The following is a 72,089-nucleotide window of genomic DNA, read 5'->3' on the forward strand; positions in this document are numbered from 1 at the left end:
CAAACTCAGTTGTATGTGGCAGTCCTACAGATGTTATCAAGTTCTTAATGTCGACTACGCCACCCGTTGTGTTGCGGTCACTGTGGCCGCCGCTGCAGCAGGGTCCGCTGAGGCTGGTGGTGTTGGTGCAGCTTGATAGGATAACCCCCAACGGGAGGGGTATAGCCTCAGGGGGATCAGGTGCAGAGGATGGGAGTTGTGGTGATGCAGTGTAGACGGCAATCAGAGACAGAGTCGGGTTATGCAGTTTAGGATGTTTACTCACTGCTGATGTTCTGGTCACTCCAGCTTCGAGTGACCTCCCGAGCCGTGCTGCGTCCACCAGGTTCTGGATCCAGCCAACCCCCAAATAAGTCCGGAGCGTGACCCTGAGCTCTCCTTCTGTCCGTTCTCTGGCCGTCCCCACTATTGATCCACCCAGGTCCAGCTCCCTCGGGCCTTCTGTTGGGAGACCCTTGGCCTCGGGTTCCCTGACCCTCCACGTGGTATGCCTTCGTGGTGGATGTGGTGGGTGACCGTGGCAAACGCTGCCCACGGTCTCCGGTCTCTGGCTGGGGTGTGTTTTTGCCCCCACCAGCTTGGGTTCCGGTACCCTGTGCCGACTCTTCACCCGGGGATTTAATTTGGGTTCTTGGAGTCCTTTTCTTCTGTTTCCCCCTCTGGGTCTCTCTTTCTCCTCTCTCACTCTGGGTCTCTCTTCTCCTCTGCTCGCTGACTTTCTCTCTGCAACTGACCCTGTTCTTAGTTGGTGCCCACCTTATATACACCCTCTATGTGTGAGCTCAGGTGACCAGCACCCAATGAGCTCCTATCTTTACCCAGGCTGCTCCCCCTATCTGCCCCTACACTACTTGGGATGTACCACCCCCCTCCCACTCCAGCCAGGAACAGACTCGGTCGTACCTGCACATTTCTAAGTGGGAGTACCGTCGGTCTGCTCCTCGGAAATGGGATGTGTGTAGTGCATGCAGCCTACCGAGCTCAGTTTCACACTCCTTCCTTACCCGGGAGTGGAATATCACACCTCTGGGTTGAGGTGCAATACCCCTGTAGCAGCCGAATCCTCAGGGTGCTACAGATACACATTCACTTGTCTCAGAGGCCTTCTCCGCAGACTTCTGTGCATGAAGAAGATACGGTGGTAGGACTCACTGCTTGATCTGCATCCTCCCCGCCATTGCTTGTTGTGGGAGAATGCATAAGCGGTGCAGAGTTAGGTTGGCATGGAGCGCTTGTACGTGGTCCTCACCATCACACTCCAAACACTTAATAATGATTTTACAGTCTTTAGCAAAGTGTTCAGTGGATGCACATCTGTAACATACCCCAAGTGTCTTTCGAAGTTCCTTGCGTTCCTGGAGTGGTTTCTTTCTGAAGCCGATGCACTTCTTTAGGGGATGTGGCTTCTTATGAATGGGACATAAATGGTTAGTTTTCAACCTTTTAACCTATGTTGCTTTTGTTTGGAGCTGATGAAGATGTGGTAAGAATATCAGTCTTTTTCACTGACACTGGATTGCTGTGGTTTTGGTTGCTCGAACGTGGACTCTCATACTTAGAAGATAAACCAGGGCCGCTGGGTTCCCCGTAGTAAAAGTTTGGGACAGTCTTATGCTCTGCAATATCCTTGATAAGCTCACAGAAGTAGGAAAATGGAGGAAAAGAGACTTGATTTTCTTTTTTATATCTTGACCCAATTCAGTCCTACCTTTCTTGTATATTGTAGGGTAGCTTAGATATTTTTAGAAAATTTTATAGTCGCTTCCAAGTACCAAACATTTGTTCTAGTCTCTCTGAAGCAGCCATTAGACAAGCTGCTAGATTACTGATGTGGACAGATCAGAGTCTCTAGAGTCTCTGTGGATTGTGATCAGAGCCATTTAGCTCCTCAGCAGCAGTGATGCCGAGGTCACTAATTACGGTTTCCAAACTCTATATTTCTCAGGTTGATCATTAAACCATGTGAGACCAGTCCTAGTAAGTTTACGGTGAACCATGTACCTTGCAAAGTCAGACATGTCAATTTTCTTTGATCTTGGAAAGACAATTGCTGGCTGAGTAGTGCTAGTCATATGATTGGTAGCGTCCTGACATAGAGATGCAGAAAAGTATGGTGCAGTATAGGCATTTAGCCCAGTAACTGGTTTTATGTGCATAGTTTCTGCAACATGTGGAACTGGAACTTTGTGATTGTCTGGAGTATGGTGACTTGCCAGCATATTGATTAACATTTCGGCATTTTTGTATAGGGTTTGCTGAGGTGCAGTGTCCTGATACATTTTGGTGCATGAAGATGGTTCAATACAATGAGTTGCCAGTGCATTGTACTGTCCTTGAATGCAGGATGTTGGAGAAGGATCTGAGTCTTGTTGTTTTGGAAGAATGTAGCTATCAGAGGTTCGCTATTTTGGCTTAGCATGTAATATCTTGTGCACTTAAGAGGGTATTCGGCATCCATTTTGCTTAAACTGATGCTGTCTCTTAGGCCACAGCCCCACTATCAGCATTTGGTCAATATTCGGTCAGTATTTTTTCTCAGGAGTGGGAGACAAAACCAGGAGAGGAACAACCAGAGAAAAGGTATAATAGAAACAAGTCACCAATTCTGCATTTATCACCCACTCCTGATTTTGGCTCCCACTCCTGAGAAAAAATACTGACCAAATACTGAGAGTGGGGCCGTGGCCTTAGATATATCATTAGATAGCTTGAACTCGATTGCAGGAAGCACGTATGAAGATTCTAGAAGAAAGCTTATTTTCAAGCTGAATTCTTTTAGTATGCACAAAGACTATTCTGCACCAGAGCTGCTAGACATTTGGCTCCCTAAGATGGCTGTCAAGCTTACAATGAGGAAGAAGAAGAAAGGGGGCTGCCAATATTAGAGGTGGGGAGGCAGACAGGGAGAGAAAGAGAGGACAAACTTCTAAAAGGCAAACCTTACTGCATAGCAACAATACAATACAATACTGTAAGATTCCCAAGTAGTGGGACATGACACAGAGCTTTTGCTGGTAGTGTAAAAATCAGCTTTTAATTTGCATTGAAAAACAACTGTGCAAAAACTCAACATATGAACAAAGCCTCAGGGCTCATTCACAAGTTGTTTCTTTCCCATATGAGTGCCATCCTTGTTTTTTACACATTGCACTCGTACCTGTGAAAGTCTACGGGGCTGTTCACATGTCAATGATTTTTTGCGGGCCAAGTGGTTCATGCAAAATCATGGAGACATGTCCGATATTGATCCGAGAGTCGGATCAATCTCAGGAAAGAGAGTCTATGGGTGCATTTTTCACTGACTGATTGATAGGAGGAGGTGGAGAAACTTTTTTTTTTTCTCATTAGTGAAAAAAACTGACCAAACTCCAATGAAACTCTGATTAAATTCACTGGTGAAATTTGATCAATTTTTCTTGTACGTAAAAAAAAAAACGACATTTTAACGACATCATAACCCAGGACTCATAGAAGGGAGTAAATGAAATAACTTCCAAGCTCTCTGTCAAGATGGCGCCACTAGTCTGGAATATCAACCCAAAACTGCTGCACTGTTGCCTAGCAACATCTGGAAAGAAGCCACTGCTGCCCAGCGGTAGAAGCAGAAACAGAGGGAATCAACATAGAAGTGGATGCACCACCAATGACTGCTTAATGTTTATTTGTTTAACGTATGTAATACATCCCATGTTTGTTTGCATATATATATATTTCTAATTTTGGTTCTAGACATTACCACAATGAATTTTAAACAAAACAATTCAGATGCAGTTGAAGTTCAGTCTTTCAGCTTTCATTTGAGGGTATCCACATTAAAATTGGATGAAGGGTTTAGGAGTTTCAGCTCCTTAACATGTGCCACCCTGTTTTTAAAGGGACCAAAAGTGATTGGACAGATTAATTAATTGTAAATAAAATGTTCATTTCTAGTCCTTGGTTGAAAACCCTTTGTTGGCAATGACTGTCTGAAGTCTTGAACTCATGGAAATCACCAGACGCTGTTTTTCCTCCTTTTTGATGCTCTGCCAGGCCTTCACTGCGGTGGTTTTCAGTTGCTGTTTGTTTGTGGGCCTTTCTGTCTGAATTTTAGTCTTTAACAAGTGAAATGCATGCTCAATTGGGTTGAGATCAGGTGACTGACTTGGCCATTCAAGAATATTCCACTTCTTTGCTTTGATAAACTCCTTTGTTGCTTTGGCTTTATGTTTTGGGTCATTGTCCATCTGTAGTATGAAACGACGACCAATCAGTTTGGCTGCATTTGGCTGGATCTGAGCACACAGTATGGCTCTGAATACATCAGAATTCATTTGGCTGCTTCTGTCCTGTGTCACATCATCAATAAACACTAGTGACCCAGTGCCACTGGCAGCCATGCATGCCCAAGCCATCACACTGCCTCCGCCGTGTTTTACAGATGATGTGGTATGCTTTGGATCATGAGCTGTACCACGCCTTCGCCATTCTGTACTTATCTCTTTCCATCATTCTGGTAGAGGTTGATCTTGTTTTCATCAGTCCAAAGAATGTTCTTCCAGAACTGTGCTGGCTTTTTTAGATGTTTTTTAGCAAAGTCCAGTCTAGCCTTTTTCTTCTTGATGCTTATGAGTGGCTTGCACCGTGCAGTGAACCCTCTGTATTTACTTTCATGCAGTCTTCTCTTTATGGTAGATTTGGATATTGATACGCCTACCTTCTGGAGAGTGTTGTTCACTTGGTTGGCTGTTGTGAAGGGGTTTCTCTTCACCATGGAGATTATTCTGCGATCATCCACCACTGTTGTCTTCCGTGGGCGCCCAGGTCTTTTGCATTGATGAGTTCACCAGTGCTTTCTTTCTTTCTCAGGATGTACCAAACTGTAGATTTTGCCACTCCTAATATTGTAGCAATTTCTCGGATGGGCTTTTTCTATTTTTGCAGCTTAAGGATGGCTTGTTTCACCTGCATGGAGAGCTCCTTTGACCGCATGTTTACTTCACAGCAAAACCTTCCAAATGCAAGCACCACACCTCAAATCAATTCCAGGCCTTTTATCTGCTTAATTGAGAATGACATAACGAAGGCATTGCCCACACCTGTCCATGAAATAGCCTTGGAGTCAATTCTCCAATTACTTTTGGTCCCTTTAAAAACAGGGTGGCACATGTTAAGGAGCTGAAACTCCTAAACCCTTCATCCAATTTTAATGTGGATACCCTCAAATGAAAGCTGAAAGTCTGAACTTCAACTGCATCTGAATTGTTTTGTTTAAAATTCATTGTGGTAATGTCTAGAACCAAAATTAGAAAAATGTTGTCTCTGTCCAAATATATATGGACCTAACTGTATAATAGAAACACGTCACCACTTCTGTATTTATCACCCACTCCTGGTTCTGGCTTAGAAATACTGAGGTCAAATACTGACTAAATACTCTACGTGTGCACGTGGCCTAATAAACAGCAGAGAACGCAATTTTTTTTAACAGATTTTGGAAACTTTAATTAAGTAATTAAAAATCGAGTTGTTCTACTGGGTAGGCGACATCTAAACCCTTTGCATGTGCATGGTCCACCAGAGACAAGCCATAGCTAGAAGAAGCCTCTTGTAAACAAAGTAACAAAAACGTAAAACACATGATTTTCACTTAGTTATTTAATTAAGAAACTCCAACCAAACTTAAAAATGAAATGTCATGTCTTGCATACAAGTATTCACTGGGGATTTCCCTATGAGAAAATTGTTAGTTCACAGTGATCTCAGTTTTTTCAGGCTGCCATGTTAGATGCCCACCCATAACAGCCAGCATGCTCGGCATGCCTGGTGCTAGTGTGAATCTGCCCGTTATTATGTTAACTGATAGCTGATGCAACTTCAGACTTCTAGATTCTCTCCACTGTACAAAAATAGAAGTGGTGGTCTGAAATGTTCCCCATAGTCTCTAATGGCACCTAATAATAGACGCTACAGTAGTGAAGAGGAGTGAATAAAAAGGCCATCAGACCAATGTCATGTCAATTACCCCTAATATGCAGCTAGATGCTAGATTACAGTGTATCCTGAACAATGCAGGACACAGCTATCATTTTCTCTCTTTTTTCGTGTTTGTTTCTTACAAAAGTGTCACAGTACTGAGATGCTGTAATAAGAAAAACGCTGCTTTTGGCATTTTAAAGAAGAAAGGTAATGTCTTGGATTTTAACTTTTTTTTTTCCTAATTTAAACTGGTTCAGCCCTGACACTTCAAAAACCTTGGGAACGAGGCCTGCAAATAGCGTGAAATTCCTGGCATTATGTACAGTAAAAAATATACTGTAAATTGCATGCTTGTGCTATTCATTTCTTACTGACTGGTTGCTAGAATTAGCTTAGGAAAACTCAATCAAATTTTTTTTTCAAATGAGAAAAAACGATTGATCAGAGATGGTAAAAATTGTAAAAATGGCGCACAAGTCAAAAAAGGATGAAAATAATATCCAGAAAACTGATTAAAACTGGTGCATTTTTTTTCATGTACAAGGACAAAATAAATTTTTGTTTATGACCTTCAACTCTCTAAAATGGTAGCCATTCGCTTCTCCTACTTTACCTTTATGTATAGCTAAGAGTATAATTTAAAGGGACTGTCTGCACAGAATGACTGTTAAAACTAAGCACAGGCGCTCCATGCATTATGCCGGGGCCAATCATTTATATATACCTTCCACCAGCTTTTTTTTTTGCTCTATCTCCGCACCCATTTTTTTGATTGACATCTCTTGCTTTATAGAACCAGTGAAGGGTGGAGATAGAGGGAAAACAAGCAGGTGGGAAGGTGTATTGTAATATTTGGCCCTGCCATGATGTACAAAGCGCTTGTACTTGGTTTGAACAATCATTCGGTGCTGACAGGCAAGGTTTAAAAGGATTGATCACTCCAAAATGAATAAACTCTGATCAGAGTCTGATCAGAATAACCTGACCTTTTTTCTCAGATGGAGAGAAAGCGGTTGTGTGCAACTACACTGTCTATTGCTGGCTGTAGAAGGAGTTACCGGTTACCGGGGCTGGCCACATTTTTTATCAGATGTGCTGGGCACATGATTTGTGGCACTAATATACAACCTGTAGCATCGGCGTCTCTGCGCCGTACTAGGCAGAGACGCCGTCCCTCTCACCTCCCCGCTCCTGGCGCGGCGTCCTCCAGCGCTTCTCTCCCCGCTGCTTCCGGCACGCGCTCCTTCCCCGGCAGAGTGCTTAGGGCGCGCGTGCGCTCCCCCTCTCTTAAAGGGACCGCGTGCGCCGTCCTAAGGAGTCCCCGGCCAATTGCCGGAGGACCTCCCAGATATAAGGCACCTCCTCCAAAATGGAGGTGCCCGAGCAATGTTGTTGCAAAGCCTTCACTCTGCTTCAGCCCTCAGGTCCCGTTACCAGTTACCTGCCAGTCACCTGCCAGATTCCTGCTTGTTACCTGCCAGTCACCTGCCAGATTCCTGCCTGTTACCTGCCAGTCACCTGCCAGATTCCTGCTTGATACCTGCCTGATATCCGCTTACCTGCTTGCAAGCCTGCGGTCCGACGGTCTGCCTTCCGACACCTGTCAGTCTGTCTATGGACCAGCCTGCCCGCTCACCTGGGAGCGCTCACCTACTACCTGTCTGCTAGCCTACCTGGAAGCTCCGCCGTCACGTGCTGTGACCACCTGCCTGTCCAGAGACTCTTGCCCGCTCACCTGGGAGCGTCCACCTGCTACCTGCCTGCTAGCCTACCTGGAGGCTCCGCCGTCACGTGCTGTGACCACCTGCCTGTCCAGATATTCTTGCCCGCTCACTTGGGAGCGTCCACTTGCTACCTGCCTGCTAGCCTACCTGGAGGCTCTGCCGTCACTTGCCGTGACCACCCGTCTGTCAAGAGACTGTCCCCGTCACTTGCCGTGACCTCCTGCCCTTCTACCCAGAGACTGTCCCCGTCACTAGCCGTGACTACCTGCCCGCCTTCCCTGGGAGCCACCCGCTTCCTTACAAGGACTGCCCCCTTGTATAGTTGCTCAGAGGTTCCACCTCCCAGACCCAGACTGACTGGGTGGATCAGGAAAATGCTGTAGATATAGTATATCATGACTTCAGCAAAGCATTTGACAAAGTATCTCACACCATCCTTATTGAAAAAATGACCAAGTATGCAATGGACCAGGCAACTGTTAGGTGGATTCATAACTGGCTTAGTGATCGGACTCAAAGGGTGGTTGTAAATGGCTTCACATCCAGCTGGATGAATGTCTCAAGTGGGGTACCACAGGGCTCCGTCCTGGGACCTGTATTGTTCAACATCTTTATCAATGATTTAGATGAAGGAATTGAGGGTAAACTGATTAAATTTGCTGATGACACAAAGCTAGGAGGGATAGCTAATACTAGAGAAGAGAGAGAGAGGATTCAAAAAGACCTAAATAAACTGGAGCAGTGGGCAGCAACCAACAGAATGGTTTTTAACAGGGAAAAATGCAAAGTACTACATCTGGGCAATAAAAATGAAAAAAGCATATACAGAATGGGAGGAATAGAGCTAAGCAACAGTACATGTGAAAAAGACTTAGGTATACTAATAGATCATAGACTGAACATGAGTCAACAGTGTGATGCAGCAGCAAAAAAGGCAAATACAATTCTGGGATGTATTAACAGAAGCATACAGTCTAGATCACGTGAAGTCATTATCGGTCTTTACTCCTCTTTGGTCAGACCTCATCTGGAATACTGTGTACAGTTTTGGGCACCACATTTTAAAAAAGACATAGACAAACTGGAGCAAGTTCAGAGAAGAGCGACCAGAATGGTGACTGGTCTGCAAACCATGTCCTATGAGGAACGGTTGCAGGATTTGGGAATGTTTACCTTGCAAAAAAGAAGACTGAGAGGAGACTTAATAGCTGTCTACAAATATGTCAAGGGCTGTCACATTGTAGAAGGATCATCTTTATTCTCATTTGCACAAGGAAAGACTAGAAGCAATGGGATTAAACTAAATGGGAGGAGACACAGATTAGATATTAGAAAAAACTTTTTGACAGTTAGGGTGATTAATGAGTGGAACAGGCTGCCACGAGAGGTGGTGAGTTCCCCTTCAATGGACGTCTTCAAACAGAGGCTGGACAGACATCTGTCTGAGATGATCTAGTGAATCCTGCTTTGAGCAGGGGGTTGGACCAGATGACCCAGGAGGTCCCTTCCAACTCTACCATTCTATGATTCTATGATTCTATGATTCTATGATTCTATGACCCGTTACAGTTTGCTCGGGCCCTGGAACCCGGTGGTCCCCAGATCTCCGATCTGCACCAGGAAGTCTTACGTCAGAAAACTCAGCAGGAGGTGGTACTGTCCTATCTACGGTCCATTAACTCTCGTCTAGGCGCATTGTGTGACTCGTCTTTGTCTACCTCTGGTCCAGCCGTGCCCATTCCTGCGATACCGCAATCCAGTCCCTTCATGGTACCCGACTATGGACCTCGGCTTCTGGCACCTCCACGCTTTGCCGGCGAACCTACTTTAGCTCGGGGTTTCATAAACCAGTGCACCCTGCACTTTGAGCTATTGGCATACCAGTTCATCTCCGACCGGGCCAAGGTGGCCTTCATCATGTCCCATCTCACTGGGGAGGCACTGGCATGGCTAAATCCCCTGTGGGAGAGAGGGGATCCCCTGGTGTCCGACCTGCCGTCTTTCCTCGCTGCTTTCCGGAAAGTCTTTGATGAACCTGGACGGAAAACCTCTTCTGCCTCCTCTCTGCTACGTCTCCGCCAAGGGAGTCTCATCGTGGGCCAATATGCCATGCGGTTCCGCACCCTCGCTTCTGAGCTTGCCTGGGAAAATGAGGCTCTGGTGTCCGTCTTCTGGGAGGGTCTTTCCGGTCGGATTAAGGACGAGTTAGCTGGTCGGGACATTCCTACCACTCTGGATGACCTGGTGTCACTAGCTACCCGGATTGGCATCCGGTTCCAAGAACGTGCCAAAGAGACTGCCTGGGAGAAAGACTTTTCTTGCTCTGCTCCTACTTCCCTGAGACCTGCCTCTCTACCAGTCACTCCGCGGGCGCTCTCGCCTGAACCTATGCAGATCGACCAGACCAAGATGGTCAGATCTCGCCAAGAATCTCGCCGAGCCGAGGGAAGCTGTTTCTATTGTGGCAGTATGGAGCACTTCATCCGTTCCTGCCCGGAAAAGCCGGGAAACGCCAGTGTCTAGGACCGCTCGGAGAGGTCGTCCTAGACAAAAGTAAGCCCTCTCCGTCTCTGACTTTACCGGTCTCTATTGCTTGGGGAGAAAACTGTCACTTTGAACTCGCCCACCTGGATTCTGGAGCTGCTGGAAACCTCATCTCCCAGTCTCTGGTAGAGAGATACCGTATTCCCACCAAGTCCCTGGCTGAACCATTGTCAGTCGCCTCCGTGGGTGGAAGACTTCTCTCGGAGACCATCCTGCTCGTCACTGAACCCATAACCCTGCAGGTGGGAATGCTGCACTCTGAGGAAATCTCATTCCATGTGCTGTCCGGACTTTCTCACTCCCTGTTGCTAGGTCTACCTTAGCTCCAGACACACGAACCCGTATTGAACTGGCGATCCGGTGAAGTACTCCGATGGGGTCCAGACTGCCATAGGACCTGCCTGGTTCCGGTCCGCCCAGCTCACCCTTCGCCTACTCCAGCTAATTTACCAGGTCTCCCGGCTCCTTACTGGCCCTATGCGGACGTCTTCGGTAAGAAGGAAGCAGAGACGTTGCCACCCCATATGCCATATGACTGCCCGATCGACCTGGTACCTGGCACCACTCCTCCCTGTGGGCGTATCTACTCGTTGTCTGCAGCCGAGACCCGGGCCATGTCTGAGTACATTGAAGAGAATCTGGCTAGGGGATTTATCCGAAAATCTACCTCGCCAGCTGGAGCCGGATTCTTCTTTGTCAAAAAGAAAGACGGCTCGCTACGTCCCTGTATTGACTACAGAGGACTCAATCTCATCACAGTAAAAAACAAATACCCCCTGCCGCTCATCTCCGAATTGTTTGACCGTCTCAAGGGCGCCAGGATCTTCTCCAAGCTGGATCTACGAGGAGCATATAACCTGGTCCGTATCCGTCAAGGAGACGAGTGGAAGACGGCATTCAATACCCGGGACGGTCACTATGAGTACCTTGTGATGCCCTTCGGTCTCTGTAATGCTCCCGCTGTCTTTCAAGAACTAGTCAATGACAACTTCCGTGACCTCCTGTACTCCTGCGTAGTGGTATACCTGGACGATATCTTGGTCTTCTCTCCGGATCTCCCCACACAACGAAGGGATGTTCGTCAGGTCCTGCTTAGGCTTCGGCAGAACCATCTCTATGCCAAATACGAGAAGTGCCTCTTCGACCAGACCTCCCTACCGTTCTTGGGCTATGTCATCTCCCAGACAGGTCTGCAAATGGATCCCGAGAAGCTCTCTTCCGTTCTAAAATGGCCTCGTCCTGAAGGTTTGAAGGCGATACAGCGATTCCTGGGCTTCGCTAATTACTATCGTCTTTTCATCCCACACTTCTCGTCTCGGACTGCTCCCATATCTGCACTTACCCGTAAGGGGGCTAATCCCAGGACATGGTTGCCTGAAGCCGAGGAGGCCTTCCTTTCCTTAAAGAAAGCCTTCGCCTCTGCTCCCGTCCTGCACCGTCCGGACTGTAATAAACAATTCTACCTGGAGGTTGATGCCTCCTCCTCCGGAGCCGGAGCGGTACTCACCCAAAAATCTTCTACCGGGAGAATGGCAACCTGCGGCTTCTTCTCCAAAATCTTCTCCTCGTCTGAGCGCAACTACTCCATAGGAGACCGTGAATTGCTAGCCATCAAATTGGCACTGGGGGAGTGGCGCTATCTGCTTGAAGGGGTTCTCTACCCGGTAATTATCTACACGGATCACAAAAACCTGGCATATCTCCAAAATGCCCAGAGACTCAATCCTCGCCAGGCCCGGTGGTCGTTGTTTTTTGCCCGCTTCGACTTCATTCTTCATTTCCGTCCGGCGGACAAGAACGTCAAAGCTGATGCCTTGTCCCGGTCCTTCCTGTCCTCCGATCAAGAGGAGGAGCCTACGCACATCATCGACTCCTCCAAGGTGATGAATGTGGCCCCCTTGGATCTAACTCGTCTCCCACCCGGTAAGACGTTTGTAGCTGTACCAGATCGGGAGAGGGTTCTTCGCTGGGGACATTCTTCTAAACTAGCTGGCCATGCTGGCCAAAAGAAGACCTTCCAACTCATTACCCGGCATTACTGGTGGCCTACCCTGCATAAGGACGTGGTAGACTGCTCATTCTGTGCCCGTAACAAAGTTCCCAGACATCTACCAGCCGGCCATCTCCTGCCCCTTCCCGTACCTGCTGCTCCTTGGCAGCACATTGCTATGGACTTTATCACCGATCTTCCTATTTCTGCCGGTTGTACAGTCATTTGGGTTGTCGCTGGCCGCTTTTCTAAGATGGCCCACTTCATTCCCCTGCCTGGCCTCCCATCTGCTCCCGAGCTGGCTAAAGACTTTATCCGCCACATTTTCCGTCTCCATGGCCTGCCCCTCCACATCGTGTCGGATCGTGGGGTTCAGTTCACCTCACGCTTCTGGAGAGCCACATGTAAGCTGCTAGACATCACCCTGGACTTCTCCTCCGCTTACCACCCACAGTCCAATGGTCAAGTGGAGCGGATCAATCAGATCCTGACCAGTTACCTCCGGCACTTCGTTAATGCACACCATTCGGACTGGGTGGATCTCCTACCATGGGCCGAGTTCTCTTACAATAACTATGATATCGAATCCTCTTCCAAATCCCCGTTCTTTATAGTCGGTGGCCAACATCCCCGGATTCCACTTCCTGTCTCCGTTTCTGTGGACAACCCTGCTGCGGAGTCTCTTGTCAGCGAATTTTCTACTATTTGGGAGAGTACCAGGTCCGCTCTTCTTCTGTCCTCTGAGTGGATGAAGAGATATGCTGATAAGAGACGTCTGGATCCGCCTCAATTCCGTCCGGGAGACAAGGTTTGGCTCTCGTCCAAACATGTGCGGCTCAAAGTACCCTCCTTCAAGTTGGGCCCTCGATTCATCGGTCCCTTCGAAGTCCTTAGGCAAATTAACCCTGTGGCCTACAAATTAAAACTCCCGGCCACCCTATGGATTCCCAACTCCTTCCACGTATCTCTCCTCAAACCCGTTGTCTTTAACTCTTTTTCCAATAATCCAGGTACTCCTCCTACTCCGGTTTCCACTGATGACGTCTTTGAGGTAGAGAGTATTCTGGCCTCCAAGACGGTAAAAGGAAAAACCTTTTTTCTGGTAGACTGGAAGGGGTTTGGTCCTGAGGAGAGAACTTGGGAACCCAGGGAGAACATCAACGCCCCGCTTCTCCTTGAAAAATTTCTTTCTGGCCAAAAAAAGAGGGGGCCTAAAGGGGGGGTACTGTAGCATCGGCGTCTCTGCCCCGTGCTAGGCAGAGACGCCGTCCCTCTCACCTCCCCGCTCCTGGCGCGGCGTCCTCCAGCGCTTCTCTCCCCGCTGCTTCCGGCACGCGCTCCTTCCCCGGAAGTGGGCTTAGGGCGCGCGCGCTCCCCCTCTCTTACAGGGACCGCGCGCACCGTCCTAAGGAGTCCCCGGCCAATTGCCGGAGGACCTCCCAGATATAAGGCACCTACTCCAAAATGGAGGTGCCCGAGCAATGTTGTTGCAAAGCCTTCACTCTGCTTCAGCCCTCAGGTCCCGTTACCAGTTACCTGTCAGTCACCTGCCAGATTCCTGCTTGTTACCTTCCAGTCACCTGCCAGATTCCTGCCTGTTACCTGCCAGTCACCTGCCAGATTCCTGCTTGATACCTGCCTGATATCCGCTTACCTGCTTGCAAGCCTGCGGTCCGACGGTCTGCCTTCCGACACCTGTCAGTCTGTCTATGGACCAGCCTGCCCCCTCACCTGGGAGCGCTCACCTACTACCTGTCTGTTAGCCTACCTGGAGGCTCCGCCGTCACGTGCTGTGACCACCTGCCTGTCCGGAGACTCTTGCCCGCTCACCTGGGAGCGCTCACCTGCTACCTGCCTGCTAGCCTACCTGGAGGCTCCGCCGTCACGTGCTGTGACCACCTGCCTGTCCAGAGACTCTTGCCCGCTCACCTGGGAGCATCCACCTGCTACCTGCCTGCTAGCCTACCTGGAGGCTCCGCCGTCACGTGCTGTGACCACCTGCCTGTCCAGAGACTCTTGCCCGCTCACCTGGGAGCGTCCACCTGCTACCTGCCTGCTAGCCTACCTGGAGGCTCTGCCGTCACTTGCCGTGACCACCCGTCTGTCAAGAGACTGTCCCCGTCACTTGCCGTGACCTCCTGCCCTTCTACCCAGAGACTGTCCCCGTCACTAGCCGTGACTACCTGCCCGCCTTCCCTGGGAGCCACCCGCTTCCTTACAAGGACTGCCCCCTTGTATAGTTGCTCAGAGGTTTCACCTCCCAGACCCGTTACACAACCCCTGGCAAAAATTATGGAATCACCGGGCTCGGAGGATGTTCATTCAGTTGTTTAATGTTGTTGAAAAAAAACAGATCACAGACATGGCACAAAACTAAAGTCATTTCAAATGGCAACTTTAGGGCTTTAAGAAACACTAAAAGAAATCAAGATTAAAAATGTGGTACTCAGTAGGGGCAATTTTTTTCAGACCAAGCAGAGGGAAAAAATTATGGAATCATTCAATTCTGAGGAAAAAAATATGGAATCACCCTGTAAATTTTCATTTCCAAAACTAACACCTGCATCAAATTAGATCTGCTCGTTAGTCTGCATCTAAAAAGGAGTGATCACAACTTGGAGAGCTGTTGCACCAAGTGGACTAACATGAATCGTGGCTCCAACATGAGAGATGTCAATTGAAACAAAGGAGAGGATTATCAAACGCTTAAAAGAAGGTAAATCATCACGCAATGTTGCAAAAGATGTTGGTTCTTCACAGTCAGCTGTGTCTAAAATCTGGACCAAATACAAACAACATGGGAAGGTTGTTAAAGGCAAACATACTGGTAGACCAAGGAAGACAGCAAAGACCGTAAAAAACAGGAAATTCACAACAAAACAAATGAGGAACGAATGGGAGGAAACTGGAGTCAATGTCTGTGACCGAACTGTAAGAAACCGCCTAAAGTAAATGGGATTTACAGTACATACAGAAAACACCTAAACAGAAAAAAACAAGGTCACAGTGGGCTAAGGAAAAGCAATCGTGGACTGTGGATGACTGGATGAAAGTCATATTCAGTGCTGAATCGCGAATCTGCATTGGGCAAGGTGATGATGCTGGAACTTTTGTTTGGTGCCGTTCCAATGAGATTTATAAAGATGACTGCATGAAGAGAACATGCAAATTCCCACAGTCATTGATGATATGGGGCTGCATGTCAGGTAAAGGCACTGGGGAGATGGCTGTCATTACATCTTCAATAAATGCCCAAGTTTACATTGATATTTTGGACAGTTTTCTTATCCCATCAATTGAAAGGATGTTTGGGGATGATGACATCATTTTTCAAGATGATAATGCATCCTGCCATAGAGCAAAAACTGTGAAAACATTCCTTGAAAGAAGACATATATGGTCAATGTAATGGCCTGCAAATAGTCCAGATCTCAATCCAATTGAAAATCTTTTGTGGAAGTTGAAGAAAATGGTCCATGACAAGGCTCCAACCTGCAAAGCTGATCTGGCAACAGCAATCAGAGAAAGTTGGAGCCAGATTGATGAAGAGTACTGTTTGTCACTCATTAAGTCCATGCCTCAGAGACTGCAAGCTGTTATTAAATCCAGACGTGGTGAAACAAAATACTAGTGATGTATTGGAGTGTTCTTTTGTGTGTTTGTTTTTCATGATTCCATAATTTTTTCCTCAGAATTGAGTGATTCCATAATTTTTTCCCTCTGCTTGGTCTGAAAAAAATTACCCTTACTGAGTACCACATTTTTAATCTTGATTTATTTTAGTGTTTCTTAAAGCCCTAAAGTTGCCATTTGAAATGACTTTAGTTTTGTGCCATGTCTGTGATCTGCTTTTTTTCAACAACATTAAACAACTGAATGAACATCTTCCGAGCCCACTGATTCCATCATTTTTGCCAGGGGTTGTAGGTATGACAGGTCTCCTGCTCTTGTTAATGCAACTCTCCTGTCCATACAATGGCTGCTGGTGGAGGAGCAGTTACCAGACCTGTCCATCAGCCTCCTCCAATAAAAAAAACATTACATGAGAAAGCTGCTTTTTAATTAGAGGAGGCTGATGGACAGGTCTGGTAACTGCTCCTCCACCAGCAGCTATTGTATGGACAGGAGAGCTGTGCAGTCCGAGGAAAGCTGCAGTAACAAGAGCTGGAGGAGAACCTGTCATATCTATATAATAGTAAGTGCCACAAAATCATTTTTCTAACACATCTGTTAAAATAACGGGATTGGTCATATTATCCTTAACTCATTCTGTAGCCAGCACTAGACAGTGTAATACATAGGCTAAGGAAGGCAAACTGTGCAAAATTTTTAATGAAACCCAATTGCTTAAAATGTTTTTTTAGCCCCAATTGCATGTATTTAAGTAAGAAAAAAATGTCTCCAAAGGTGGAAAACCCCTTTAATTCACAAAATAAGCTAGATGTAAATCTTTTTTGAGAATCACAAGTAATGCTGGAGCTTTTGCCTTGTGACTTCTGTCTGTAAATGTTGTCAGGATGTGTTGGCTTCCATAGGAACAAATTTCACTACACAGTTTCTGAAACTGTAAGTACGTGCAAAGCATCAGCTGGAAAAAAACAGTGTTGTATTCTATAGAAAATAATCAGTTTTTGATCTGTATGTTCATTTTTATCAGCCGTGTGTCCTCCATATTTCTTATATACAATAAAATAAACTTATGGAGAGTTATTTATTTTATTTACCTTAATTCCACAGCGCTTTACAGACCTCTGCATTGCTGTCCCCTTTGGGGCTCACAATCTAAATTCCCAGTCAGTAGGTTTCAAAAGCTACTGCCAGTAACTAGTCAGTGAAAAATGGACAACACATGTATACAACTTGGATAGCATACCCGTAATAGGAGAACTGCGAGCCGAGTTGATTGAGGTGAAAAAGTTGATTCGTTCCAGGCCAAAACCTGTATCCCTCAGACCCAGGAGTGGGTTCCAAAACAGAAGATACCCGGATTGTGAAGCGTGCCGCTCATCAAATCAGAGTACGGTGTGTGTCTACTGTCTAAGATGTGGTGAGGAAGGACATTATGCCAAGGAATGCCAATGGTCACGGTCGTTTGGGTTAAAAGGTTGCCAGTGCGGGGCGACTGGTAACCGTGACACGGAGGAGGCCCCAGAAGCAAATCCAAATCTCACCAAACCCCAAAACGGCTCATGAGGTAAAACGGCTGCGTCAGTACTATCCTCAAGTGTGTTCCCGTCTACAACAGCTGCAAGAGAGGCAGGGGCATCAGTTACTTAATGCCCAGTGCGGAGGTCAAACGATGTATTTCTGGGAGGAGGATTCCTCGGTCAGTAAAGATAGCCTCATCAGCCTAATCGGTGAAAGGTGCTTTATACAGTGCCAGCTAGATGGACTCCTGGTAAAAGCACTGTGGGACACAGGAGCCCAAGCGAGCCTTTTAAATGAACAATGGAGAAGGAGCTTCCTGCCACATACCTGCCTTCTGTCACTAAAAGAACTCTTAGGACCAGTGGAACTCCACGGCAAAGCTGTCAACCAGACCGAAATCACTTTCATAGGCTGGGTGGAAGTGACTTTCCAACTGAGGGCCACAAAGAACAGCAACACCATTGAGCTTTTGGTACCTCTTCTCGTGACCAGTGATTAGAACGTGGCAGAGGATCCTATCCTGGGTTATAATGTAATCAGTGAGGTCATCACGAAACACAAGTCAAGGACGCTGGTGGTGGATGCAATTGCCACATCACTTGCCGTACCTAACGCTGTGGCGGAAAATGTGATTCATAGTGAAAAGAAAGCACAGAATACAATGGACCTAAAAGAAGTCGAGGTAGGCTGGCGCCCAACCATCATCCCTGCAAACCAAATGGTGGGGGTGAGGTATGGAGTCCGGGTAGAACTGAGAAGAAAAGTCCAGAAAAGACTGTTTGTGCCAAAAGACTCCTCAGAACTTCTGGAAGGCCTAGTTCAAGGTGAAACTGTGCTTACAATTCCTAATGGTGAGTTTGCTCGAGTGACAGCACCAGTGATGAATACTACATAACACAAAATTAGACTGGATCCAAAGACTGTGTTAGGTCACATTGAAACCGTTAAAACAGTATATCCAGCCAGTGTGAGACCCGCCCAGGGGTCTATCGTGAATTCAGTCTCCCCACCAAGGAACAGGAGTTGCCCAGGGGAGGAAATTGCACGACCCACCTCAGGGTCCTGGGATCCCCCAGTATCCCTGGAACACTTGTGAGCTGAAGATATAGCGATTGCAAAACAGATGCTGAGAGAAGATTGTCATGCATTCTCTAAAGATTACTCTGATATAGCCTGTATCCCCTCATTGCAATTGAAAATCAATTTGAAAGACATGACCCCAGTAACCAGAAGTTACATGTCTGTGCCGAAACCATTGCACCATGAAGTGAAAGAGTATTTACAAGATCTAATCAACAGAGGTTGGGTCCAAAAGTCAAAGTTGTCTTATTCCTCTCCTAATGTTTGTGTTAGGAAGAAGCACGGTATGTTGAGACTCTGCTGTGATGACCGGGAACTAAACCGAAAGTCAGTACCTGTCATGCCAGGTGTGAGTGCAACACAGAGAGTCACACCAGGAGTGAATGCAACACAGAGGGGAAAGGGAAAGGGAGCCCAGACACTAGGGAAAGGAGGAAGAGGTGACCTCCTAATCTGGACTAGCGTCACCTTGTCTCCACCTAACGTCCCTATACAGCCTCCGCAGCTGTCGCCGATCACATGCTTCGCCCTACTATCCCTGGCGTAAGGCTATAGCTGGGGGTGGAAGGAGATGAGCACTAGTCAACCTCCACTAGCACTCTAAAGACAAAAGGAGAAGACAACACAGGGGAACAACAACTCAGCTTTAGAAGAACTCCAACAGGGCACACGGCCTCAAGACTCCAGAGAGGACAAGATGCTGCTTCAGCCAAGTTCCAAGTAGAAATGAGTATAACCGGCGATGCCCACCTAGACACACCAGGTATATATACACCCAGACTAAAGGGAGGTAGTCGCTGGGTCCTAAACACAGCCTCCTATCTAGGCAGCTGTCTGCATTGCCAAACATGGAGATCTCCTGCAAACCACTGCAGGGCGACTGTCTGTCACCTCTGACACACCCGTGACAGTACCTGATCGGCACCCGATACCAAAGATTCAAGATATGCTGGATAGCCTATCAGGAAGTACCTGGTTCTCTGTCCTCGATCAGGGTAAAGCATACCATCAAGGGTTTGTTGAAGAGTCCAGTAGACCTTTGACAGCATTCATCACACCGTGGGACTTATAAGAGTGGATCCGCATGCCGTTTGGGCTCAGTTCAGCTCCAGCAGAATTTCAGAGGAGCATGGAGACCTGTTAGGAAGGATTGAGGAACGATATCTGCCAGTCATACTTGGATGACAATGTGGTACACAGCAAAACCTTCCGGGAGAATGTTGAACACGTGAGGACCGTATTACAGCGGTATCAACAACACGGAGTTAAGTTGACCCAAAAGAAGTGTGAACTGTTCAAAAGGCAAGTCCGATTTCTAGTGAGAAATTGTGTCCGGAGAAGGATATATCATGGACCCAGCAGAAATCGCTCCGGTACTGGCCTTAAAAGACAAGCGGCCCTCTACTGTCGGGGAGTTGAGGCAGATCTTAGCATTCCTCTTCTACTATCGTATTTACGATCGGAATTTCTCCAGGATTGCCGCCCCTCTATACCTCCTCTTGGGAGGGGGGCGACAGAGACAACAACACCAATGGAGAAAAAGAAGAACATGGGTAGGACCGGGCTTAAAAGAAACAACGTCGTTTCGTCCCAACAGCCCATTCTCTGGACAGCAGGCCACCAGGAGGTATTGGAAGAACTAGTAGACTACCTGGTAAAACCACCCACCTTGGATATCCTGATTTCAACTCACCATTTGTTCTTCATTGTGACGCTTCTCAAGTTGGCTTGGGAGCTGCCCTCTATCAGCATCTAGATGGAAAATTGAGAGTCATCGGATACGGTTCTAGAACGTTGACAGACACTAAGAAGAATTACCATCTACATTCTGGAAAATTGGAGTTCCTGGCATTGAAATGGGCTATCTGTGAACGATTTAGAAATTATCTCTACTACAGCAAAGAGTTTGAGGTATACACTGAAAACAACCCTTTGACCTATGTCCTCACTACAGCCAAACTGAATGCAATGGGCCAGAGATGGGTTGCTGAACTAGCTGACTACAATTTCCGCATAAAGTACAGGCCAGGAAAATGCAATGCGGATGCTGACGGATTGTCGAGAATGGCACTAGAGCCTGAGGAGTACATGCAAGAATGTTCGGAGGAAGTCAGTCTGGAAGCAATTGAGAGCACTACCCAAGCAGTGCAAGCTTATCAAGAGGAAGACACACCATTGTGGTGTCCGTTGACGGTGGAAACCACCATAAAAGCGAGAGAACAAGATCACCCCCTGTTCATTCAACAACTACCAAAAGGAAAAATCCGTAGAGCACAACGGGAAGATCAGATAATTGGTAGAATATTACTTTATGTGGACCAAAATCGGTTTCCAAGTAAACGGGAGAGAGATCATGAGTCACCAGCAGTATCTGTTTTAGTTAAAGAATGGACGAAGCTCTACCTCAGTGAAGACGGTATCCTGTATCGTAAAGGAGGACAAAACTGGCAGTTGGTACTACCCAGAGTATTCCGTAGGTTGGTCTTCAAAGAACTCCATGAAAACATGGGACACCTGGTAGTGGAAAGGACAACCAACTTGATCCGTGAACGTTTCTTCTGGCCGTACATGCAGAGAGATATTGAGAGGTACGTGACCAGGGAGTGTGGGTGTCTGAAAGATAAACGTACCAACACATCAACCCGGGCACCTATGGGCAACATCCAAACTACGTATCCGTTTGAGATGATCTCAATAGACTTTCTACATCTCGAGAAGTGCAAGGGTGGTTACGAATACATATTGGCGGTGATGGACCATTTTACTTGATTTGGCCAAGCATATGCCACCACCAATAAAGCTGGCCGAACAGCAGCAGAGAGGATCTTCAATGATTTTGCTTTGAGGTTTGGGTTCCCTACGAGGTTACACCACGACTAAGGAAGAGAATTTGAGAACCAGCTCGTTACCAAGCTAGGAAACTACTATAGAATTCAGAGATCCCCCACAACGCCCTATCACCCAGATGGTAATGGACAAGTGGAAAGTTTTAACTAGACATTATTGTCGATGGTGCGCACTTTAACAGCTGATGAGAAGAAAGACTGGAAGAGTTCTCTGTCAAAAGTGGTACATACCTATAACTGTACAAAGAGCGATGCAACTGGTTACTCACCATTCTTCCTATTGTATGGATGATCGCCAAGACTGCCAATCAACATCATGTTCGATACTTCGGTGTCAGAGACTTACAGAACATATCCAGAGTACATTCGGAAATGGAAGGAACAGATGGCAGAGGCATGCAACATAGCGTCCAAAGTGGTTACGCAAGGACAGAGGAAGAGTAAGGAATACTATGATCGAAAATGTTGTAAAGCAAAATTGGCACCGGGAAGCCGGGTGCTAGTCGAACGTCCAGGAAAACTTTGTTCGTACTGGGAAGACAAGCTGTATGTGGTCGTAAAGAGGAAAGCCGATGACAGTCCAGTGTATTAAATCCGATTGGAAAGAGGGAACAAGAAAACCAGAATAGTCCATCGGAATTTACTACCCTGTGATTATCTCCCACCACAACAAGTCTTCCCAGAAGCAGACCAACATCGACCGAGATCGACTAAGGGACCACTACAGGCTGAAGCTCTGGAAGTGCATAGTGACCTTGAAAGTTCCCATGAGGAAGAGCACACCGTTTTATTTCTTGGACCAGCAAGGAGAGGGACGTACCATCCTCAAGAAATGTAACTAAATCCAGAGGCTCCAGAGTTTGTACCAAGGAGTACAGATGAAGTCCAATTCAGATCTGATGACTGAACACCGGTCACTGAAGAGACCGATCGACACGTAGGAGTAGCAGAATTACCAGACCAGGTAGAAACTGTAACGGGTCTGGGAGGCGGAACCTCTGAGCTACTATACAAGGGGGCGGTCCTTGTAAGGGAGCGGGTGGCGACCAGGGTAGACGGGCAGGCAGTCACAGCAGGTGACTGGGACAGTCTCTGAATGAACGGACAGGAGGTCACGGCAAGTGACCGGGGCAGTCTCTGGATGAACGGGCAGGAGGTCACGGCAAGTGACCGGGGCAGTCTCTGGATGAACGGGCAGGAGGTCACGGCAAGTGACCGGGGCAGTCTCTGGATGAACGGGCAGGAGGTCACGGCAAGTGACCGGGGCAGTCTCTGGATGAACGGGCAGGAGGTCACGGCAAGTGACCGGGGCAGTCTCTGGGTAAAGGGTTGGTACGACCTGTGGCGGCTGATGGTAGACGTGAGCTCCCAGGTGAGCAGGCGAGAGTCTCTGGATAAACGGGTGGTCACAGCATGTGACGGCGGAGCCTCCAGGAAGACAAACAGACAGGCGGCAGATGAGCGCTCCCAGGTGAGCGGGCAGAAGTCTCAGGACAGGCGGGTGGTCACAGCACGTGACGGCAGAGCCTCCAGGTAGGCTAGCAGACAGGCAGCAGATGAGCGCTCCCAGGTGAGCGGGCAGGAGTCACTGGACGGCAGGTGGTCACAGCACGTGACGGCAGAGCCTCCAGGTAGGCTAGCAGGCAGGTAGCAGATGTGCGCTCCCAGGTGAGCAGGCAAGCTGGTCCATAGACAGACTGACAAGAGTTGGAAGGCAGACCGTCGGACCTCAGGCAAGCAGGCAGGTAGTTGATGTGCGCTCCCAGGTGAGCGGGCAAGCTGGTCCTTAGACAGACTGACAGGAGTAGTAAGGCAGACCGTCGGACCTCAGGCTAGCAGGCAGGTAGCAGGAATATCAGGCAGGAAACAGACAGCAAACTGGCAGGACTCTGGCAGGAATCAGGCAGGTAACTGGCAACGGGACCTGAGGGCTGAAGCAGAGTAGTGAACAGTGCAACAACATTGCTCGGGCACCTCCATTTTGGAGGAGGTGCCTTATATATGGTGAAGTCCTCCGGCCATTGGCCGGGGACTCCTTAGGACGGCGCGCGCGGCCCCTTTAAGAGGGAGGAAGCGCGCGCGCCCTAAGCACAGTGGCCGGGAAGGAGCGCGCGCTGCCAGCAGAGCGGGAGGAGGACGCCGGGCTCGGAGCAGAGAGGTGAGGGGAACAGCGTCCCTGCCTAGCAGAGGGCAGGGACGCCGACGCTACAGAAACGGTCGATTCAAAAGAAGTACAGGAACTTACAGAGGCAGTTCCAAGATCATCTGAGGAAGTACGAGATATGAGTGCTGCAGAAGAAACTCCGGTAACCGAAGAACCCGTGGTATCTAAAGAACAACCCCCCAGGAGGATGTCGACTTGAGAAATGAGAAGGCCCGTGATGCTGACATACGAGATGTAACGGGTCTGGGAGGCGGAACCTCTGGGCTACAATACAAGGGGGCGGTCCTTGTAAGGGAGCGGGTGGCGACCAGGCAGGCAGTCACAGGAGGTGACCTGGACAGTCTCTGAGTGAACGGGACAGTCTCTGAGTGAACGGGACAGTCTCTGAGTGAACGGGACAGTCTCTGAGTGAACGGGACAGTCTCTGAGTGAACGGGACAGTCTCTGAGTGAACGGGGCTGGAGGTCACGGCAAGTGACCGGGGCAGTCTCTAGGTATAGGGTTGGTGGCGGCTGAAGATAGACGAGAGCTCCCAGGTGAGCAGGCGAGAGTCTCTGGAAGAACGGGTGGTCACAGCATGTGACGGCAGAGCCTCCAGGAAGACCAGCGGACAGGCGACAGATGAGCGCTCCCAGGTGAGCGGGCAGAAGTCTCTGGACAGGCGGGTGGTCACAGCACGTGACGGCAGAGCCTCCGGGTAGGCAGACAGACAGGTAGCAGATGAGCGCTCCCAGGTGAGCGGGCAGGAGTCACTGGACAGGCAGGTGGTCACAGCACGTGACGGCGGGGCCTCCAGGTAGGCTAGCAGGCAGATAGCAGATGTGCGCTCCCAGGTGAGCGGGCAAGCTGGTCCATAGACAGACTGACAGGAGTTGGTAGGCAGACCGTCGGACCTCAGGCAGGCAGGCAGGTAGCTGATGTGAGCTCCCAGGTGAGCGGGCAAGAGTCTCTGGAATAGCTGGTGGTCACAGCACGTGACAGCGGAGCCTCCGGGCAGGCAAGCAGGCAGGTAGCGGAGAAGCGCTCCCAGGTGAGCGGGCAGGCTGGTCCTTAGACAGACTGACAGGAATGGTAAGGCAGACCGTCGGACCTCAGACTAGCAGGCAGGTAACAAGTAATCAGGCAGGAATCTGGCAGGTAACTGGCAGGTATCTGGCAACGGGACCTGAGGGCTGAAGCACAGGTGAGACACTGGTGCAAACAACATTGCTCGGGCACCTCCATTTTGGAGGAGGTGCCTTATATATGATGAAGTCCTCCGGCCATTGGCCGGGGACTACTTAGGACGACGCGCGCGGCCCCTTTAAGAGGAGGGGAGCGCGCGCGCGCCCTAAGCACAGGGGCCGGGAAGGAGCGCGCGCTGAGAGCAGAGCGGGAGGAGGACGCCGGGAAGGAGCGCGCGCTGACAGCAGAGCGGGAGAGGGATGCCGGGCACGGGGCAGAGCGGTGAGGGGAGCAGCGTCCCTGCCTAGCAGAGGGCAGGGACGCCGGCACTACAGTACCCCCCCCTTTAGGCCCCCCCTTTTTTAGGCCAGACAGAAATTTAGCTAGGATGAGAGGGGCATGGATGTTCTCCCGGGGCTCCCACGTTCTCTCCTCAGGACCAAACCCCTTCCAATCTACCAGAAAAAAGGTCTTTCCTCTTACCCTTTTGGTGGCAAGAATGTTCTCTACCTCAAACTCGTCCTCAGCGGAAACCGGAGCAGGAGGCGTACCTGTAGACTTGGAAAAAGAGTTAAGTACCACAGGTTTGAGGAGAGATACATGGAAGGAGTTAGGGATCCGTAAGTTGGCCGGGAGTTTCAATTTATAGGCCACCGGGTTGATCTGACTGGTGACCTCCAGAGGTCCGATGAACCGAGGCCCTAACTTGTAAGAAGGTATCTTGAGTCGAACATATTTAGATGAGAGCCAGACCTTATCTCCTGGACGAAATTGTGGAGGATCCAGGCGTTTTTTGTCAGCGTGTCTTTTCATACGCTCGGATGACAGAAGGAGTGCGGATCGGGTACTCTCCCAAATGGAGGAAAATTTGCTAACGAGAGATTCCGCAGCCGGGTTGTCCACCGAGGTGGAGACAGGAAAAGGAATCCGAGGATGCTGACCAAAGACTACAAAAAACGGGGATTTGGAGGAGGATTCGCTCTCGTGATTATTGTAAGAGAACTCGGCCCATGGTAGGAGATCCACCCAGTCAGAATGGTGGGCATTAACGAAGTGCCGGAGGTAACTGGTCAGGTTCTGATTGATCCGCTCCACTTGACCATTGGACTGTGGGTGGTAAGCGGAAGAGAAGTCCAGGGTGACGTCTAGTAGTTTACAAGTGGCTCTCCAGAAGCGTGAGGTGAACTGTGCCCCACGATCCGACACGATGTGGAGGGGCAGGCCATGAAGACGGAAGATGTGACGAATAAAGTCTCTAGCTAGCTCGGGTGCAGACGGGAGGCCTGGAAGGGGAACGAAATGAGCCATCTTGGAGAAGCGGTCAGCGACCACCCAAATGACCGTACAACCGGCAGAGAGTGGGAGGTCAGTTATGAAGTCCATTGCAATATGCTGCCAGCAGGTACTGGGAGCGGAAGGAGGCGTCCGGCTGGCAGATGTCTCGGAACCTTGTTGCGGGCGCAGGACACACAGGCAGAAACAAAGTCTATTACGTCCTTGTGCAGGGTAGGCCACCAGTAGTGCCGGGTAATAAGCTGGAGGGTCTTTTTCTGACCGGCGTGGCCAGCCAGTTTAGACGAGTGACCCCAGTGAAGGATCTTCTCCCGATCAGGTACTGATACGAACGTCTTTCCGGGAGGGAGACGATTTAGACTCACGGGAGCCACCTGCATTACTCTGGCGGGATCGATGATGTGTTTCGGATCTTCCTCGAGATCAGATACCAGAAAGGATCGAGACAAGGCGTCCGCCTTGACGTTTTTGTCAGCCGGGCGAAAATGAAGGACAAAATCAAAACGAGCAAAAAACAAGGACCACCGGGCTTGGCGCGGGTTAAGTCTCTGGGCATGCTGGAGGTAAGCCAAGTTCTTGTGGTCAGTGTAAATTATTACCGGGTGAAGAGCCCCCTCAAGCAGGTAACGCCACTCCTCCAATGCCAGTTTGATGGCCAATAACTCTCGATCTCCTATGGAATAATTGCGCTCTGAGGAGGAGAAGAGTTTAGAGAAGAAGCCGCAAGTTACCATCCTCCCGGAAGAAGATTTTTGAGTAAGTACCGCTCCAGCTCCAGAGGAGGAGGCGTCCACTTCCAGGAAGAACTGCTTGTTGCCGTCCGGGCGATGCAGCACCGGGGCGGAAGAGAAGGCCTGTTTTAAGGAAAGAAAGGCTTCTTCTGCTTCGGGCGGCCACTGTTTGGGATTAGTACCCTTACGGGTGAGCGCGGAAATTGGGGCAGTCCGGGAAGAGAAGTGTGGTATGAAGAGGGGGTAGTAGTTGGCGAAGCCCAGGAACCGCTGAATGGCTTTCAACCCCTCCGGTCGGGGCCATTTCTCGATGGCAGACAGTTTCTCTGGATCCATTCGTAGGCCGGTCTGAGAAATAATGTAGCCCAAAAACGGAAGCGAGGTCTGCTCAAAGAGGCACTTCTCGTATTTAGCGAAGAGGTGATTCTGCCTGAGCCTGAGCAGGACCTGACGAACGTCCCTCCGGTGAGTCTGGAGATCCGGAGAGAAGACCAAGATGTCGTCCAGGTACACCACTACGCAGGAGTAGAGAAGGTCCCGGAAGATGTCATTGACCAACTCTTGAAAGACGGCAGGAGCGTTACAGAGACCAAAGGGCATTACCAGGTATTCATAGTGGCCGTCCCGGGTGTTGAATGCCGTCTTCCATTCATCCCCCTGACGGATACGAACCAGGTTGTACGCCCCACGGAGGTCTAGTTTGGTGAAGATTCTAGCCCCCCTCAGACGATCAAATAATTCTGGAATGAGCGGAAGGGGGTACTTATTCTTCACCGTGATCTGGTTTAGGCCTCTATAGTCTATACAGGGACGGAGAGAGCCGTCCTTCTTTTTGACGAAAAAGAAGCCTGCTCCCGTCGGGGAGGTAGATTTCCGGATGAATCCCCTGGCCAGATTCTCCTCAATATATTCGGACATCGACCGGGTCTCAGCAGCGGATAAAGGATAAATACGCCCACGGGGAGGAGTAGTACCGGGTAACAGGTCGATGGGACAGTCGTATGGTCTATGAGGGGGTAATGTCTCTGCCTCCTTTTTATTAAAGACATCAGCATAAGACCAATAAGGAATCGGAAGTCCAGGTAGATTAGCTGGGGTAGGAGAGGGACGGACGGGATGGACGGGGACCAGGCAGGTCTTATGACAGTCTGGTCCCCAGCGAAGGACCTCTCCGGTTTGCCAGTCAAGCACGGGTGCATGTTGTTAGAACCTTGCTGTTAGGTTTTTTTTCCTTTGCTGGTCACATGACCTTGTTGGCCTATTTAATCCTGCTCCGCCCTTCTGGCTTTGCTGGACTTCATTGTATATCTACTTTCTAGCTAGCCTGTGCTCTGTATCTAACTCTGTTAGTTTGCTTGGTCTACGGACCTCTATGTTCTATCTATTTTGTTTGTTCGTCTGTCTGCTACTATTTCTGTTAGGAGGTGTCCCATATTCCTCCCAGTCCTTAGTACTTGTAGGGATTCCCTCCCCACATCTATAGGTCTCCGTACAGACTAGATTAGGACTTTAGCAGGTCTGATCGCAGGATCAGGTTCCCTGTTACATCGTAGGGATTCAGCTGAGTCCTATAGTAGGGACAGATCTCCTCTCTTTCCTTAGCTTTGGTAGCAGAACATAACAGTAAGTCCAGCCAGCAAATTCTCTAAGGAAAGATTTTTCTGTTCCATCATGGTGTCGGTTCAGGATTTGGCTCATCGCCTGCAGGGACTCTCTCTGGAGGTGGCCGAGCTCCGTCAGCACGTGAGTAACTGTCCTGGAGCACATTTCTTGGAGCCTAAGGTATGTTTGCCGGATTTATTTTTTGGTGAACACCGAGAATTTTTTTCATTTAAAAATGCTTGCTTATTGTATTTTCGTTTGAGACCTAAGTCCTCTGGGGATGAATCCCAGCGCATAGGGTTCATAATGTCACTTTTGCGCAAAGAGCCTCAGGAGTGGGCCTTTTCTTTGCAACCTAGTGATTCATGCTTCAGATCAGTGGATAGTTTTTTTTCTGCTTTGGGACTATTATATGATGATCCTGACCGTGTCGCATCAGCTGAGACTGAGTTGAGACGTTTAAAACAAGGATCGGGTAATGTGGAAAAATATTGTACACATTTTCGTCGTTGGTCCACTCAAACAGGGTGGAACGATTCTGCTCTGAAAAGTCTATTTCTTGCTGGGCTCAGTGAAAGGGTTAAAGACCTGCTAATTGCTTATCCTACACCTGAGGATTTGCAACAGGCTATGCAATTAGCTATACGGGTGGATAGAAGACTGCGTGCTAGGGTTAATGAGAGCAAATCCTCTGCTATGTCAGTTTCTGGTTATGATAATGTGTGTATTAACAGTGGTGAACCGATGGAGATTGGATCGGTGGCACCTCGCTCTCAAGAAAAAGACCGTCGTTTTTCGGAAGGCTTGTGTTTCTATTGCGGAAAATCTGGTCATTTGATTAAAGGCTGTGAGCTTCGTATGAAGAAAGAAAAAAAAATGGTCAGTCACGCCCGTATTGCCTGTTTAAATTCCAAGGGTATATTTTTAGCTGCTTCCACGATTGCTCAGGAAAAATTGATGGAATTTCGGGTGTTTGTTGATTGCGGGTCTACACTGAATGTAATTGATGGGGGATTCGTGGAAAAACTCAATTTAAAACCTGAACCTTTATCATCCCCCATTGCTGTGGTTTCTGTGGATGGCTCCCCTTTGAAGAATATTACTCTCAAGGTCAGTGAATTTCCTCTCACTATTAATGGTGTTCAACATGAGAAATTGGATTTGGTAGTGTTGAATAACTTGCCTTCTCCAGTAATATTGGGTTTGCCCTGGTTAAAATTTCACAATCCTGTACTGGATTGGTCTACCAGTGAAATTAAATCCTGGAGCCATAAATGTTATGACAAGTGTTGTAACGGGCGTATTGCAGCTTTGGATAGGGGAGAATTGCCTGTTCCTATTCAGGATTTTTGGAGAGTTTTTTCTGAGAAAGAATCGCAGGTTTTGCCTCCCCATAGAGACTATGATTGTTCTATTGAATTTGTCCCTGGAGCGACTCTTCCTAAGAGTCGTTTATTTAACCTTACTATTCCTGAGAGGAAGGCTTTGGAGGAATACATACAGACAAGCTTGGCCGCCGGTCACATTAGGCCCTCTAAGTCTCCTGTGGCGGTTGGATTTTTTTTTGTAAAAAAAAAGGACGGCGGTTTACGTCCTTGTCTGGATTTTCGTGAGATTAACAAAATTACGGTACGCAATCCTTACCCACTGCCATTGATTCCTGATCTGTTTAACCAGTTATTGGGGGCCAAGTGGTTCTCTAAAATTGACCTTAAGGGGGCATACAATCTGTTGCGCATGAAGGAGGGTGATGAATGGAAGACTGCTTTTAACACTCCTGTGGGTCATTTTGAGAATCTGGTTATGCCTTTTGGTCTTACTAATGCTCCTGCATTTTTTCAGAATCTGATTAATGACATCCTTAGACCTTTGATCGGTAAAAATGTGGTTGTGTATTTGGATGACATTTTGATTTATTCGCCAGATCTGGAGTCTCATTGGCGGAGCGTGCGTGAGGTATTACAGTTATTAATGGACAATTCGCTTTTTGCTAAGCTGGAGAAATGTGAGTTCGCTGTACAGAGAATTAGTTTTTTGGGCTACATTATCTCCAGCAAAGGTTTTGAGATGGATCCGGTTAAGGTTCAGGCTGTGCAGGAATGGCCTAGGCCTACTGGTTTGAAATCGATACAGAGGTTTTTGGGTTTCGCCAATTACTATAGAAAATTCATAAAAAATTTTTCTAGTATTGTCAAACCTCTGACTGATCTCACCAGGAAAGGTGCTGATGCGGTTCAGTGGTCTTCTGAGGCCATTGAAGCTTTTGTGTATCTCAAGGAGAGGTTCACCTCTGCTCCCATCCTTATGCAGCCTGATGTTACTAGGCCGTTTTTGGTTGAGGTTGATGCTTCCTCTGTGGGGGTTGGCGCAGTATTGTCTCAGGATAACGGGGATGGATTACATCCCTGTGCCTTTTTTTCAAAAAATTTTTCGGAGACTGAACTGAATTACGATATTGGTAATCGGGAATTATTGGCTATTAAACTCGCATTTGAACACTGGCGCCACTTCTTGGAAGGTGCGGAATTTCCCGTTCAGGTTCTTACGGATCATAAAAATCTGATATATCTTGATGCTGCCAAGCGCCTGAATGCCCGTCAGGCTAGGTGGGCACTGTTTTTCTCGCGGTTTAATTTCTCCGTTACTTACATCCCTGGTACTAAGAATGTTAAGGCGGATGCCTTGTCTCGCAGTTTTTCTCCCATAGTCGGTGGTGAGAAAGAGGAGAACATTTTACAAGAAGGTGTTGTGATAGCTGCTTTAGACTCCGTTTTGGAAGATGAGATTCTTAAAGCTCAGGAGAATGCCCCATCTAACACTCCTCATGGGAGGTTGTTTGTGCCTGGGACCTTTAGGAGAGATTTGTTTGTTGAGTGTCACGAATCTCGGTTGGCAGGTCATCCCGGAATCTCTGAGACCAAGAGACTGGTGGGTCGCAGTTTTTGGTGGCCTGGATGGCAGAAGGAAGTCATTAAGTGGGTGCGCCAATGTACTATATGTGCTAGATCTAAGTCCTCACATACTCCTGCTGCGGGGTTGCTTTGTCCTTTGGAGGTCCCCAGTGCTCCTTGGACACATTTGGCTATGGACTTTATAACTGACCTTCCCCCCTCTGAGGGTTTTACTGTCATCTGGGTGGTCGTGGACCGTTTTAGCAAGATGTGTCACTTGGTTCCCTTCGTCAAACTGCCCTGCGCTAAAACTCTCGCTAAGGCCTTTGTCAAGGAAATTGTCAGACTTCATGGCGTTCCTACTGACATTGTTTCTGATAGGGGTCCTCAGTTCGTGGCTCGTTTTTGGCGTGCCTTTTGTGACAGGTTGGGAATTCATTTGTCGTTTTCGTCCGGATATCATCCTGAATCTAATGGCCAGACAGAAAGGAAAAACCAGGATGTTGAGCAGTTCTTGCGTTGTTTTGTGGCAGACAATCAAGAGGGGTGGTCTGAGTTTCTGCCACTTGCCGAATTTGCTCTGAACAATCATACATCTTCTTCTGCTGGTTGTTCGCCTTTTTTTTGTTGTTCTGGGAGACATCCGTCGTTTGGGTCGTTCTCCAAGTTGGGATCTGCCGTGCCTGAGGAGGAGAATTTTTCCGGTGATTTGGAAAGAGTTTGGACGGATGTGCGTGGTAATCTTCAGGAGGCCAACAGAAAATCTAAAGACTACTTTGATAGGAAACGACAGGAGGTTTTGTTCGCTGTTGGTGACATGGTTTGGTTGTCCTCTAGGAATCTGCGGTTGAGGATTCCTTCTAAGAAATTGGGTCCCAAGTTTGTAGGGCCCTTTAAGGTGCTTCAGGTTGTCAACCAATCTGCTGTTAGGTTGGAGGTTCCTACCTCCTGGAGAATTAATCCGGTCTTTCATGTCTCTCTCTTAAAAAAAGCTGTTGTGTCGGATGGTGACGCCTCTGCCTCTGTTCCTCCGGTGGTGGAGGACGGGGAATATGAAATTTCTCGCATCCTTGACTCTAGACGGTATAGAGGTAGTTTGCAGTATCTTGTGGCCTGGAAAGGTTTCGGACCCGAGGATAACTCTTGGGTGAGGTCAGATGATGTTTCCGCGTCCAGACTTATCAGAGCGTTTCACAGGAGATTTCCTGATAAGCCTGGTCCTAGGGGATCCGGAGGATCCTCTTAGAAGGGGGGGTACTGTTAGAACCTTGCTGTTAGGTTTTTTTTCCTTTGCTGGTCACATGACCTTGTTGGCCTATTTAATCCTGCTCCGCCCTTCTGGCTTTGCTGGACTTCATTGTATATCTACTTTCTAGCTAGCCTGTGCTCTGTATCTAACTCTGTTAGTTTGCTTGGTCTACGGACCTCTATGTTCTATCTATTTTGTTTGTTCGTCTGTCTGCTACTATTTCTGTTAGGAGGTGTCCCATATTCCTCCCAGTCCTTAGTACTTGTAGGGATTCCCTCCCCACATCTATAGGTCTCCGTACAGACTAGATTAGGACTTTAGCAGGTCTGATCGCAGGATCAGGTTCCCTGTTACATCGTAGGGATTCAGCTGAGTCCTATAGTAGGGACAGATCTCCTCTCTTTCCTTAGCTTTGGTAGCAGAACATAACACATGTTTCTGGAGCCAAGGCAGACCTAGCAAGAGGGCGTGAGAGAGTCCAGGCAGAACATGAAAGGAGATACTTTCAGAATGCAGCATTCCCACCTGCAGAGTAATGGATTCGGTGATGAGTTGGATGGGGCGTGGTAAGAGCCCCCCATCCACGGCAGCCACAGACAAGGGTACAGCCAGAGGTTTGGTGGGGATGCGGTATTTCTCTACCAGGGACTGTGAAATAAGATTCCCGGCTGCTCCAGAGTCCAGTTGGGCTAGTTCGAAATAACGGTTCTCCCCGTAGACGATTGAAACTGACAACAGCAGGGATGGAGAGGATTTATTCTTGTCTAGGTGGACCTCTCTGAGCGAACCTAGACACAGGCGTTTCCCGACCTCTCCGGGCAGGCACGGATCCGGTGCTCCTTACTGCCACAGTAGAAGCAGGTCCCCTCGGCACGGCGTAAGTCCTGACGGGTCTTGACCATCTTGGTCTGGTCGACCTGCATAGGCTCAGGAGGGTGTACCTGGTTAGAGACAGAAGGAGTGACGGGTTTCTGAAAAGTAGGAGCAAGATGTAGTAACCTCCTCTCACGGGTGACCTCTCTGGCACGCTCCTGGAACCGTAGGTCAATCTGGGTGGCAAGAGTTATTAAGTCATCGAGAGTGGTAGGAATGTCCCGACCGGCAAGTTCATCTTTAATACGGCCGGACAGACCCTCCCAGAAGACGGAAACCAAAGCGTCGTTATCCCAGGCCAGCTCCGAGGCAAGGGTACGGAACCGTATGGCATATTGGCCCACGGTGAGGCTCTCCTGACGGAGGCGTAGCAATGATGATGCGGATGAGGTCTTCCGTCCGGGTTCGTCGAAGACTTTCCAGAAAGCCGTGAGAAAAGCAGGCAAGTTGGACACCAGGGGGTCTCCTCTCTCCCATAGAGGATTTAGCCAGGCCAGAGCCTCCCCGGTGAGATGGGACATGATGAATGCAATTTTGGCTCGGTCGGAGTTAAACTGGTGGGACAATAGTTCAAAGTGCAGGGTGCACTGATTTATGAAGCCCCGAGCCTGGACGGAGTCGCCTCCGAAGCGAGGAGGTGCAGAAAGCCGGGGTCCGGGGTAGGATACCATGGTATTAGTGGGCAGCGGAGCTGCCGGATTGCGAGACATGGCACTGGCGGAGGTTGTCGGTGGAGCAGTCAGAGTATCCAGGCGAGTATTGACATTCCGCAGGTGACCCAGGATGGACTCCTGTTGGGACCTTTGACGGGACAGTTCATGACACAGGTCCGAGAGCGAGGGAGCTTGGGTGCCACCGGGTTCCATGGCCCGAGCAAACTGTAACGGGTCTGGGAGGCAGAACCTCTGGGCTACAATACAAGGGGGCGGTCCTTGTAAGGGAGCGGGTGGCGACCAGGCAGGCAGTCACAGGAGGTGACCTGGACAGTCTCTGAGTGAACGGGACAGTCTCTGAGTGAACGGGACAGTCTCTGAGTGAACGGGACAGTCTCTGAGTGAACGGGACAGTCTCTGAGTGAACGGGGCTGGAGGTCACGGCAAGTGACCGGGGCAGTCTCTAGGTATAGGGTTGGTACGACCTGTGGCGGCTGAAGATAGACGAGAGCTCCCAGGTGAGCAGGCGAGAGTCTCTGGAAGAACGGGTGGTCACAGCATGTGACGGCAGAGCCTCCAGGAAGACCAGCGGACAGGCGACAGATGAGCGCTCCCAGGTGAGCGGGCAGAAGTCTCTGGACAGGCGGGTGGTCACAGCACGTGACGGCGGGGCCTCCAGGTAGGCTAGCAGGCAGATAGCAGATGTGCGCTCCCAGGTGAGCGGGCAAGCTGGTCCATAGACAGACTGACAGGAGTTGGTAGGCAGACCGTCGGACCTCAGGCAGGCAGGCAGGTAGCTGATGTGAGCTCCCAGGTGAGCGGGCAAGAGTCTCTGGAATAGCTGGTGGTCACAGCACGTGACAGCGGAGCCTCCGGGCAGGCAAGCAGGCAGGTAGCGGAGAAGCGCTCCCAGGTGAGCGGGCAGACTGGTCCTTAGACAGACTGACAGGAATGGTAAGGCAGACCGTCGGACCTCAGACTAGCAGGCAGGTAACAAGTAATCAGGCAGGAATCTGGCAGGTAACTGGCAGGTATCTGGCAACGGGACCTGAGGGCTGAAGCACAGGTGAGACACTGGTGCAAACAACATTGCTCGGGCACCTCCATTTTGGAGGAGGTGCCTTATATATGATGAAGTCCTCCGGCCATTGGCCGGGGACTCCTTAGGACGACGCGCGCGGCCCCTTTAAGAGGAGGGGAGCGCGCGCGCGCGCGCCCTAAGCACAGGGGCCGGGAAGGAGCGCGCGCTGAGAGCAGAGCGGGAGGAGGACGCCGGGAAGGAGCACGCACTGACAGCAGAGCGGGAGAGGGATGCCGGGCACGGGGCAGAGCGGTGAGGGGAGCAGCGTCCCTGCCTAGCAGAGGGCAGGGACGCCGGCACTACACGAGACACTTGGAGAACGGAGTCAAGTGCCAAGAACTGTTGACTGGAAACAGGTATCTCTGCCTGCGGACCAGGTAAGCCCACTTGAGTGGTATTCACCACCGAGAGACAGTATGGACAATGTTACCTGGTGGAAAGACTTGTTTTGGCCTAGTGAGAGAGAGAGCTGGTTGAAGACGTATGAAAAGCTCCAGGGGAAGAGATGCTGATTGTTTTAATTGTGTTAATTGTTTATTTCTTTCAGGAGTCCTACAAGAAAAAGGTCATAAGAATAGGTTGTTATCAATGTTTATAAATGTTATACCAATTTGACAATGACAAATTTATATATATAGTTACTAAGCTTTCACCACTGTCTCAGAATTGGTCAGATTGACCAATTAAGATGAATGTCGATGACAACATTCAAAAAGGAGGGAAGAGTGTGACATGCAGAAGTAGTGCTGTTGCTTCCAAAGCATCCAGCAACTGTTACAAATAACACAAGCACAGGAGATAGGAAGTGTTGTGCTTCAGAAGCATCCAGCAACTAGAGGGGTTAACTCAGTCACAGGAAACAGGGAGTGTTTTAGCAGAGCCCCAGAGGGATTGTGGGGAACTTGTTATTGTAGTCTGCCTGAAGCTGAAGAGAAAGGTGGTGTGTTATCTGGATCTGACAGAAGGTAACTGAACAGGATTCAGATCAGGAGAGAAAATAAACACAGGTCAGATAAACTCCCTGAACTAACAGTGCAGAGTATTATCGGGCAGGAAGCTAAGGACTGGAAGGAATTTTGTCACAGGGATCATATCCCTCATCAAACCTTCCCCCCTCAATTTCCATGCAGGATAAAGAATGCTGTGTACTATTGTGTCCTTGTGAAGGAAAAGCCTGTGGCCATGTATGCATAGAAGTGTGATGCTAAGAGATCTAATTTATGCTCACTTATGCTACTGAAAAGACTGTAATACTGTGCCTTGTGAAGAAACTACTGTATTGTTACTGGAGGCAGTTGCTCAAGAAACTCAGACTGTACTGTAATGAAGATTGTTGCTGTAATATCCCTGAATTGCAATGGCTGTGCTTCTGATTAAACTCCACTGTTCAATTGTTTATGAAGACTCTTGTCAGATGTGTCTTGTCAGTAATTGAATCTATTGTGTGCCTGAGAGAAGCTGCAGCCTATGGTCGCCCTGAGTAACGGTTCCCCCAGGATTCCAAAGAATTCATGAAACAAGTCTTGCCCTATCTGAACCTAGTGGTGTGCGTGTAACAATTAGCGTATACAACCCCTGGCAAAAATTATGGAATCACTGGGCTCAGAGGATGTTCATTCAGTTGTTTAATGTTGTTGAAAAAAAGCAGATCACAGACATGGCACAAAACTAAACTCATTTCAAATGGCAACTTTAGGGCTTTAAGAAACACTAAAATAAATCAAGATAAAAAATGTGGTACTCAGTAAGGGTAATGTTTTTCAGACCAAGCAGAGGGAAAAAATTATGGAATCACTCAATTCTGAGAAAAAAATTATGGAATCACCCTGTAATTTTTCATTTCCAAAACTAACACCTGCATCAAATTAAATCTGCTCGTTAGTCTGCATCTAAAAAGGAGTGATCACACCTTGGAGAGCTGTTGCACCAAGTGGACTGACATGAATCATGGCTCCAACACGAGAGATGTCAATTAAAACAGAGAAGAGGATTATCAAACTCTTAAAAGAAGGTAAATCATCACGCAATGTTGCAAAAGATGTTGGTTGTTCAAAGTCAGCTGTGTCTAAAATCTGGACCAAATACAAACAACATGGGAAGGTTGTTAAAGGTAAACATACTGGTAGACCAAGGAAGATATCAAAGCGTCAAGACCGGAAACTTAAAGCAATATGTCTCCAAAACAGGAAATGCACAACAAAACAAATGAGGAATGAATGGGAGGAAACTGGAGTCAATGTCTGTGACCGAACTGTAAGAAACCGCCTAAAGGAAATGGGATTTACATACAGAAAAGCTAAACGAAAGCCATCATTAACACCTAAACAAAAAAAAACAAGGTTACAATGGGCTAAGGAAAAGCAATTGTGGACTGTGGATGACTGGATGAAAGTCATAATCAGTGATGAATCGCGAATCTGCATTGGGCAAGGTGACGATGCTGGAACTTTTGTTTGGTGCGTTCCAATGAGATTTATAAAGATGACTGCATGAAGAGAACATGCAAATTTCCACAGTCATTGATGATATGGGGCTACATGTCAGGTAAAGGCACTGGAGAAATGGCTGTCATTACATCTTCAATAAATGCCCAAGTTTACATTGATATTTTGGACAGTTTTCTTATCCCATCAATTGAAAGGATATTTGGGGATGATGGCATCATTTTTCAAGATGATAATGCATCCTGCCATAGAGCAAAAACTGTGAAAACATTCCTTGAAAGAAGACACATAAGGTCAATGTCATGGCCTGCAAATAGTCCGGATCTCAATCCAATTGAAAATCTTTGGTGGAAGTTGAAGAAAATGGTCCATGACAAGGCTCCAACCTGCAAAGCTGATCTGGCAACAGCAATCAGAGAAAGTTGGAGCCATATTGATGAAGAGTACTGTTTGTCACTCATTAAGTCCATGCCTCAGAGACTGCAAGCTGTTATTAAAGCCAGAGGTGGTGCAACAAAATACAAGTGATGCATTGGAGTGTTCTTTTGTGCGTTTGTTTTTCATGATTCCATAATTTTTTCCTCAGAATTGAGTGATTCCATAATTTTTTCCCTCTGCTTTATCAGAAAAAAATTACCCTTACTGAGTACCACATTTTTAATCTTGATTTCTTTTAGTGTTTCTTAAAGCACTAAAGTTGCCATTTGAAATTACTTTAGTTTTGTGCTATGTCTGTGATCTGCTTTTTTTCAACAACATTAAACAACTGAATGAACATCCTCCGAGCCCGGTGATTCCATAATTTTTGCCAGGGGTTGTATGCATCCTACTTCTTAGTTGCTGAAGGTCTCATAGTCAGGACCTAAGTTATAAAAAATGAAAATTCTAAAACCCCTGCACTGGTCTTGCCAAGGATTGTTAGGCTATGTTCACACGTTGCGTTTTTGCTGTGTTTTTTTGCTGAGTTTTTTTTGTGCAGATTAAAAGCTGTGTTTTACAGTGCCAGCAGAATCTATGAGATTTCAGAAACCTCTTGCATACACATTGTTTTTTTTTCCCTGAATGAACTGGAAAACTGCTGAATTTTTGAAAACTGCAGTATGTCACTTCTTTCAGCGTTTTTGCAGCATTTTGTTTTCACCCATAGAAAGCAATGTGTAAGTGCAAAAGCACAGTTATCAGGTTTTGCTGCGGTTTTTGTGCAGAAAACCCAGAAACAGGCACTAAACTATATCAGCGTGCACAAGAGCCAAATGTACCTGAAAAACGCAGCAAAACCAGCTTTTTTAAGCAGCTTCTTTACTGCTAAGACAGCAGGTTTTGCCTGCAGAAAAAAAACTTGGCAAAAACACAACCTGTGAATATAGCCTTAGGCTATGTGCCCACGTAGCGTTTTTCAAGCGTATATGCTGCGGAATTTCCGCAGCGTAAACGCTTGTGAAACGCTAGGTAATCCGCCCCCCATGGTCCCCAAGGGGATTCCGCAAGTTCTATGCCCATGCTGCGGATTTTTCCCCAGCGTTTTTGATGCGCGGAAAAATCTGCAGCATGTCCATTAATTTTGCGTTTCCGCAAGCGGAATTGCCTTTTGCAATGCAATAAAAAATGCAAGGCAATTCCGCATGTGGAAAACGCACGATAAACGCGCGATAAACGCACGATAAACGCGTGCGGAATTCCGCATGCGTCTTTCTGGGAGAGGACTTGCAGAAATGAAGCAGAAATTTTCTGCTTCATTTCTGCAACGTGGGCACATAGCCTTAGGCTATGTGCCCACGTTGCATTTATGAAGCAGAAAATTTCTGCTGCATAAATGCAAGTCCTCTCCCAGAAAAACGCATGCAGAATTCCGCACGCGTTTGTCGCGCATTTTTCGCGCGTTTATCACGCGTTTTCCACATGCGGAATTGCCTTGCGTTTTTTATGCATTGGACAAAGGCAATTCCGCTTGCGGAAACGCAAAATTAAATGACATGCTGCGGATTTTTGAACGCGGCATAAACGCTGCGGAAAAATCCGCAGCATGTGCATAGAACTTGCGGAATCCCATTGGGGACCATGGGGTGCGGATATACATGCGTTTTTCAAGCGTTTACGCTGCGGAAATTCCGCAGCATATACGCTTGAAAAATGCTACGTGGGCACACAGCCTTAGAGGGATACATTTCTCCCATTGACTTGAATTGGACAGGGCTGCACATTGAACCAGCAGGAGACCCCAAGGAAAAGTTGAAGAGGCTGCAGCATTTGCACCAGAACAGCTCATCAGGGGGTGTTGCTAATTGTGTGGTATATGCACACGATGTCTTTTTCAGGAGGGTCTCTGAAACCCACCTGAATAAGCACCCTGAAACACTCAAAAGAATTAACATTTGCATTTCCATGTTGATTTGCTGTTCATATGTTTAGTCTTCTGAGCCTCTTTTAACCACGTCAGGTTTCAAAAGACATAAAGTGTTAAAAGAAGTGACCTGATTATTCTTTTCACATCTTCCACTTTGAAGATGCAACAAACTAAATGAAGTCTACGGGGAGCCCAAAAAAACAGACTGAAGAAGTATCCACCCAAGAAACCCCAATACCTTTATACTCTCTATTGGCAATACCGGAAGGTTAGAGGTAAATCAATCAGATCAGATTGCTCAGTCATTCAGGGACTATTATGAAGCGCTCTATAACATCACGGGCCACTATGCAGACATGTCCCCCACACGTGAACAGACGAAAATAGATCAATATATCAGAGAGACTGCCCTTCCCCAGGGAGAATTTGGATTTGCCTTTCAGTGAGGAGGAGCTTATGCGAGCGATTAAAATGTCGCCAACTTATAAAAGTCCTGGCCCAGACGGTTACACAGCCAAATTTTACAAATTACTAGTCCCCCAATTAACGCCCTTTTTGACAAAAGTGTTTAGCAAGGTTTCCTCAGCGCACCCATTTCCTGATCAGACTCTGGAGGCCCATATTTCGCTCATTCCTAAAGCCAGGAAGAACCCTCAATTATGCCCCAGTTACAGGCCAATCTCACTAATCAACCTTGATGTAAAATTATACTCCAAAATGATAGCAACAAGATTGGCCTCCTATCTACCAGACCTAATTCATAATGATCAGGTAGGGTTTGTCCCACGGAGGGAGGCGAGGGACAATACTATTAAAATACTGCTACTTATGTCCCATAGTAAAACGACAAAGCTATCCACATGTATTCTATCAGTCGATGCTGAAAAGGCATTTGACCGGATGAAATGGTCCTTTTTATATAGTGCACTGCATCAGATCAATATGGGACCTAACCTACAGGAGAAGATAATGGCTCTATATCATAACCCCACAGCTAAAGTAAAATGCAATGGTATATTTTCAGATTCTTTTAACGTATCAAATGCAACAAGACAGGGCTGCCCACTATCACCGCTGCTGTATATTATAGTGATGGAGCATCTAGCAGTAGCCTTTAGAAACAACCCCAATATCACTGGTATACAGGTTGGGCCTAGAATACATAAACTCTCCTTATATGTGACTCGCCCCCTGGGCCGTGGGGTACTCGGAACCGGGCCTTCTTGCGTACGGTGCTGATGGGGGTAGTAGTGGCAACCCGATCCCGTGGCTCAGGGTGGTCAGACCAAATTGTGGCAGTCTATTTATATGGTTTGCAATGTCCGACTACGCCACCCGTGGATTGCGGTCAGAGTGAACCGCCGCTGCAGAGCAGACCGCTGAGGCTGGTGTTGTGGGTGCAGCAGGGAATAGTATAACTCCCCACGGGAGGAGTGTAGCCTCAGGGCAGTGAGCGTAGATGGTGGGGGTTGTGGTGCAGGGCATCCCAGTACCGTTAGTGCTGGCGCGGTAAGAAACACAACGACAACGTGTTGCAGTCCAGGGTCTTTTACTCACAGTTCGTATACTCCAAGCCACTTCTGTACAGGTAGTGACTGCCCAAGCCGTTCTGCATCCACCAGGTGAGGGGCTCGGTCAACCCTCAGGCAATTCAGGAGTATGGCACAGAACTCCCTTCTGTCCTCTCTCTGGCTCATGCCCCACCAGTGACCAAACTTCTTTCCAGCTGCCTCGGATCTATGCGGGCAAACGTGGGCCCCGTTTCCCGCTATCCTATATGGTGCCTTCCTAGCAGGTTTGGCGGGGGGTCGCACTAATAAATGATCACGACCTCCGGTTCTTGGCTGAGGGATGATTTACCTCCACCAATTTGGGATCCGGTACCCTAATTCTGCCTGACCCTTCAACCGTTATCTCGCGGGTTCTTAGGGTCCCTTCTGCCTTCTTGTTTCTGAGCCTTTCTACTTCTCTGTCTCTTCTCCTTCTTTCCTGTTCCTTCTTCTCCTCCTTCCCTCGGCCTCTTCTCTAGGCCTACTTCTCCTTCCTTCCTCCTCTCTGGCCCCGGCCTTTTCTCCAGGCCTGCCTCTGAGCAGAGCTCCTACAGAGCCTCTGCTCCCTGTCACTTCTCCACTGAACTTCTCTTCTCCTAGAACTAAGATGGTGCCCACCTTTTATACCTCCTCCTCTGTGTGTGAGCTCAGGTGACCAGTACCCAATGAGCTCCTACCTATGCTCAGAACCCAACCCCTATCTGCTCCTACACCACTGGGTTTTCCTCCCCCCTCCCCACTCCAGCCAGGGACATAGTCAGTTGTGCCTGCATATATATATAAATGGGAGCACTGTAGAGCTGTCCCCCGGAAATGGGGTGTGTGTGGTGTATGCAGCTAACTGAGCCCTGGTCCATACTCCATCCTTACCTGGGAGTGGAATACCACACCTCTGGTTGAGGTGCAATACACCTGTAGCAACCGAACGCTCGGGCGCTACATATGCAGATGACTTATTTTTGTATATCACAAACACAAGACTTTCACTACCCATGGTCATGAAGGAATTTGATAAGTATAGCAGAATAAGTAATTTTAAAATAAATCCATCTAAGTCTGAGATACTTAAAATTACGGTGCCGAGTCAGGAGAAGGTGGTGCTACAAAATTCATTTCCCTTTCGGTGGCGTTCCACATCAATGCAATATCTGTGGGTACAGTTCACATCAGAGACTTCCCAAATATATAAGGCCAACTTCAACCCTCTTTTAACGCGTATCACAGCCAATCTTCAAAAATATGGGAGAGCTAGGTTGTCCTGGTTTGGTAGAATAAATGTAATCAAAATGGATATTCTCCCCAGACTGTTGTACCTGTTCCAGGCAGTCCCGATGATACTCACAGGAAAAAATTTTAAGCATCTAGATACAGTCTGTAGTAAGTTCATATGGGGACTGAAGAGACCTCAACTTGCTCGCTCATTGCTTGGCAAACCCAAATCAGAGGGCAGTACGGCGATGCCGAACTTGAGAAACTACCATCGGGCAGCAATAGTGATACGGGCCTTGGACTGGTTCCATGATCAGGGAGGAAAACAATGGGTCTCGATAGACAGGTCTCTTTCACCACTGGCATTGACTTCATTACTTTGGATTCCTAAGACACATTGTAATTTGACCAAATCTCTACCTTTTCTGACACAGGATTTACTTAAAATATGGGACTCTTTTATTTTGACACAGAGTTTCTGAAATAGCCATGGTCCCATGACCCCAGTGTTTGACAATCCCGAGTTTCCCCCCGGGTGTTGGAGTAGGGTCGTTTTTGGTGTTGTCCAACACACCTAAACTCCAAATGATGCACGTCTCTAGGACGTTAGAAAGACAGCAATCACTGTATTGTTGTAGATTTGTGGTTGAAGAATGTGCGGATCTAGGAGATTTTTTTTACTTGGAGTTGGCATCTTCCTCACCCTGATCCTCCTTCCTCCCACCATTCCGAGTGCCCTGAGACGGCTGATCCCACACTTGGACACTCCGAAGAGCTGTTTTGTTCATCTTTCCATTTATAGTTTCTGGCCTCTCGCTTGGTCCCCTCGGAAGTGGAAAGAGCTTGGATATGTGGTTTGAAGGAGAGATTAAAGTCCAGGGTTACCCAAAGAGCTGTTCACTTTTCCATCGATAGATTCGGGCCTCTCGACCGGCCAGCTTCGAGCAGGGCAACAGAAGATCGCATGTAGTGATTTGAGCAGCCATGGTAACCCGAAGGTGATGGTGGGAAAGTGCAATTACTGTCGCAAGAGGTGGATAATGATGAGACACAATGGCTAGAAAGTCAGGAGGAGGACCAGGGTGCGGAAGTGGAAGACGAAGTGGTGGATGATGAAGTCACTGACCCAACCTGGCAAGGGGACATGCAGAGCGAGGACAGCAGCACACAGAGGGAGGGTGGCGTAGCATCACAACTGGCAGGAACAAGCAGTGTGGTGGCCACAGACGTAAGGTGGGCCACCGCTCCCTGGAACACCAACACGACGGAAGTTGCCAGTACAATTGTTAGGTCTTCCCGAGTAGTTTTTTAAAGACTGTTTAGATAACCCCAAAAAGGCCATTTGCAACATCTGCCAGGCCATCATCAGCAAGAGCACCAAATCTACCAGCCTGACAATCACCAGCATGCTCAGGCACATGACAGCAAAGTGACTCACCCAGGGGATACGGGGGAAACTCGGTACCCAGGCCTTGACCTTCTGTGGGATGTCACGGCAGTCGGCTCCCGGGTCCGTACCCTGGGGTCACTCTTTAAAAGGGGTTTTGTTAACAGTTTTTGTCTCGTGACGCCACCTGTGGTTCCCGGTAATGAGTACCGGCGCTGCTGCAGACCTCCGGGGGTGATGGGATGGCAGCTGGGATGTTTCTGCTCCCCACAGGCGGAGCGGGCCCCCGGGGCAGGGTTGATGGAAGGGATGCAGGTGACAGGTGGCCCGGTCGGGTCAGGGGGGAATGACGGACACGCACACAGGGGATTCGCTTCAGTACCTTTACTGGTGTAACAGCAGGTATGGTCCAGGGTACTTGATAGGAAGGGTGCACTTCTGGATTCTCCCCAGTGAGAGGGTATAAGGCCTCCTGATCCGTTTCTTCCTTTCTCTAAAGCTTCTGGCCAGCCTGGAACTAGGCCTAGCTTTTATGCTGTTTCACTTTCTCACCTGTCTGCTTGTAGTAGAACTTTTCTTTGGCTACCACTATCCCTGGATGCTGGGGCCTTCGTGGTTCCTAGTTCAGTAAAATGATTGTAGCTTCAATCCTCCTGGTATGCCGGTTGTCCCTACTGGGTGTAGAGGACCCTGTAGGCGCGGACCCGGTGTCCGGCTTGTGTTCTGGGGTGAGCTTCAGATGCTCCTCTGTCCCCTTAACTCCTCTCTCCTCGCCTCGGGCCACGCTCTATGCCCTGAGGCTTTAGCACGCGCTTTAGGCCCTGGCTGGCCCTCAGCACAGCAGCTCACATGCTGCTTCTTCACTGATCTCTGTGCCAGCACACATTGACTGCCTAACTCCACCCTCCAGTATATATATCCCTAACAGGCTCCCTCTGGTGGTATGAGGTGGAAGGGTGGAGGTGTCTGTTATGTAATGAGGGCCTCTTGTGGAAAAGTCCGTCCATGCACCCTTTTGGGTCCTGTGGCACCTGTGGTAACAGGGTGCCACAAAAGCACCTGACTAGCTGGACCAAACACTAAGGTCCAAAACAGTGTCTGCGGGTGACACCACTGCCTCTTCCGCTGTTGTGCGTGCACGCCAATCCCCTGTCCATGATGCGTGCAAAGATGCCTCCCGCCCTGCACCTGTCATTGCAAACTTGCAACCATCACTGTCCACTTCCTTTTCCCTTTGCAGCGTTCAGTTGTCCCTACCCAGTCCTTGGAATGTAAGCGCAAGTATGCAGTCAGACACCCACCCACAGGCCACAATACTAAACTGCCACATTTCTGGACTGCTTGCACTTGAAATGTTGCCTTTTAGGCTCGTAGAGGCAGAAGCTTTCCACAACCTCATGTTGGCGGCGGTCGGGTGTCCATACTCGGTCCCCAGCCGCCACTATTTCTTCTGGTATCGTCTCCGCCTTCCACAAGCGCGAGTACCAGAACATTACCCTGCCCTCCCCAGTGCACTTAAGTGGGAAGGACTGCCTAACCACAAACATGTGGACAAGTGAATGTGGCCAGGGACGGTTCATCTCACTGACGCATTCCACTGGGTTAATATTGTGGAAGCCGGGACCCAGTGGGACCCTGGGATGGAACACGTCCTTCTGATGAAGAGGATTGCGGGCCCTGGGTCCATCAGGGTTACCCCTACATTCTACAGTTCTTGCACCACCTCCTCCTCTTCAGCCTCCATCTCCATCACTTGATTGATTTTTTCAGGACATATACCAGATTATTAACTTAAACTTCATGTGTGCCAATAACAATAAGCAGGACTGTATGCTTATGCAACAAACCACACAACGTTGCAGAGTTGTTGAAAGCTGTATCAGAGAACCTGGTGTCGGCTCTGAAGCTAGGCAAGCTCACACATGTACCATGCCTGGCCCATGTGCTCAACTTAGTGGTTCTGTAGTTTCTCAAAATCTACACGGATCTGTCAGAGCTGCTTGTAAAAGTACACCACGTGTGTGCCCATTTCAGAAAGTCAGCTATAGCTTCCGCTGCTCTGGCAGGGCTTCAGCAGCGTTTGCAGCTTCCAGCTCACCGACTGGTGTGCGATGTGACTACACGTTGGAAATCAACATTACAGATGTTTGGAATGATTTTGAACAGCAGAGAGCAGTTGTTGAGTACCAGCTTCAACATGTCTGTCGGCATTCCGGTCAACCTCCGCACATAAGAGCTGATGAGTGGGCATGGATGTCTGACATCTGTGCCGTCCTCCAAAACTTTGAGGACTCCACCAAGATGGTGAGCGGCGATGATGCCATAATTAGCGTCACCATCCCGCTTCTCTGTCTACTGAAACGCTCGCTGCTCACAATTAAATAGGAGGCATTGCAGGAGGAGCATGGAACTATACAGGGTGATGATACCCAGCCCAGTCTCATCTCATCTCAACGCGGATTAGGTGATAATGAGGAGGAGGAGGAAGGGAACATAGACAATCATACTCTTGGTGAGAACAGGGAAGTCATGGCTGTTGGCAGTCTTGCACACAAGGCCGACTTTATGTTCCCCTGCCTTTACCACGTTGTACGCATTTTGGGCATTACAGAAAACTGGCACAGCACGAGAGAATTCTTGGAGACTGAGGTGTGAGGTTCTGATTAAGGAGGATGTCTGTCTTAGATCAGTTGCAGAATGGAGGGCACAAGAGGGGTGATACACAGAAATGAGGGAAGAGATATAGGCCGGTGCAGAACTGTGGACAGCTTGGTTGGTGAGCGAGATGAGTTTGTATTGTATTCTGTAGTGATTGTTTAACCTAACTCATGGAATGACTGGCACAAGGTAGAGGCGTCGGTGAAGCAGCTTGATAGAAATATGACCCTGGCTGCTGCATTCAGAAGGGATTGGAGAGGAGACAGTTTGTTTAGAGGGAGACCGTTTAGAAGAGAGTAGCACTAGTGAATAAGAGGGACAGTAAGAGTTTTTGCAATATCAAAGGTGAGAAAAGGTCGACTTCTAGAGTAGTTCTTAAGGTGAAGGCAATATGAGCGAGTGATTAATTTTCCACGTTGAATAAAAGAAAGTTGTGTGTCAAATATGACTCCAAGATAGCAGGCGTGCCGAGTGGGAGTTATGGTGGCAGCACCTAAAGGAAATTGCAAAGTCAGGAATAGGTAGGTTAGTAGAGGGAGGAAACCGAAGGAGTAAATTTTTGGAAATAATAAGTTCAGGCTCTTGTTGAAGAATTATTACAAAAAAAAATTCCCATCTGACAATGCTGGCGGCAGAGGTCACAGTCAGACAGTTCATTGGACAACCAAGGAGTACAAGTGAGGATGACACAAACCAGACGCAGTAGATGCAGGAGAATGCTGTCAAAGGTCTGGGACAGTTTTCTCAGACCCTCCCAGCGCCCAGGCCCTGATACACAGGGTACTCTGACAAGGAGGGAAAAGTTTTGGAAGATGCAAGCTGGACAAGTGGCATGAACTGTCTTTCTAAGCCTTGGAGGTCCGGGCCGCTAGCGTTTTGTCAGAGATAGTTTTTACTGCCGCCGGGGGCATTATAGCTGATAAAACTGATAGGCGCATCCGCCTGTCAACTGAAAATGCTGACAGGCTGACTCTTATAAAAATGAACAATGGCTGAATTGGGCCAGACTTCTCAACACTACCAGATGATAGCATCAAACATAAACTCAAATCCAGTGGTTATTTTTTGGGGGGTCTATTCCCATGCACCCCTTCACACCCAGACATGGGTATACCCTTCAGAAATTGTTCTATTTTATGTCGCCCTCCTCCTTCTCCTCATCCTCCACCACCATATCACCAGGGAGACCATGATGCAACACCCACATCATTTTTTTTAAGGGTGTTTCTGATTAGAGACGAGCAAATATTTCAATATTTGTTTCGGATTACAATCGCCGTTTTTGCAATATTTGCCAATGTAATTGTCGAATATTCGCCGAACATTGCCAAACGCCATTGGATTTAATGGGTGCCCAAACCAAACGTATACACAACACCTTCAAACGGGACCAAAAGCTGCCAAAACACATCAATTTAGGGGCAGTCACCAGGAAAGTGCCATCAATTGACCCAGAGTACAAGTAGTATAATTATTATTATTTATTATAATGGTGCCATTTATTCCATTGCGCTTTACATGTGAAAAGAAGTCACTGACTGGTACAAGAGCAGAGAAGACCCTGTCCGTGAGGGCGCACAAACAGTCTATAAGGGATGGGTGAGGATACAGTACGTGAGGGTACAGCTGGTCGTGCAGCGCTATGGTGGAGCAAGGGTTACTGCAGGTTGTAGGCTTGTCGGAAGAGGTGGGAAAACAGTTCAAGAGTAGAAGGGATGCACGGGATAAATCTTGCATGCGATTGTGGGAAGAGGAGAGAAGACGGGAGTAGGGAAGGAGATCTTGTGAGGATCAGAGGTTGCGTGCTGGTATGTACTGGGAGACTAGGTCACAGATATATGGAGCAGACAGGTTGTGGATGGCTTTGTATGTCATGGTTACGGTTTTGAACTGAAGTCTCTGGCCAATGGGGAGCCAGTGAAGGGATCATAGATTGCAGTCTTATAGATTGCTGGAGCCAGTCCACAGTAAAAAAAAAGCAGCCATAGAGTGTCCAGGAACCTTCCCACACACTTTTCTTAGCCAGGGCTGCTTCTCGGCAGGGTTGGACGGGTCCACCAGAAAACCAGAGAATCCTCTGGTGGGCCCTGGCTTCTCCTTCAGGAGAGTTTATAGTTCCAAGGTGAGGTTATGATGATGATTGAGGCCACCATCTCCTTAGCTTGCTGCTGGTACTTTTCTATGGGAATCAGCTTGGTTCCAACCAGCCTGGAATATTTCCAGTGAACTATGGCACGATGCCATGGTATTAGCAGTGCCCCCAGTACCAGTAGCGAAGCCATCCACAATTTCCTTTTCTTCTTCCCAAGTACATTAGTTTCTCAAAAAGGAGCTGAAGATACTGAGTGGCAGTAGGTGCAAGTTTCTCCAGCATGTTAGATATCAGAGGGAGAACAGAGAGGGCAGCTCAGTGGTTAGCACTGAAGCCTTGTAGCGCTGGGGACCTGGGTTCAAATCCCACCAGGGAAAACATCTGCAAGGATTTTGTATGTTCTCCCCGTGTTTGCATGGGTTTCCCCCTCAGTAAAAAAGCAGTATAGAGTGTCCAGGAACCTTCCCACACACTTTTCTTAGCCAGGGCTGCTTTTTAGTAGGATTTTATGGGCCCACCGGAGAATCCTCGGGTGAACCCTGGCTTCTCCATCATGAGAGTTCATGAAAGTGCAAATTTGCAGCTGCTATGGGGCTGTTGAGTGGGGGAGAAAGGTGGGCCCTCAGAATCAAATCCTCTGATGGGCCCAATGTTTTTCAGTCAGACACTGCTTCTCGGTGACAGTTTTATTTCACCACAGCCATATTCTTTAGCTCGGTGAAAGGACTGGCATAGAGGGAAACCGTATCTACCCCGGCTGTCATTTCTCCGCCACCAGGTTCCGCCCATTGTCATACACGATGATGTCTGGCTGTATGTTCAACGGTGAGAGCCACAGATAAAGGCTGCTGTGTTACGGCTTTCAACAACTCTGCAGCGGTGGGCGGTTTGTCGCCAAAGCATTAAGCAAATTATCTTCAGCAAAGCCTGTTGTCGCTTGGCCAAGGCAGTGCTGTAGTGCTTCCAGCTTGTGACTGATGTGGTAATTTCGGAGATGGAGGCCAAATTGGAGGAGGAGGTGCAGGAGCTGAACAATGTGATTACATTGAGGTTACATTGGCGAGTCTGGTTTTATACTAAAGAAAGATCCTACTGTGTTTTTTTTACGTCTCTTCAAATGTGTATTGGAGTGCGTACTAATTTTTGGCAGCCCTTGAAATTGTTGCATATGCAATAACAGTATAGGAGACACACTCCTTAATAATGGGAAGGACAATTCAAATAGATTCTATATTCTAGAATATTAACTGTCTTATCTGAAATTCTTTTACGGGTGAGTTATTGCAGTACAGATAGCATATTACATCGATCCAGCCAGGTAATATTGCCTTATACTGCGTGCTGCTGGTGCTGCCCAAAAAAATGTAAAATCTATTCTATTACCTATCGATAATGCTGTTAGATGCATTTACAATAGGAACAGGTGCTGCTGCTAGATGCTATTGTGGCGCCCCTGAGGGTTCAGTCGCCACAGAGGTACTGCATCTCACCCAGAGGTGTGGTATCCCACTCTCAGGTAAGGATAGAGTGCTGCCCGGGACCCTAACACCTGCATCCAACACGTCCATTTCAGTAGGGCAGGGTGAGATTGCTCCCAAGGGAGAGCACAGTCCCTGGTCCCTGGCTGGAGTGGAGGGGAACCAAGTGAGGGGGAACTGTGTCACCCTGGCCTGGATGCCACAAGTGTAATTAAAGCTGTGTCTGAGAGCAAGGGGGAGGTTCTCTAGTCAGGGGAACATTAGCATGCAATGCCTCCTGTCTCAGGCCAGTAGGGGGAGCTGGCTGCCCCTATAAAAGCTGGTACTGGGGGCAGGGTTAGAGAGAGCTGGACGACCTGTCTCAGGATTCAGGTCCCAGAGCAGAGAGGGACAGTTGTATTGCACCTAAGAGGAAGTGTGGCAGGAGGAGAGCCACAAGCCAGAGACAAGAGGCGACGAGAGCCTGTCTTGGCAGATAAAAGACTTACTTTACCAGACTTTGGTGTCTGAGGCTGGGAGGATTCTACATCCCCCAGCAGAGAACCAGTCCGCAAGGGACTGTATATTCCTTGGCCTAAGAAGCCTGGAGGCCCTGCCACAACCGAAGGGACCAGTAAAGCCGTACAAGGCTGGGAGCAGGCCATACAGGCGAGAATACACGGAAAGCTTGGAAACGTGGGCTGTTACCCTATAACGAGGAGATAGCCAGAAGGAACACAGAAAGCACGGTAGGCCTACACCCTCACCCTGACCAGGGCCAATTTCCCCATTGCTCTCAGACATCCAGGTCCCCTCCTAGCTGGGACTGTTTGTGGGTCAATTTACCTGTTCTAGTAAAGACCCTGGACTGCAACCTGTTGTCTGCGTGCTCCTTGCTCCTTCAGCACTATCAGCACGGGGACTCCCACTACCATCACTCCCACCATCCACTACACTGCCCTGGGGCCGCACTCTTCCCGTGGGGTGTCACACCATCCCAGCTGCACACCTCATCAGCCCCAGCGGTCTGCCTTGCAGCGGCGGTACCTAATGACCACAAATCCACGGGTGGCGTAGTCGGACATAATCATCAGCGCATAACGGACTACCACTGGCCTGACCACCCTGAGCCACGGAACCGGGTTGCCACTACTACTCCCATCGTTCCCCTACTGCCCGGATCCGAGTGCCCCACGGCCCAGGGGGCGAGTCAGGAACCATGTAGTGGGTGTGGGTGGAGGACGTAGATCAGGGGAGCACATGAAAGGAAGCTGTATAAAAAGGGGAGCCATCTTAGAAGGACAAGCCAGTCAGAGGAGGAAAGTGAGGGGAGCAGGGGCTGTGTACGAGCTCTGCTCCAGAATGGGCCTGAGGAGAGGCCCAGGACTGAGAGAGGAGCTGGGGACTGGAACTGCGCGGCAGCTCACCCCAGAAGGACCATCACAGAGGAACCGGACACCGGAGTCCGAGGCTGTGGGGCACTGAAGGCCCAGCAGCAGAAACCAGAAGGCAGGAGACTGCAGGTCTCCTGGCCCCATCAGATGCCCGGAGGCTCAGCAGCACAGAGGGCCCAGCACCGCCACGTGGGAGCGAAGCACCAGCAAGGCCCGAGCTGCCTGCCATACGGGTGAGCACAGAAACGTTGCACTCGGGGACGAGGGCCACCGCACAGCTACAAGCAGCAGGGCCAAAGAGTTTAGTGGAAAGGGAAGGCCTCCAACTTCACCTGGCAAGGAGGATTCTTTACTTGCTTCCAGGCTGCCTGGACTTCCACTTCTAGCCAGTACCCTAGTCCCAGCTTGTCTAATCACCACCAGTAAAGCTAAGAGGAAACCGCAATTAAGTTGTGGACTGATTATTGCTGCGCCATCAATCCCTGCACTACAACTCCCAGCACAACCTATCCCATCTACACTGCCCTGGAGCTAAGCTCTACCTGTGGAGAGCCACATCAACTTTGCTGCACTGACATCAGCTCCAGAGGAACTGCTCCGCAGCGGCGGCTCCACATAGCCGCATACCATAGGTGGCGTCACGAACTGTATACAAACAATATAAATCCCCTATAAATAAACATCTGTTATTGACCGTCCTGGGTCACGGACCGGGTCACCGCCACTGTGACATCCCCCAGTATCTACCGGCCCGGCACCGGGTACCCCACGGCCCAGGGGGCGCGTCACTATCATCTCCAGCTACAGATGAGTGATCATTCTGGTCGCATAAATGTCTTCCACAGTCCATAACTTTATTTATTTTTCTTTGGCCTTAAATACAAGTCATTACCCTGGAAAGAATGTTTCTTAACATTTTTTTAATTTTAGCTTGTTTTTTGTCAGTTTGCAAAAGTGGCGTAATACTCTAACAACATTGTTCACAGATATGCTATTTGTCAGCGGCCAACTGATAATAGGTTTGAACCCAAAACTGCAATACTTTAAATGGAGTTTAATACTTGACTCACAATAATTGCTGGATTATTAGGGCAGTCATATAGGATAACGTCTGATGGCCACGGTTTCAGGCAGTCGCCTAATAGTATGGTATTTGTCAGCGACCACGTGTCAATTGGTTCAACAAAACACAGGTGGCTGACTTTAAAAGGAGTGGAATATTTTACACACTCCCCAAAATTTCTGTATTATTACGGCAGTCATATGGATCACGTGCGTCTGATCATTGAAAAAAGTTCCTCTGCTTCCACAATACAGTAATATGAATAAAACTAAAAAAATCTGGCTGTATTCTGTGAACAAGCAAATGGAGCTGTAAAATGTTGTACACTGACACACTGCTACAAACTATAAATGGAGGACAATATTTTCCACGTTCACTAAAAATGGCTGGATTTGAACTGCAGTTATATGTGATACGTCTGACAGAGAACCACGTTTTTGAATGGCAAGCCTGTAGTTTACTAATATTATTCTACACAGAGACCTAGAGTGAATAGCTTGAACGACACACTGCAACGAAATGAAAATGGAAGAAATGGCTGATTTTGGAACATTGTGAGGCTATGTGCCCACGATGCAGAAATGCTCCAGATTTTTTCCTGAGCCTTTCTGCATCTCCCTGGCAGAAAAAACGCATGCGGATTGTACATGCGGATTGTACATGCGTTTTTCCTGCCAGGGACAAGCGGAAGTGAAGCGTTCTTCACATGTATTTCCGCATGCGGGTTGTCAAGCGCTTTCCAAGGGATTTTAGCATCTCTTGGAAAGTGCTTGACAACTTGGTCACACTATATAAATCCATGCAACCGACATGGATTTTTATAGTGTGACCGTAAAAGAATGGTAAAAAATAAAAAAATAAATCTATACTTACCTTCTGATGGCCACCGGTGTCTTTATCCGATGCGTCCTGGCTTGCCGGCAGCTTGCGGTACACTAAAGGACCTGCCGACGTCAACGGTCGCATGACCCGTCACATGACTAAATGACGTCACCGCAGGTCCTTGAGTCCTTGAGTATTTTTTATTTTATTCTTTTTTTTTACAGGTACTATGGTACCCGGGTCCGGAGGAGAGTCTCCTCTTCTCCAAACCCGGGTACCATCCGCACATTGAAACGCATGGAATGTGCATCTGCAGATGCAGTGATGCGGATTTCATGCATGTCAATGGCGGTGAAAACGTTGCGTTTCCGCAAAATAATTGATAGTGCTGCAGATTTTTCCGCAATGATAATCCGCAGCGGAAATTTCCGCAGCATGTGCATAGCACATGCAGATTATCATTGGGGAACATGGCAGACCTTCTACCAAGCGTTTTTTAAGCATTTCTGCAGCGGAATTGACGCGCCCCCTGGGCCGTGTGTGGGGGAATACCCGGAGCCGGGTCTCTGTGTAATGCTGGGGGTTATAGTCTCCGTGGCGGCGACCCGGTCCCGTGGCTCAGGGTAGTCAAACCAGTGGCGGATCTGTTTACTTGGTTTTGTAATGTTTAAATGTCCGACTACGCTACCCGTGGATTGCGGTTACTTAGAACCGCTGCTGCGGGGCAGGCCGCTGAGGCTGATGTTGGGTGCGCAGCAGAGGGTAGTATAACTCCCTCAGGGCAGCGTGTGTAGATGGTGAGGGTTGTGGTGCATGGGCGCAGTAGAAATGACTCAGAGTCCGTGCAGTGCAGTTCAGGGTCTTTACTGTTGGTAATGGAGAAGGCCCTGCCGGGAGTACTGGCTAACATTCCCTTGACATTCTGATAGTGTGCAGGGGGTACAGGTCGGTATCTTTCCTTTATGGGTGGATGGTCTCCTGTGGGGATGCGGTGTTCTACCCTCTTTACTTGCCCAAAGTCTAGCGGGTGTTTGCTAAAGACTCTTTCGTACTCCTGCACCACCCGGTAGACTCCCTGTTTTTGGTGTGAGGGAGTGGAGTCGGTGCCCAGATGCAGCTTTTGACACCAGTCCTCCATTTGTTTCTTGGAGCCGTTACCCTCCTCTGGTTGAGATGGAGGCAAGGGTTCCACGGCCTTTACAGGGTTTTGGTTAACGGTGAACAATTTGGCTAGAGTGGCATACCGGGGCAAGTATACTTCTCTTTCCCCAATGTTTAGGATGCAGACGGGTACCCTCCCATGGCGTACATCGACCACCCCCCGTGCTGTCAAAATGGTGGGCCTACTGTCTGAGTAGACGGGTTCTACCATGGCTTGGAAGTCCCTTCCTCTTAACCCGATTGCAGTCCGGCACCAGATCATCATCTCACTTTTTGGGGGCATGGCGATAGGGAACGGGTCACTCATCCTAACACTACCAATCTCACCACAAGACAGTTCTACCTGTTGCCTTTTCATCAGGGCTCTGATCTCTTTTTGTAGTACACGCTGCTGGCTGGAGCTGGCGTTCACCGCAACCTGCTGTAATATGACAATTATCTCTGCAAGACAATTTTCAATAACATTAGTACCCAACGTTATCTTAGGGTGGCTTTCACAATGGTCAATATCCACAATAATCAGTCCTTGCGCTGGCAGTTCAACTTTACCAATTTTGATGGTCACCTCCTTGAATCCCACCTGTGGTACGGGCTGACCATTGCTGGCGATGATGCTCAGATCGTCATCTGGGTAGCGGGTAATATCTGAGTCATTCCAGTACCGCTTAAAGAGCATATAGGGGATGGTGGTTACCTGTGACCCGGTGTCCAGTAGTGCACTCATAGGAATGCCATCCAGCACCACAGGCAAGACCGGTCGTCCCCCTACGTACTTATCACGCCAGCTCGATGGGTCTGATGGTCTTATGCCTGGGGGTCGGCCCTCTGCCCCAGGTTGGGCCCGTTTAAATGACAGTACCTTGCCATATGTCCTGGTTGGTTGCAGCGGCGGCAGATGGGTTGTCCGTCCTGGTCATAGCGGTCGCTGGGCCTTCCTCTGGACGATGGGATCCTCCTCCGTCAGCTCCAAGGGACGTCCTCCGGACTGGAAGCCAGCTGGATCTTTCCTGGAGCGGACACCTGTAAAGACTGCACAGTTCTGGTTAGCACGGCAACGCTTTTGGTCAACTCTTGGACCTGATGGTGCAGGTTCGCAGCCGGGGCTTTGTCCAAAGCCTGTGCATCAGCTCCCACAGGCACTGCAGACAAGGGCGCCGCCTCCTGGTGATAGGTTATAGCAGGGCGCCTGTGGGTTACAGCGCCACCTGGTGCCGGTTCTCGGAGCACCCGGATGGCCCTGTCTTTGAACTGCGCAAAGTCCAATTCAAGGTTCTGCAAGGCCATTACACGCAACTGGGTTCGGTGGGCGCTGGACTGTAGACCCTCAATGAACTGTTCAGTCAACAGCTTATCCTCATTCCGCACGCTGTCAGGGTCTGCCTGATTAATGGCTCTCAGGGCCTCCTGCAAATTCAAAGCATAGTCCCGTATACTGTCTTGTGCCCGCTGTTTGCATCCATAAAATTTTAGTTTGATCTCTGCTGAGGTGCGGGTATCAAAAGTGTCCTTTAGACGGGCCAGTATTTCCTTTACAGTCCCCTTTTCCCTGGCTGACCAGGACTTCACTTCTCTTTGGGCCACTCCGATTAACTGGCCTGTCAGGATGCTCACTTTTTGTTCCTCGGACAGGGGGTATACTTTGAATAGGCTATACAGTCTTTCTTTAAAGTCGCTCAGGGTTTGCGACTCCCCTGAGTACTGGGGTAACCATGTCGCTCCGGGGATATACGGCATCGTGAACGGTATCACTGCGGCAGCAGCCGTGCTGGCGGTGGGAGCTCCCTCCATTCCTGGTGTTTTCCTCCCCCCTGGTTAACCGTGGCCTACCTTCCGTTGCTTCTTCTCCGTGGGCCGCAGCTCCGCAGGCGATCGTCGGGGTCGAGGACCTTGCGTCGCGCGCTGGTGACGTCGCGTCCGCTGGGTTCCTTCCAGGACCTTGCCCAGCGTCAGTGCGTAAGGCGGGGCTTCAGCTCTCGCGCGCTTTTGGCGTCCACGCCCCTCTTCTTCCCGCGCGGTGTCCCAGAAATGGCGGGAAAATGGCGGCGGATGGCGGGAAAACGGCTGCGGATGGTGGGAAACTTCACCACGGTAAATATCACAGTCTTTCTTCAGGCACGCAGTACCCGGTGGTTGCGGGCACGAAATCCTGCCGACTACGCCAAAGTTGACGCGCCCCCTGGGCCGTGTGTGGGGCAATACCCGGAGCCGGGTCTCTGTGTAATGCTGGGGGTTGTAGTCTCCGTGGCGGCGACCCGGTCCCGTGGCTCAGGGTGGTCAAACCAGTGGCGGATCTGTTCACTTGGTTTTGTAATGTTTAAATGTCCGACTACGCCACCCGTGGATTGCGGTCACTTAGAACCGCCGCTGCAGGCCGCTGAGGCTGATGTTGGGTGCGCAGCAGAGGGTAGTATATAGCCTCAGGGCAGCGTGCGTAGATGGTGAGGGTTATGGTGCATGGACGCAGCAGAAATGACTCAAAGTCCGTGCAGTGCAGTTCAGGGTCTTTACTGTTGGTAATGGAGAAGGCCCTGCCGGGAGTACTGGCTAACATTAGAGGCCTGGTCAGTCTGTGAGCGAACAAGAGTCCCCCTGGCCAGGTGGAGGTAGGCCTTCCCGTCTGACTGCACTCTTCCTGGCTACCCTGCTGTAGTCGTGTAGTAGCCCACGTCCCTGGGTGTACCGTGTGGTGCTCACCCGTATGGCTGGTGACTTGGGGCCTTTGGTTCCTTCCGCTCCTCGATGGTGGTGCCGGTCCCTCGCGTGTGACTGAGCCTCCGGGCTTTCTATGGCCAGAGGACCTGAAATCCCCTGCCAGGTGGATTCTGCTGCTGGATGTGAATATCCTCACAGCCTCGGACTCCGATGTCCGGTTCCCTGCGTCTTCTGCCAAGACGAGCTCTCTGCTCCAGTCCCTGGCCTTCAGCTCCTGGCTCCTACAGAGCTCCTTGCTGCTGCTCTGTCCCTTCCTCTGGAACTAGACTCACTAACCCTGCCCCAGATCCAGTTTATAAAGTGCAGGTTCCTCCCCTCCCTGGACTGGGGCAGGAGGCGTGGCATGCAATAATGCTCCTGACCAGGAAAACCCATGCTCGCTCTCAGACATGGTATTTCTACCACTGTGGCAACCAGACCCCTGGGGTGCCACAGAATTACCACTGCGGAAACGCTTAAAAAACGCATAGTGGGCACACAGCCTGATAGGTTATATGTCTGACAGAGAACCACGGTTTTTAATAGCAGGCCTGTAATTTACTAATACTATTCTTCACAGACACCTAGTGTGAATAGCTTGACCGACACACTGCAACAAAATGGAAAAGGAGGCCAATATTTTCCACGTTCAGTTCAAATTTCTGGATTTTTATCGCTGAAATATGGAACAGATCTGGCTGTATTCTTCAGTGCTAACAAGCAAATGGAGCAGAAAAATGGTGTACTCTGGATTGCTTTTTAAGCAAATAACCAGGATTAAGATCAAAAAAAAATTTGCCCTGGCTCCTGATATCTGTGGCTATGTCTACAAATATCTGTAATTATTACAGCAGCAGACAAAATGTTCAATGGACCCTCTTGCACTATATGCACTGCAGTCTGCCACATACCTTGCCTGCCTGCCTAACTCCTGCTATCACCACTGAATATATGCTGCTGGATTAGTCCTCAGAAGGACTGTTAGTTCAGATGGATATATATATGTTGTGGAATACCTATACTAACTATAAACAAGCAAATCTCTCCCTGACTCAGCAGCAACTCTCCCTACTCTGACTGTGATGTGCATAGCGGTGCCAGGTCTTACATAGACCTGATGACGCTGTGCGGCCAGTCAACCACTGCAGGGAGGGGACCCGAGTTCCCACCCGAGCAACCCGGAAATACTCGCCGAGCTTGTCAAGCACCGTGATGCTTGGGTGAGTACCGAGCAGTGGCGAGCACATTCACTCATCATTAGTTAATGTAACGGGTCTGGGAGGCGGAACCTCTGAGCTACTATACAAGGGGGCGGTCCTTGTAAGGGAGCGGGTGGCGACCAGGGTAGACGGGCAGGCAGTCACAGCAGGTGACCGGGACAGTCTCTGAATGAACGGACAGGAGGTCACAGCAAGTGACCGGGGCAGTCTCTGGATGAACGGGCAGGAGGTCACGGCAAGTGACCGGGGCAGTCTCTGGATGAACGGGCAGGAGGTCACGGCAAGTGACCGGGGCAGTCTCTGGATGAACGGGCAGGAGGTCACGGCAAGTGACTGGGGCAGTCTCTGGGTAAAGGATTGGTACGACCTGTGGCGGCAGATGATAGACGTGAGCTCCCAGGTGAGCAGGCGAGAGTCTCTGGATAAACGGGTGGTCACAGCATGTGACGGCGGAGCCTCCAGGAAGACCAACAGACAGGTAGCAGATGAGCGCTCCCAGGTGAGCGGGCAGGAGTCTCTGGACAGGCGGGTGGTCACAGCACGTGACGGCAGAGCCTCCTGGTAGGCTAGCAGACAGGCAGCAGATGAGCGCTCCCAGGTGAGCGGGCAAGCTGGTCCTTAGACAGACTGACAGGAGTTGGAAGGCAGACCGTCGGACCTCAGGCAAGCAGGCAGGTAGAAGATGTGCGCTCCCAGGTGAGCGGGCAAGCTGGTCCTTAGACAGACTGACAGGAGTTGGAAGGCAGACCGTCGGACCTCAGGCTAGCAGGCAGGTAGCAGGATATCAGGCAGGAATTAGACAGCAGACTGGCAGGAATCTGGCAGGTATCTGGCAGGTAACTGGCAACGGGACCTGAGGGCTGAAGCAGAGTAGTGAACAGTGCTACAACATTGCTCGGGCACCTCCATTTTGGAGGAGGTGCCTTTTATATGGGAGGTCCTCCGGCAATTGGCCGGGGACTCCTTAGGACGGCGCGCGCGGTCCCTTTAAGAGAGGGGGAGCGCGCGCGCCCTAAGCACACTGCCGGGGAAGGAGCGCGTGCCGGAAGCAGCGGTGAGAGAAGCGCTGGAGGACGCCGCGCCAGGAGCGGGGAGGTGAGAGGGACGGCGTCTCTGCCTAGAACGGGGCAGAGATGCCGATGCTACAGTTAAGAAACGTTTTTGATACTGGGGGTAATTTATCCTAAATAATCTCCACTACCATCCCTAATCATATGATCCTGGTAGGTGATAGCATCCTTCTGTTGATTTTGGATTTTTTGGAAGTCTACCATTACTAGAATTACAAGAATATGAAATACATGATTCTAACACGTGACAAAGGTGAACAGTCCCAGGATTATTTATCCTCTTCAGCCCACAGCTAATGCTATGTATCGTTTTCAGAATATTATAGAATAGGAACTAAAAGGGTTTGGTAATAATACTAACAAACAAAGTCTTTCTATGGTGAATGCATCAAAGAAGAAACCAGAACATTATCATCCTTCCATTGGACAAAGGCAGCTTGTTCGTCATTCTAGACAAGCTGCTATATGAATCCTTAAAATGTGGGATGACCAGGACATATATCATCTTTTATGATATAATCCTACAGAAGAATTTAAAAAAATCCTTGTCAAATCTATTACATGAAGGGAGTGACTTTGGCATCATCAACGTCAGTAAATTGGAACAACCCATCTGCCCCATATATTCGTACTCAAAACTCACCCAAATTTGTTCTCTCTACTTCCGCACAATTGTATCTGCTATCAGCTCACTCACTGAAAAAATTGAGTATTTGGCTTGATGATTTTCTTCACTTCTCTGTAAACTGTAGACCAAGGTTATTTTATGGATACAAAAGAATTATCCAAGTGTATGCATGATCTGATATGGCAGAATAGCTACAAATGGTGCAGCTGCACTGTCAGATCTTTGTATACTTCAGTTCCATATTGGAAGGTCCAATAGTAATTTCTCAGCTAATCTTATGGATTATATCGGTGACCTCTTTTTTTCTTTTGAAACACTTTTTTTTTCTCATTTAATGGCAGGTAGTGATGAGAGAGCATGCTCGCTACTGCTCGGTGCTCACCCGAGCATCTCACTGCTCAAGATGCTCGGCGCTCGCCGAATATTTCCAGGTTGCTCGGGCGGGAACTCGGGTCCCCTCCCTGCATGTTTGGCGGTCTTTAGAGAGCCAATGAACATGCAGGGATTGCCTGCCATGCACTGTAATGCCGTAGCCATGTTGGTTGTGGGCATTACAGTGATTGGCTGGCCGCACAGCGTCATCAGGTCTATATCAGACCTGGCGCCGCCATGCTCGTCACAGTCACTCCGGATCAGACAGTGTAGGGAGAGCTGCTGCTGCGTCAGGAACAGATTTGATTGTGTATTAGGTAGTGTAGGGAGAAAAACAGTACATTACACATATCCATCTTAACAAAAAGGCCTTCTGAGGACTAATCCATCTGCAGAGATATCAGGCACGTAGGGTGTATAGGCAGGCGGTGTATATAGCAGACTGCAGTGCATATAGCACAAGAGGCTCCATTCCAATGCTGCCTTCTGCTGCTGCTAGATATTTCTATACAAAGGCCCAGGTCTCTGGGGCCAGGAATACTTTTCTTTGGATCTTAATCCTCATTATTTGCTTAAAAAGCAATCCAGAGAACACCGTTTTTTCTGCGCCATTTGCTTGTTGGCACTGCAGAATACAGCCAGGTCCTTTCCATATTACAGCGCTAGAAATCCAGCTATTTAAAACTGTGTTTTCTTCGTCAAGCGGCCTTATAATTATTGGGTATCCAAGCTGGATACGTGGAATGAACTGGCTCTCTATGCCTTGGAGGTCCTGGCCTGCCCTGCCGCCAGCGTTTTATCAGAGCGGGTTTTTAGTGCCGCTGGAGGAATTATAACTGATAAGTGCATCCGCCTGTCAACTGAAAATGCTGACTCTTATAAAAATGAACAAGGGCTGGATTGGGCCAGACTTCTCAACACCACCGAATGATAGCAGCGTAACATAAACTGAAATCCAGTGTGTTTTCTTGGGAGGTGTATTCCCATGCACCTTTTCACACCCACACATGGGTATATGCTTCCTGATTTTGGCTATTTGCTCTTGTCCTCCTCCTTCTCTTCATCCTCCACCACCATATCACCAGGGTGACCGTGGTCGGTGATGCAAAACCCACATAATTTTTTTAAAGGGTGTTTATGATGCCCGTAAAAAAAATTTTTTATACAGTATGTTCATGTATACCCCCCAGGGGTAAATGTTTGTCAGTCTATACACTTAGTGCATGGGCATTACAAGTATAGGAGGCCCGCTCCTTTCTAATGGGAACATTTTTTTATGAGACCCTCCTCCACGTCTCTTCCAAGGGTCATTGAAGTGCCTCCAAATTTTTGGCAGCCCTTGCATTCATTGCATAGGCCAACACTATGGGAGACTCTCTCCTTTCTAATGGGAATTTGTCATTACTGTGGCCCTGCTCTATGTGTCTTTAAATTCTTAGTGGGGTTTTTCCTAAAATTGGTCAGTTGTTGGACTCACTGCATACCCTATAACTGTATAGCAGACCCTCTCCTTTCTAATGGGAATTTGTCGTTACTGTGGCCCTGCTCTATGTGTCTTTAAATTCTTAGTGGGGTTTTTCCTAAAATTGGTCAGTCGTTGGACTCACTGCATACCCTATAACTGTATAGCAGACCCTCTCCTTTCTAATGGGAACATGTCGTACTTGTTACTGTGGCCCTGCTCTGTGTGTCTTTAAATTCTTACTGGGGTTTTTCCTAAAATTGGTCAGCCGTTGGACTCACTGCATACCCTATAACTGTAAAGCAGACCCTCTCCTTTCTAATGGGAATTTGTCGTTACTGTGGCCCTGCTCTATGTGTCTTTAAATTCTTAGTGGGGTTTTTCCTAAAATTGGTCAGCCGTTGGACTCACTGCATACCCTATAACTGTATAGCAGACCCTCTCCTTTCTAATGGGAACATGTCGTACTTGTTACTGTGGCCCTGCTCTGTGTGTCTTTAAATTCTTACTGGGGTTTTTACTAAAATTGGTCAGCCGTTGGACTCACTGCATACCCTATAACTGTATAGCAGACCCTCTCCTTTCTAATGGGAATTTGTCGTTACTGTGGCCCTGCTCTATGTGTCTTTAAATTCTTAGTGGGGTTTTTCCTAAAATTGGTCAGTTGTTGGACTCACTGCATACCCTATAACTGTATAGCAGACCCTCTCCTTTCTAATGGGAATTTGTCATTACTGCGGCCCTGCTCTATGTGTCTTTAAATTCTTAGTGGGGTTTTTCCTAAAACTGGTCAGCCGTTGGACTCACTGCATACCCTATAACTGTATAGCAGACCCTCTCCTTTCTAATGTGAACATGTCGTACCTTGTTACTGTGACCCTGCTCTATGTGTCTTTAAATTCTTAGTGGAGTTTTTCCTAAAATTGGTCAGCTGTTGGACTCACTGCATACCCTATAACTGTATAGCAGACCCTCTCCTTTCTAATGGGAACATGTCGTACCTTGTTACTGTGACCCTGCTCTATGTGTCTTTAAATTCTTAGTGGAGTTTTTCCTAAAATTGGTCAGCCGTTGGACTCACTGCATACCCTATAACTGTATAGCAGACCCTCTCCTTTCTAATGGGAACATGTCGTACTAGTTACTGTGGCCCTGCTCTGTGGGTCTATAAATTCTTAGTGGGGTTTTTAATAAAATTGGTCAGCCGTTGGACTCACTGCATACCTTATAACTGTATAGCAGACTCTCTCCTTTCTAATGGGAATTTGTCGTTACTGTGGCCCTGCTCTATGTGTCTTTAAATTCTTAGTGGGCTTTTTCCCAAATTTTGGCAGCTCTTGCAGTCACAGCATGGGCATTACCACCCGCTCCTTTATAATGGGAACATTTTTTTTACTGAGACCCTCCTCTATGTCTCTTCAAAGGGATATTGGGTTGCGTCCAAATTTTTGGCAGCCCTTGCAGTCACTGGATACACAATAACAGTATAGGAGACCCACTTGTTAATAATGGGAACAACAAAGCATAGCCAGCTGATGGCTCTCTAACAATAGCGAGGGCCGACTGCTGGCCTTTTAAGAATAGTAAGGGCCGTCTGATGGCCCTATAAAAATAGGCTTTATGACTTTCAGAGTCCCTCCATCATAAATAAAACAGGATGCGTCTGATGATGTGTCACACACCACATTGCCAGATAAGGTTGTAAAATGTTAAAATGACATTTCCCGGTGAATGCATTTGTCTTAAAAAATAACGTAAAAAAAACACAAAACAATAGGATCTTTCTTTAGTATAAAAGACAGCGTCACCAATTTAACCTCAAAGTAATCACATTGTCCAGCTCATCCACCTCCTCCTCCATCTCCGAAATGACTACATCAGTCACAAGCTGACAGCACTGCAGCATTGCCTTGGCCAAGCTGCAACAGGCTGTGCTGAAGATAACATGCTTAATGCTTAATTGACAAATCGCCCAGCACTGCAGAGTTGTTGAAAGCTGTAACACAGCAGCCTGATCTGTGGCTCTCTGTCACGGGTGTGTCGCCACGAAGATCGTCACGATTACACAGCCTGACTTCTCGCAGCTGACTTTTTGGTGCTTTGTGTTTTCGGCAGTGAGGGAGTTAATTCTCTCTCTCTCTGTGCTAGACGAGGTCCAGCCTCGCCCAGCTGCAATCAATGCTGCTGTAGTGAGTCTCCTTCAAATGCCTGCTGGTCTGTTTGGGAAGTGTCGGTGAAAGCATTTCATACAGACTTACAGAGCGGATCGTGGTATTTGGAGTTTCTGAGATAAGTGTTTTTGGAGTGTTTTTTCCCTTCCTCGCTTTATCATTTATCTCCTTTCCCGTTGGTGTTCCCTCTGTTGTAGTTGTGTAGTTTTTGTATGCAAGGTGGTTTTGGTTTTTCCCTTGTACTGTCTCATTCGTCTAAGTACTGTGTGTGGGCATATTATTACTTGTCCTCTTTTGTTGTGATCGGGGTCCTTCTCAGGACTAGATTACTTAGGTGCAGGGATCCTCAGGAGGTAGGGGTTACGCTGGCGGCCTGGACCTCTGTACCTTTAACAGTACCTCCAGGTTGAGGGATTAGTCAGGGCCCCAGCTTAGGGTCAGCTTAGGCCCCCTACCTCCAGTATACAGAGACAGCGTGACATTTTCACCGACCCACTTAGTTTTTCTCCAGCTACCATGGATCCAATAGCCGGTCTAGCTCGGCAGTTGCAGAGTTTGTCCATGGAGCTGGCGGACGTTAGGTCCAAGGTTTTGCATCCTCAGGAGCAAGCCGGACCAGAACCTAAAGTAGCTCTCCCTGACAGGTTCACTGGGGGGCGGGACAAGTTTTTTGTTTTCCGGGAGGCATGCAAATTGTACTTTCGGCTGCGGCCTCGGTCATCGGGGAGTGAAGAACAAAGGGTGGGAATTGTCATCTCGCTCCTACAAGGGGACCCACAATCTTGGGCGTTCTCTCTTCCCCCGGGCTCCCCGGCTCTCCAGTCAGTGGATAGGTTTTTCGCTGCTCTGGGACTCGTATATGATGACCCAGATCGGATCTCCCTTGCTGAGTCTAAGTTACGTAGGATCCAGCAGGGAGATCGTCCGGCGGAGGAATTCTGTTCGGAGTTCCGTAGGTGGGCCACGGACACCCAGTGGAATGACCCGGCTCTTAGGAGCCAGTTTTGTCAAGGTTTATCCGACAAATTACAGGATGTGTTGGCACAGTATGACTCTCCCGCGTCACTGGAAGCCGCTATGGCCCTGGCTATTCGCGTTGACAGACGGCTTCGGGAGAGATGCGGGATAACTCGACCCCCTGTGATGACTCCACCTCCTACAAGGTCCCCTCATATGGTGGTTCCCCTGGTCAGTCCAGAGGAGCCTATGCAATTAGGAGGGACATCATTTCGGGGGAGGGGACCGGTGGTGCGCCATAAGACAGGAAGGTGTTTCTTCTGCGGGAGAAAGGGACATTTTATTGGGGGGTGTCCATCCCGTCCCTTGCAGAGTGAAGAGTCGTCGGAAAACTGTTGATCCCAGGTTGTGTGGTGGACGGCAATCTGGGAGTAGGTATTTCGTCCCTAGGTTCGTCTCAGTTTCTCGTACCGGCGGAGGTGGTGGTGGGTACGAGAACTGAGAGGATATCTGTTCTTCTGGATAGTGGGGCCGGGGCTAATCTGGTTGATGCTCGGTTTGCCCGGGTTCAAGGTATGCGATTGAGTGAGTTGGCTAAACCCATCCCCATATTCTCGATCGATGCCAGGCCTCTCGGTCAGGGAAGTTTTTTGCAAGCTGTGCATGACGTAAAACTTCAAGTGGGGGCGATACATAAAGAACTGTTGTCTTGCTACGTGTTGGAGGGTCTTCCCACTCCTATAGTGTTGAGCCTTCCTTGGTTAACTAAGCATAACCCGGTTATTAATTGGCAAACCAGAGAGATAAGCCAATGGAGTAAATTCTGTAATAAAAACTGCATGAACACGGTCATCGGTGCGGTTACTCCTTGGGTCTTACCTCCATTTCTGGCGGACTTTGAGGATGTATTCTCGGAGAAAGGGTGTCAGGAACTACCTCCTCATCGCGAGTATGATTGTTCTGTAAAACTGCTCCCTGAGGCCAAGTTACCTAAAGCTAGGTTGTATAACCTTTCTGGTCCTGAGAGGCAGGCCATGAAGGATTATATTTCAGAAAGTCTGGCTAAGGGGCATATTAGACCTTCATCTTCACCGGTGGCTGCGGGGTTCTTCTTTGTTAAGAAGAAAGATGGAGGCCTACGCCCTTGCCTGGATTTCCGTGAACTTAATCGGATTACGGTCCGAGATCCGTATCCACTCCCACTTATTCCCGATCTCTTTAATCAGATCGTGGGCGCCAAATGGTTCTCTAAATTGGATCTCAGGGGGGCGTACAATCTGATTAGGATGAAGGAGGGGGATGAGTGGAAGACGGCGTTTAACACTCCGGAGGGGCATTATGAGAACCTTGTCATGCCATTCGGTCTGACTAATGCCCCGGCGGTGTTCCAACACTTTGTTAATGACATTTTTCGCCGCCTGGTGGGACAGTTTGTTGTCATATATCTGGATGATATCTTAATTTACTCGCCGGATCTGGTGTCTCATCAGGAGCACGTTAGGCAGGTGTTACAGATCTTGCGGGATAATAAACTGTATGCCAAATGGGAAAAGTGTGTGTTCGCCGTACAGGAACTCCAGTTTTTAGGCTTCCTGGTTTCAGCGTCCGGTTTTCGTATGGACCCTGGGAAAGTGCGGGCAGTTCTTGAGTGGGATCGGCCAGAGAATCTTAAGGCACTACAACGTTTCCTGGGGTTTGCTAATTATTACCGGAAGTTCATTCGTAATTTCTCGTCCATGGTTAAGCCTCTCACAGACATGACTAAAAAGGGGACGGATTTTTCTAGGTGGTCTGACAAGGCTTGTCAAGCATTCTCCTGCTTGAAAAAATGTTTTGCCTCGGCACCCATACTCATTCAACCTGATGCGTCACAGCCATTCATTGTAGAGGTAGACGCTTCCGAGGTAGGGGTGGGAGCAGTATTGTCACAAGGTTCGTCCCCTGGTAAGTGGCATCCGTGCGCCTTTTTCTCTAAAAAATTGTCGTCCGCTGAGAGGAATTACGATGTCGGCAATAGGGAACTCTTGGCCATTAAGTTAGCTTTTGAGGAGTGGCGCCATTTTTTGGAGGGGGCAGTCCATCCGGTCACCGTCATCACCGATCACAAGAACCTGCTATATCTGGAGTCCGCGAAACGTCTGAATCCCAGACAAGCTAGGTGGTCATTGTTTTTTACCAGGTTTAATTTTGTCGTTACATATCGTCCTGGGTCAAAAAATGTAAAGGCGGATGCCTTATCTCGCAGTTTCCCTGGGGCCGGGAATACGGACGACCCGATTCCTATCCTTCAGGAGGGGGTGGTGGTTTCGGCAGTATGCTCTGAGCTGGAGGAGGAGGTATTGGAGGCTCAGGGGGACGCCCCTGTTGGACCTCCGGGGAGACTATTTGTTCCAGATCAGTTGCGACAAAAGGTGATCGAGGCACACCATAACTCAGTTTTGGCAGGACACCCGGGGAGTAAAGCAACTGTGGATCTCCTCTCGCGTCGGTTTTGGTGGCCTAACTTACATAAGGAGGTGGTAACTTTTGTCGCGTCCTGTGGGGTTTGTGCGCGCTCTAAGACCTCACATACCCGTCCGTCTGGGGCCCTCTTACCTTTGAAGATCCCGGAGCGTCCTTGGACTCATCTGTCTATGGACTTTATTACGGACCTCCCTCCGTCTTCGGGTAAAACGGTCATACTCGTTGTAGTGGACAGGTTCAGCAAGATGGCACATTTTATCGCTCTTCCGGCTCTCCCTAATGCTAAAACTCTTGCGCAGGTGTTCATTGGGGAGATTGTGAGGCTTCACGGGGTACCCTCCGATGTAGTGTCTGATCGGGGGTCTCAGTTTGTGTCCAAGTTCTGGAAGGCGTTTTGTGCACGGCGGGGGATGCATTTGTCATTCTCATCGGCTTTTCACCCTCAGACCAATGGTCAGACGGAACGTATGAACCAGAGCTTGGAGACATATCTCCGGTGTTTTGTGTCAGAGAACGAGGAGGACTGGGCTTCTTTCTTACCTCTGGCAGAGTTTGCTCTTAATAATAGGCGGAGCGAGTCCACTGGTAAGTCCCCGTTTTTTGGGGCATATGGTTTTCACCCCCAGTTTTGTACTTTCAGTAGGGGGGGCTCTTCGGGGGTTCCTGAGGAGGAACGATTTTCCTCATCACTCGCTTCAGTATGGAGAGGGGTGCTGAAGAATCTGAATACTATGGGGAACCGATACAAACGTATGGCTGATAGGAGGAGAGTGTCTGGTCCGGACCTAAGTGTGAACGATCGGGTATGGTTGTCTACCAGGAATATTAAACTTAAGGTTCCCTCCTGGAAACTGGGTCCCAGGTTCATCGGGCCGTACAGAATCAGTTCTATTATTAATCCGGTGGCATTCCGTCTTGACCTCCCCCCTACGTTTAAAATTCACAACGTGTTCCACAGATCGTTGCTTAAGAGGTATGTGGCGCCGGTGGTACCATCACCTTTACCTCCCCCTCCAGTGGTGGTCAATGGTAACTTGGAGTTCCAGGTATCAAGGGTTATCGATTCACGTTTTAATCGCCGGTCCCTTCAGTACCTGGTTCATTGGAAAGGGTATGGTCCTGAGGAGAGGATGTGGGTTCCTGCGTCGGATATTAACGCAGACCGATTAGTTCGGGCCTTCCACACGACTCACCCGGATAAACCTGGCCCTGAGGGTCCGGAGGCCCCTCGTAGAAGGGGGGGTACTGTCACGGGTGTGTCGCCACGAAGATCGTCACGATTACACAGCCTGACTTCTCGCAGCTGACTTTTTGGTGCTTTGTGTTTTCGGCAGTGAGGGAGTTAATTCTCTCTCTCTCTGTGCTAGACGAGGTCCAGCCTCGCCCAGCTGCAATCAATGCTGCTGTAGTGAGTCTCCTTCAAATGCCTGCTGGTCTGTTTGGGAAGTGTCGGTGAAAGCATTTCATACAGACTTACAGAGCGGATCGTGGTATTTGGAGTTTCTGAGATAAGTGTTTTTGGAGTGTTTTTTCCCTTCCTCGCTTTATCATTTATCTCCTTTCCCGTTGGTGTTCCCTCTGTTGTAGTTGTGTAGTTTTTGTATGCAAGGTGGTTTTGGTTTTTCCCTTGTACTGTCTCGTTCGTCTAAGTACTGTGTGTGGGCATATTATTACTTGTCCTCTTTTGTTGTGATCGGGGTCCTTCTCAGGACTAGATTACTTAGGTGCAGGGATCCTCAGGAGGTAGGGGTTACGCTGGCGGCCTGGACCTCTGTACCTTTAACAGTACCTCCAGGTTGAGGGATTAGTCAGGGCCCCAGCTTAGGGTCAGCTTAGGCCCCCTACCTCCAGTATACAGAGACAGCGTGACACTCTCACCGCCTAACATACAGCCAGACATGGTCGTGTGTGACAATGGGCGCAACCAGGTGACGGAGAAATGACAGCCGGGGTAGATACGGTTTCCCTCTATGCCAGTCCTTTCACCAAGCTAAAGAATATGGCAGTGGTGAAATACAACTCCCACTGAGAAGCTGTTTCAGATTGAAAAACATTGTGCCCACCAGAGGATTTGATTCTGAGGGATAACCTTTCTCCCCCGCTCAAGAGCCCCATAGCAGCTGCAAAGTTAGCGCTATTATGAACTCTCATGAGGTAGAAGCCAAGGCACACCAGAGGACTCTCTGGTGGGACCGTTCAACCCTGCCAAAAAGCAGTTCTTGCTAAGAAAAGTGTGTGGGAAGGTTCCCAGACACTCTATTTTTACTGAGGAGGAAACACATGCAAACACGGGGAGAACGTACAAAGTCTTTGCAGATGTTGTCCTAGCTGGGATTTGAACCCAGGATCCCAGCGCTGCAAGGCTTCAGTGCTAACCACTGAACCAATATGCTGCCGTTCACCCTCTAATAGCTAACAGGCTGGAGAAACTTGCACCTACTGACAATCTATCTTCAGCTCCTTTGTGAGAAAATGTATTTGGGCAGCCACTACTCAATCTACCAAATAAAATTCTTGAGAAGTAAATTGGGGATGGCTTTGCCTACTGGTACTAGGGGCAGTGCTAATACCATGGCGTTGTACCATAGTTTGCTGGAAATATTCCAGGCTGGTAGGAGGCAAGCAAATTCCCACAGAAAAGTACCATCAGTAATGTTCAGGCCACATTTCAAGTGCAAGCAGCTTTAGAGGACTTCCTGGGAGAAAAGACACGCAGGGTAGATACGGTTTCCCTGCCAGGAGTAGCCAGGGCCCGACAGAGGAGTCTCCGGTTCTCTGGTGGGCCCGTCCAACCCTGCCGAAAAGCAGCCCTGGCTAAGAAAAGTGTGGGGGAAGGTTCCCGGACACTCTATGGCTGCTTTTTTAATGTGGATCGGCCATGCTTATGCATGTTATTTCTCAAAACGCATTACAAATCAGGCCATTGTCCAACTCTGTATTCAAGACATTAAATGCGCAAAGAAAGATGTGTGTGTGTCATAGCACCACCGACAAGTGCGAGTTGATGTTGGACGGGCAGCCATTGCTTCTGCAACAAGCTCAATTACAGGACTTCCTGGGAGAAATGACAAGCGGGGTAGATAAGGTTTCCCTCTATGCCAGTCCTTTCACCGAGATAAATAGAACTCTCAGCAAAAAAAGTTGTGGACTGGCTCCGTACCGTCCCTGGCCACATTCACCTGTCCACGTGTTTGTGGTTAGGCGGTCCTTCCCAGTAAGTGCACTGGGGAGGGCACGGGTAATGTTGTGGGACCCGTGCTTGTGGAAGGCGGAGGCGATACTGGGAAATATAGTGGCGGCTGGGGACCGAGTATGGACACCCGGCCGCCGCCGGCATGAGGTTATGAAAACCTTCCACCTCCACGAGCCTAAAATACTCCATTTCAAGTGCAAGCAGCTGTCAAAAATGTGGCAGTATAGTATTGCATTCTGTGGGTGGGTGGCTGCTTGCATACTTGCGCTTGCATTCCAAGGAATGGGGTAGGGACAACTGAACGCTGCAGTGGGACAAGGACGTGGACGGTGATTGTTGCAAGTCTGCAACGACAGGTGCATGGCGGGAGGCATCTTCGCCTGCGCCAAGGATCACCTTTAGGCAGTGACCTGGGAGTCAGAGATGCTTCCAGAGGTCTTCCCCATGCTGTTCCCATGTCTTTTCAGCACTGTATGCATGTGTCTGATGATGTGTCACACACCACATGGCCAGATAAGGTTGTAAAATATTAAAATTACATTTCCTGGTGAATGCATTTGTCTTGGTTGAAAGCAATGCAAAAGTGCAAAAACGCATCAAAAACGCTACGTGTGAACATAGCCCAAGTTGTGGAGGAGTATTTTTGTTTTTGGTTATTTATTTTGCCTTATATACAAGTCATTACCCTGGAAAGGATGTTTCTTAACATATTTCCCAGGAAAATCCATTTTGGTTTCGTTTTTGTATGTTTTATTGTGAGTCCGTAAAAGTGGCGTAATACTCTGACCACGTTTCTGACAGCAGTGATCTGGGAGTCAGAGATGCTTCCAGGGGTCTTCCCCATGCTGTTCCCTTGTCATTTGAGCACTGTTCCCATCAATTTGGGCAATTTTTAGGCCCTCTGCAGACCTCCGGGGGGAGCCGCCTGAAAAATGCTCGAGTTTCCCATAGACTTACAGTACAGACCAAAAGTTTGGACACACCTTCTCATTTAAAGATTTTTCTGTATTTTCATGACTATGAAAATTGTACATTCACACTGAAGGCATCAAAACTGTGAATTAACACATGTGGAATTATATAATTAACAAAAAAGTGTGAAACAACTGAAAATATGTCTTATATTCTAGGTTCTTCAAAGTAGCCACCTTTTGCTTTGATGACTGCTTTGCACACTCTTGGCATTCTCTTGATGAGCTTCAAGAGGTAGTCACCGGAAATGGTCTTCCAACAATCTTGAAGGAGTTCTCAGAGATGCTTAGCACTTGTTGGCTCTTTTGCCTTCACTCTGCG

Source organism: Phyllobates terribilis, unplaced genomic scaffold, assembly GCF_046119375.1.
Source record: "Phyllobates terribilis strain yellow unplaced genomic scaffold, ASM4611937v1 Scaffold_1__5_contigs__length_1240528914, whole genome shotgun sequence".
NCBI lineage: Eukaryota > Metazoa > Chordata > Amphibia > Anura > Dendrobatidae > Phyllobates > Phyllobates terribilis.